The sequence below is a fragment of the Diplotaxodon limnothrissa genome, linkage group LG18 (genome assembly GCF_057381915.1).
Source record: "Diplotaxodon limnothrissa isolate DT_005_m linkage group LG18, D_limnothrissa_male_GT1.1, whole genome shotgun sequence".
NCBI lineage: Eukaryota > Metazoa > Chordata > Actinopteri > Cichliformes > Cichlidae > Diplotaxodon > Diplotaxodon limnothrissa.
In genome coordinates, this window is record NC_140613.1 from 5774986 (window position 1) to 5837978 (window position 62993).

Genomic DNA, 62993 nt, shown 5'->3' on the forward strand with positions numbered 1-62993 from the left:
AACGTAGACCTTTGAAGTGTAATTCAAGTAGAACATCCACATGGATGGAATGACTCAAGGTTTCCCATGAAAACATTGCCTGAAGCATCACACTGTCTCCTCTGGCTTGCATAGTAAATCATAGTCTCAGATGTTCCTCAGTAAAGAACACACACCACCATCCACGTGGTATAAAAAAAAGGTCAAACCAGACCTTCTTCCTTTGCTCCGTGTTCCAGTTCTGATATGCTCACATCATTGTGGCACTTTGGTCTGTGGACGGGGATCAGCATGGGCACCCTGACTGGTCCACGGCTATGCCCCATACACAACAAACTACGATGCATTGTGTATTCTGACACTAGGGGGTATCCCACAAGGATGCCTTCCCCTTACCCAGTATTGACAAGTCCCTTGATGCTTTGTCAGGTGTCATCCTGTTTTCAACTTTGGACCTTGCAGCAGGTTATAGCCAAGTCCCCTTCTGTATTCCATTTAGGTTGTTTGAGTGGAATAGACCCTGTGCACGAGAAAATGCTAACTTCCTGGTTTGAGACCGGATGTAGGGTTGTACATTTCCGGTAGCTTTACCTTGCGGTCAATCGCTACTGCGAAGATATACTCCAAAATCATGTCCAAAACTCGAAAACGGAAAGATCGCGTTAAGTTACAAAGAGGAGAAGGTGGGAACACTCACCACTGTTGTGTCATAAAAAAATCTAATGATCAATTTTGACGTTTAAACAGTTTAGATCGATCAGTTGTTTACATCACTCAACACAAGCAGAACTGCATTACTGCAGCAGAAGACACATCATCCACATTCAGAAGCACATCTCTGTATAGTGACTGGTCTTGTGATTTAAACGGGCAAATGTTCAGCATTCAAACTACAGGTGAACAATAGTCAAACCAGATGTTTCCCCCATAATGTCGAGATCAGCTAGTCAGGTACACACCTACACAGCATGTTAACAAACCGTGAAAAAAGCCACACAAAAAGTTAATGATTGCTGGTAAGGGTTTCTATACATTAGCATTTATGAAGGGTATGTTGTGACTTACCTTCAAAACTACAGTGGTCCCTCGCGGTTCACCTTTCACCTCACTGTTTCGCAGATTTTTTTAGTGCAAGTTTGCATGCCTTTTTTTTTTACATCACATTGTGTCCTGCGTCCTGATCGTTGCTCCTCCTTGATGTCTCTCCTGTACAGTACAGAATCGCTGCATGGCTAGCAGTGTGACTCTGAAGTGCAGTACTGTATGTCCACGATGTCCACTAAACGTTTTGCACAGTCAAAAAATAAAATTGGCTACTTGATTTCACCTATCGCTGGTTATTTTTAGAACATAACACCCGCGATAAACGAGGGGCCGCTGTTTACAGATACTGAGAAATATAAAATTTGAATCCCTTTTCTCTTTTGCTCTGAGGCGCAGGGGAAAAATATCGACAAGTCGATGAAAATCATTTACAGATATATTGGGTAAATGCCCAAGACATCTATAGAAATGTAAATCGCTGCTCGATTCATTCATTTGCTTAACTTGTTTTGGACCGTAAACAAGGCGCGAATAGGACACCGGAAACAAAGCTCCCCACAGGAGTTTCCACACCGGAAGTAGCATATGCTAACGCGCACATAGTCTATAATGCCCTTTTAAGTTGTGTAATGCCCCGAGTACATTTCAGAAATTAAGGGACAGCATATTTGGGGACCAGCAGTCATTACTGCTCTACTTGGAAGATGTCATTGTGTTCTTTCTACAGTGGAGGAGCATGTGAGTTGTTCTGGGCCATCTTCAGTAAGAAGGTCTCAAAGTAAAGTTGGAACAGTGTTCCTTTTTTCAAGCTATTTGTGTGTGCCTACAGACACTAATAAAATAGAAACCGTTTCTAAGTGGATTTGAGTTCCTTCTTTGGCTCTGCAAGCTACTATTGCTGTTTTGTTGAAAGATTTGCCTAGTTGGCTGCTCCTTTGCATTGCTTAATAGCTGAGCTGACTGGTACTAAGTCTAGGAAACTCAAGAAGGGTTTTGTCTGCAGTATGTTGGGGGAGATTAAGCACTTTTGGTGAGGTTTCCTCTTATGCATTTGAGGGTAAACACCGGAATATGAGCATAAAACCCCATTTAAGTTGCAGCGAGAACTGCAGTGCGAATCTCGGGTATCTGGTAGCACCCCTTGGGCACTCCTCCCTGGCCTCTCCGAGTTGCCTGTCTTTAACTGCATTAATCAATTAATTTTGTTGTTTTTAAGCAATATCTGGTGTTTTAATTAAATGTCTTGTAGTCTGCTACTTAATTTTCAGTTATTTTTGTTTAATGAGTGATTGCCGCGCCTCTGTCTTTGTCAATAACAAACCTGTGTGCCTTCGCAAAAACTTTTGCACTAGTTAATATTTCCTGGGGTGAATCCCACCCCCAGGTGGCGTTGTCGGCACCTTTTAGTTGCCTTTTCAGTTTTCTCCTCCTTGCAGCCACGTAACGTTATACCTGATGGTTTAATAGATGAGTTGGACTTAGACCGGGGAGGAAATGCCAAGGAGGGCTTTAAATCTAGATTAGGCATGTGACACTTTAATAGTCACTATTTTATACAATCACTTTTCTCTATATATACAATGATAAACCAGCGTTGAACTGACAAAAAAATCGCATCACTTTATCTGTGAGCACTGTATTTATAAAAATAGAGAAAGTAAAATGAATCAGAATCAGAATCAGAATACTTTATTGATCCCTGGGGGAAATTATTTAATTAAAATGGTCAGTTCAACATGCTAAACTAAATCTGTTTAAATTTTATTTTCTAAACTTGAATCTTATCATTTAAAACTAGTTTTCTTTCGATGTCTGTGGTGGATTTTCCGCCACCGGGTGGCACCCGTGTCTGCTGCTGTGCTGTGCAGTTTGAAGCTCCCTCCCTGAAGGAGGCTGACCTCTTTCCCGCGATGACAGTTTCCTGCAGGCTTGCTGAGGCGGACTGCTCGCCCTCACAGTAGGATGTGCTGACGGGGAGCAGGGTTAGAAAGAGTTGAGCTGCTCGGCATGCAGTGGACGAAGCTGACAAAGTGATTATTAGTTCATTTTTCAAGGAGCAGCGAATGTCGCAGGTGGATACCGGTGAGTGTGACGCTTCCTTGGCGGTAAGGGAAGAAAAAGAAGTTGTTTTTCGTTGGTGTTTGATGCACGTATTACTGGTAGGTGAAGTCCTAGCCCTAATACGTGTCACTCTGGGGCGTCAGACTCCATCTAAGAAATGAGGATTTAAGACTTGCACTTTTTAACAGTCAAGTTATGTGCGTTTTTATGAATCGTGTAACTACACTCTGATTTAATCATTGATGCTCTTTTATTCGGCTCGCATATAGCCACATAAAATAACACATTTAGCAGTAAAGAGTGTACTTTAATGACGCCTTCACACTTGTCGGTGCTAGCCACTGCACTGTGTTTTGGCAGCGCAAGGCTGAAGCGAGGACGGGTGAGGCACTTTTCAAAGTTGAAGTACTCTCGTAGAAATGCGAGGGGATGCAATGAATATATGCCGAATTAAAGAGTGACTCTAATTGTTTTGCCACAGGTAATGAATTCGTTTCTATCTAAAGCGTACTCTCCCCCTGTTCCTCAGAGACAAAAAAATGGCATTTTTGTAAGGGAGTTTTGTGCAAGAGAAAAAGATAAACGACAGCTTAGCCTGTAGTCTGTATTGATTTACACTGCAGGCCAAGAAGAAGATTTTCTTGTCTTGTACAGATTTGTTTAACGGGGATTAGTTTGCAGCTTTAATGTATTTTTCTGTCATTTGCATCCAGGCTACTACAGCCTGCTTGTTGAAGGGGAATTAAGACAACATGGATCCTCTGGAGAAGGCCTATTACTACTAAATTGGGCATTTTTATATATATACCAGCGCTTTACATCAAAATAAATGTTACTCTTTTTATACTTGGTCCGAAAACCTTCTAGTGTTTACTTTTGAACATAGAAATCGTGGTTGTTATTACTGGATTCTTTTCTTTCACCATCATTTCTCATCCAGTTCTAAATACTAAAGTCAATTCTTAATTAAAAGAGATGACTACATAGCAATCTTGGTGTTCATTTGAGGGAATCATTTCTCAGTTTCATGTAACACTGTCAAGCTTAAAGTTGTTTTATTCCTTTGGGCATAACTGTGTCTCCATTCATCTCTTATAATTTGGTTTATGGAGATGGAAATCTTGCAGCCACAAGGCCTTTTCTTTGTAGTATTGTAGTAAAAAAACAGTTGGAGCTTTGTCTGCTTCTGCCTCTGTAGCGTGTGAATAAGCACTAACATTTTCTTGTAATTTACTGTTTTTCCAGAGGGGAAAATGAGTAACAAGATGGACGGTCCAGCGGGAGAGGGTGCCAAAGCCAATGGGCCCATTGCAGCACCTAACACCCCCACAAGTACAATGGGCCCCCCTCTGTCCCCAGAAGAGCTGGCCGAAGAGCAGCAATCATCCCTGACAGATGTCACTCAAATGTGGATTAACTTTGCCAAGACTTTTGCCCTAATATTTCCTATCTACGTCTTGGGATATTTTGAATTCAGCTTTAGCTGGGTTCTGATTGGACTTGCAATGCTTTTCTACTGGAGGAAGAACTATGGCAACGGGGACTACAGGATAAACCGTGCCTTAGCGTTCCTGCAGCAGGAGGAGAAAGCGGTGAAGCAAAGTGTGCCAACCACAGAGCTGCCACCATGGGTATGTACCGCAGTGTTGTTGTAGTCCGTATATTATCACAGTCTTGTTATGGTTTATTTGCTTTCCTATTCTCTCAGGAGTTCTCACAGTCAACATCAAATATAGGATGTCTGCCAAGATGGCTGACATGGATGACTAATTTCCCTGCAGCTCTGCCCACTGATTTTTTTGTTTTGTTTTGTGTTCTTTTTGCTTCTTTACTCAAAATACTTGACAGACATCCCAGCTCACATGCTTGTGTGTCCAGTCAAATTAAAGGATCAGACAAACGCCCTGTAATTTCCATGTTTGGGATATTTTCTGAAGTCTTGCGTGCAAGATGATACAACGGTATTGGCATTTGTTTTTCTCATAGGAAAGACTGCTGCAGTTTATTGCAGATTGGTTGACCAGAAGTTTAAGCCATAAAGTTTAATTTAATTTCCCTTAAATTCCTGAGCATCAATAATAAAATGCATAAAAGTTGCAAATAGCATAGATTTTATTGGCTGAATCTCTGCTAGGTCTTCATGAAGGCATCACTTTTTTGCTGTCTCCTGTGTCCTGCACATCACCTACATATAGGGCAGGTTGTGCACACATTGTCTGTTTTTGCTGTTTGTTGCATCACCTTCCAGGAGGTATTTCTCAGATTGTCCATGGAATGATCAAAATGGCATCCAGACTGCAGCATGTCTGACATTTGAAACCCTGACTGGGCAAAACAAATTTTGTTGCTTGTTAATGTTGGCCTCATAAATAGCCCCTGGAAAGGTCACATTCTGCCCTTTTGTTGACGGTCCACATCATCAGTCCTAGGATTTAGTCAGCATTAGGCTCATTTCAGTGTTTTTAAATGGCCAAAGAAGTTGGAGATGTCAGTCAATTAATCTCCTACGTGTGACTTCACAACCCAGTGTGCCCCTGAAGCTTTTTAGGAGAGTCATCAAACCTGTTCTATTTTTCAATTTCTCTCTTCATTCCTGAGATGTTTGGTGTATTTGTCTGTTACGAAATTAGTGTATAAAAGCAGGAGGCAGACTGACTGCACATCTTTAACACAGCTGTCATTCTCTCCATTTACTTGATCTTTGCTTATAAAATGTGACATTACTATTTCCCATTATACCAGGAATGGAGATTAGTGTTGGGCATGTGCACACAGGTTCCAATGAGAACTGAGAAACGATGTGAACTCTGCAAATTTGTTCGTTTGGCCCGAGGTGGCAGATAATCCTTAAGAGCACAGTGTTCTCCCATGATGCTTTTTCTTTCGTTTCTCATTATCAAGCTTAACGAAATCCATAAAAAAAACGTAATATCACAGTCTGTAATTTCCTTTACTGCAGAAGGTCACATGAAAGCATCGTTTTATGTGGTCATAATGTTGAGAGAATATCATTTTTGTTTTCGTTGATTGTCTAGTTTGTCAATGTTCTTTCTGACGTCTAGTATTCTTTTGGGTTAAAAATGTCATAATGTACTTCAGTTCAATTCTGTTTTTATTATATAGAGCCAGAATAAAATCCTGATAAAACCAAAATATTAGATGGGCAACAATCTGATGAGACCCTGTGAGCAAGAATTTGGCGATGATGGAGAGGAAGAACTTCTCTTTAACAGGAAATACTCTGTGGTAGGACTAGGCTCAAGGAGGAGGAAAGCTTTTTGTAACTACTCGTTGGTGAGATGTTGGGAAAACAATGACAGAAAAGCGACTGATTTTTCTAAGAAAAAAATCAATGGCCTGATTAGCATATTGAGCACCTTGGTGTGTGTCTTTGAATCCTGATGAGGACTTGATAGATCTCTGCACTGCATGCTCATCCTGTAGTGACTAATCAATCCTTCTTTTTGACTTTCCCCCGTTTTGACTGGGGGAGATGATTAAGAAAAAAGTGTCATGCTGACCATTAAATGAAACCATAAACTTATTAGAAATGTGATTACTGAGGTCATCGATCAACTGAGCCAAATTCATGCCTTCCCATAGACCTCTGTACAATTAGACTTGTGCAACCAGAGGAGTCAACGCCTGCTGGCCATGAGAATTCATATTAAGGGACTTTTTACATTAGCTTCATTTTTCAGATACAAAAGCTCTGGACATCTTGTGTCCAAAGTTTATGCTAGCAGACCGTGGCTGACTTACCTAGCATGGGCTCAAGGATCGCTTGTTAGCTCAGAAAGTAGTAGCAGTAGTTACAATATTACGTTCACTATTAATAGTTCTACATGAAGATAAGCTCCACTCTTGTCTGTGTTCAGCCTTCCTTTCTCCTTTAATACAACAAAAAGAAATGAGGCGCATCCTTCTTTGTGTGTTAAAGTACGAAGCAGGTACAAAAATAACACAAAGGAATTGTCCAATAAATACTAAAGCATTTATCCAATTCTTCAACCCTGTTTTGTTTATAATAAGAGATTAACAGATAGCTGTCACTTATTGTTAACAGTAACAAACGGTCACACTGTATACCTGTGTTTTTCCACACTTGCAAACTGCACAATTCATCAGCCATCCTTTCCAAGGCTTCTGTGATTTGAAACCCGCTGACACTGTAGTGAAGAGGCTTCTGTTTTTCTGTCACATTTACTATTATCGATGATGATGCCAGAGTAGGAACTGTAAGAGGCTGAGTCGATGGCAGGATGCCAGGCAGACCCAAACACGGCCCCCCTCCCGTCACAGAGCAATCCATCAACACAGCCATTGTCACACAAAAATGATGCCCGGCAATAACAATAGGTGAAAAATAAAAGCTTACCTGCACGCAGAAAGATCAGTGGATTAGAGCAGCTGTGTGGAAACCGCATGTTTTCTCTGTGTGACACTGTGGAACCTTTAAGTAACTTTGTGTTTAAGAAGAAAATGTGAAACCAGTGAAAGGATGTTAAAGTATTTACACGTCCCAGTGATAATCGGCATCAGTGGGACATAATCAGCTGTGAACTTTGACCTCTGAAACAGACACGGTCTGTCACTGCCTGTCATACAAGACAGTTTATCTACGTCACCTATGTCACATTAACCTCCAAACTAAATGATTAGGAGCTCACTGTGAGTCCTGAGACGACATAGAGGAAAAAAGTGAAACAGTTTTCTTAGGTTGTTCTTTTCTCAAAGGACAACATTAAATCTTCAGGCTGCATTATTTAAGCAGCAGACCAAAATCTGGGCATGTAAGAAACTAGAAACATGGGTTGTTTCTTTTTGAGTTGATCAATTGTTAATTTGTTCAAGTATTTCTGTCAGACAGGAAGAAAGTCCTGCATCAGCCCAAGCTTATCGTAGCATAAATAAGTGATAATTCAGGGTGACTTGGTTCAGCCTCAACTATAAACTTCATCAAAAAGTTTCAAACCTATTCTTAAAAAATCTAAAGGGTGTCTGTCTCTCAAATCCAAACTGGGAGTTGGTTCCAAAGAGGAACTGATAACTGGTAACTGAAGGCTCTGCCTCGCATGCTTTGAAAGCAAAGTGTCAGAAAGGCACACGGGAGCAAAGATAACGTGAACTCTTGGTTATTTAAGTAGGGCTGCAACTAGAGATTATTTAGTTAGTACATCGAATGACCTTCTCAAAGCTGAAGTTGATATATTCACATTGCTTATTTTGTCTAACCAACACAACAAAACATGGATATTGGAAAAATGTATCAAATCTTCACATTTAAGAAGTCTGAGTGTTCTTGGTTAATCGTTGTTTTTATAAAAGCAGCAAACCTGAACCTCAGTAGTGAATTAATTTAATAGTCAGTGAAATAGCTGTGATCATCTGTGAAGTATAGATTTTGTTGGAGCTACTTGTCTACTATTTCTCACCCTCCTAGGAAATATGCCTGGAATGAGGCTTGATAGGCAGTGTGGGCACCAGCTCATAGTTAGCAGGCCAAGAATGCCGGAGGATAATGCTACAGTTTTATCTTTCTGAAGACAAACCAACACCGTTCACCTTGTTCTCTCAGCATTGTTGGACACAAAAAGATGTATCTGTTGTATCAGGGCTTTTGGAGTTTACAGCAGAATTTAACTCAGTCAAGACTCTGAGTGAGACTGGATTTTAAGAAGCAAAAGTTAAGAAGAAAATTCAAGATAAATAAAAATCAGGGTTTATGATTATGTACTTCCAGTACAGTGAACCTACTCTTTCAACTTCCTCTGACAACTGCACTCGACTCCTATGAGGATGTGTACAGTTTACATGTGTTATAAGCATTACCAGCTATTTTAAACAAATACTCACCCTTTTATATTCTGTTGTGCAATATTAAATAACTCCCAGCGCATAGAATAAACTTTGATTCAATGCAAAATACTCTCATAACAAACTAAGTTATTAAACTTACATCAGAGTTTGTAAATTGATCAAATAACAGGATATAAACCTATTTCATTTGAGGCTGTTGTTTTGCGACTGGCTCTGAGTTCTAACTAGTTTTAACTCAGGCCACTTTACCTTTTTTTTTTTAGTTTCTTTAAGATGTCAATGTCCAGCTGGGTGACGTTGATTAAATTGTCTGATTAGATTTTTGGGGATTTTTTTTGTCCTCCTTCCTTATCATCCACTGTGAATGTAAACAATGGCAGAAAGTGATACGACAGTACTAGACTGATGCAACAATACTATCATGTGTGCTTTTGAAAGACACCACATACAGTTTTTTGTGCATTCTTAGTACTCCATTGTCCTGTAATCTCTTCATCCACATAAGCTGGAAAATCAGATGTTTTGTTCTTCTGCTGCTTATCTTTGCTCTGCTTTTCACAGTCTGCAGCCTCTAAAGCTTTGAATGTGATTACTGAATGTTAAAAGGCAAGATAATTTTATTTATTTGTTTTTTCCTGGACAGCATCATTCAGAAATCATTCAGCAAAATTACTTCAACATGATCCTGCCACCAGGCCTAAAATACTGTTTATTATTTAGCAGCCAGTTTATGGTCTTTAATCACATGACAATCAAAAGGGGTTGACCTCAAACACAGACATCAAAAGTTCAGACTACTGCTGGCTGCTTTTAAGATGAGCGCGGTGATCAAAGGAGAAGTTTGAAATGCCTGTCGCTACAGCAAAGAAATTAGGTCAGGGTGGTAAACCGACAGGCTGCAGGTTTAGGACAGGCGAACCAAATTCCTGTGGAGATAAAGACAGAGCTGATCTTTGAGTGTCCGACTCGGACCTTTGCTTACCAAGCTGATAATGTGCATTATGTGTTTTAAATTGAATCATGCTTTCCTCTGATTGGCTGACTGCCATAATTGATTAAGTATTTAAGATAACCAAAAAAACCCTTTTTTTTTCAAGCCAACATGCAAAACAGTTGATGATTCCATAATTTCATGTGTGGCAGTTTTACACTCTTAACTTGATATTTATGACTTAATCCCACTATTTCACCCTGGTATTTGTTTCCTGATATTTTACAGTATAAACCATGAACCAGGAAAATAAGTCTAGAAATAATAGTTGGTGGAGTCACTGTTTATGTGATGGAAAAACAGCAGGGATAATAGCAAGTGACGTTTCTGTGTTTAACCATATTAAAAATATCCCCCTGTGTTTGACAGCACACATAGCAAAGAGTAGGAAAGCCAACTGTGTGTAACTAAGTGTAAAGAGCAGTCTGAGTGTTTGACAGCGAAGAGTTGAGTTTTGCACTCCTGATTTGATTGATTTATTACATTTAAGTTGACCAACGTGAACAGCAGCGGGGCAAAGGTGAAGCCTGTAGGAATCAAAACACACAAATGAAATCCAGCAGGTGGGGTTGTTACTGAGTGCTGAATAAAAGCTCATGTGTCCATTTTCCATGAGAACATCAAGTAGATAATTTGTGTCATCTTCTGGTGTTTCAATCCACATACCAGCAGTAATGTGGAGTCGTGGACGGGGAACAGAGGCTTCAGAAAATGACTGAGCTGAAAAGAGATGTGCACTTAGAGAAAATTATTACTTTTCTTTTTTCAGGCAAAAGTCATAAACTGATGTAGCTGTAGAAGCAAATACATCTGTGCAGCCAGTTTCATGGCAAAAGAGGGTATTTTATGATGCACACCCTAGTGAAGGTAAACCACATGATCAAAGATCATTTAAGTCTTTGTGTGAAGCTGTTAAATTATCAGAGTCATGACCAATTGAAGCCAGAGAAGAGGAGCAAAGAGAGACGGTGAACAACTACAAGAACTGGCGAGAACAGGCACAAGTTATTGATGTGAAATGGTGGCGTGTACATGACTGGGAGTGAAAAAGAGGGGCGTGCAGGACAAATGTTGAGTGTGCCATCCAGCAAACTGAGCCTGCAACTAAAACACGGTTCCACGCTCACCAGTTTTAAGCTTATTCTTAAAAGCAGAGAGAGCGTGTCTGTGTCCTGAATCCAAACTGTGAGCTGGATCCAAGGAAGAGACGTCGGACAGCGGAAAGAAACCACAAGTCAACCTTCACTCTTTGTAAAACACGGTGCTTGGTCTTCAAGAAGCGATGGAACCTGGCAATTCAGGACTTTGTATGTGAAGAGAAAGATTGTAAATGCAGAGCCAGAGACGAGAAGCTGATATGACACGTATATGATCTCTTTTTCGAGTCTATGCTTTTGTTTTGTAAAGCAACCTACGCTACTATCAACTGGAAGCTTGTGAAACAGGTTGTTATGAGATGGCTGTGGAGTTGCTTACATGTCAGACTGTAATGAGAGGGAATTCGTTTGCATGACTAATGGTATGATTTTTATATACTGTGCAGTACTCTGGTTATATTTGGCTTTTTTTATGGAGGTTGGAACCATGCTCATGATTTGTGGTTGGGTTTGAGTCAGACGAATTTGGCTGTGTTGGGTAATTCCTGGGTGGGACCATGAGTATGAACGTTGTGGAAAATTTCAGCCAAACATCTTCTCTTCTTAGTCCAATGTTCCAGTGACCTGGTTTAATGCAGCCCGATTGCATTCTGCCTTTCAAAACACAGACATAGGAAGTTGCTGCATTTGCAGTGTAACTGTTTCCCTCCGTGTCCCAGTGGCTTTCTTCTCCTCCTCCTCCCTCTCTTCATCTGTGTGTGCTCATATGACATGGGATGGGTAGGGATTCCCTGTTCTTTTGAAGTGCCAGAGGGTGGGGCTGTGCTCTGCAGCCCAGAACGAAAACAATGCGAAGGAACAGAAAGGCCTCGGCTGCTCTGCCCCGATTCAGGTGTCTATAAGGTTTTATTTAGTTGTGAAAAGAAACGTGAGGTGTTGTGCAAAAAGTGCGAGCGTTTATCTCAATCTGGGTGCGTTTGAATCTGCATATTTATTGCAGTCGTGAAGGAAATATTTACCCTACCACCCCTAATGATAAAAATGAATGCGTCGGCCTTGTTATTGTTATTCTTTTAAAATATAGTTGGAGTAGAGAGCAGCACTGTCCAGTGGATTGGCTCTCTATTTTTAAGAAATTAGAGAGCAATGTTGACTCGATACAGACACGCAAATGAATTAGACCTGATCAAAGCTGAGTTTCTGAAACCTGCAGTGAACATGGATACTTTTCCTGCTTTTAGATATTTAGACTCTTGTGATTTGCAAAAACACTTCCGCTTGTGTAGAAGTTTATCAGAAAACTGATCTTACTTACATTGACTTTATGGGCTAAATTGCTATATTCAGGTCAGGTACTAGTATCATTTGTAAATTATGGTCACTCTGAGAGTCAAAAAGGCGGATTATCCAGGACTATCCTGGCTAACAGTTAGGTAATCACTTGCTTACAGACAAAATTTAACAGCAACAAAAATTTCTGTGAAGCTGAGTGACATACAGGCAATATCGTGCGTTCGCCGCAACCCAAGTTAGGATATTGTTGATGACTACAGAGGGGCTGTTGCATGCTGTCCTACAGCATTAAAACTGAATGCATATATTCCTCATGATGGCCTGTTCTGCTCTCTCAGCCTAAATATAGCCGTCAGTGGAGCAACTGTCTCGTCACATCCACCTTTCGACATCTTCTGTCGTGTAAAGAGGACATGACTAAGCACATTTTCCTGTTTTGTTGTCACCTTATAGATGTGCAGAGTCACAGTCTTCCCACTTTTTATTCTTTTTTTTTAATTATATCCACTTTTTTTTTTTTAAATTTCAGCCAGATGGACACAGAGCAAACGTTTAGAATTTTCTGCTGTAGAAGGATTTTTTGAAATATATTTTTTGTTTCATTTTTTCTATCATTTTTATTTGAATTTGTTACTCTTTTCCCACACCTCCCCCTGCTCTCTCTCACACAGACATGCTTTGTGTTTGGGGTGTGGCTGGGGAGGAGTGTCAGGATTTCCTAACAGCTGGTGCATAGTTGTGCTGTGAGTCTCTTCGCCCATGTCGCACATTTTGGCATGAACACGCACACACGTGACGGAAGGTGACGCTCCAGTCTTCTGCTAATCCTTTGTTGGTTTTACAGAAGACCTGCTGTACAAGGCGAAAGCCAAAAATGTTGCCCGACATCGGATCCATGTTTTTCTTGAGTATAGAGGGGCAGGGTGACAGGAAGCAGAACTGCAGATCAAGATGCGCAGGTCTGTGCTGGTGTGGGCGTATCGCTGCAGGCGTATGAAGCGCAATCCAGGAAGGCCTGTTTGAGAAATATATCCATAAGATTACAAAAATATTGACAGACACTGCTCAGTATAACCTCTCAGACAGGATTTGACTGGAAGTCTGGAAGGCTTACAGCAGTGCTAATTTTCATCATTGGATTATAAGTAATGATAATGCAACATTTAGACGAAGCGGGATTTGCTTGTTTGCTGAAAGTCTTACTGAAATAAATGAGGACTCGCTTATTTGATTGCTGACATTTAGGGAAACGGTGATCTGTAAGCTGTCAGGAAACATGTTTTATTTACTGTATTTTGTAACTGATTAATTGTTTTAGCCATTTTTTGAGGAAAATGGTTCTGCTTAAACTAGATTTCCTTCCATTTTTAAAAGTGTGCACAAGTTATCCAGTACTTTGAGAACCCGTAGGTGCTTATTTGTAACACCAATGAATTGTGATGAAGTTACGATTAGTGATGGCTCATATTGGTGTGTCTGTAATGTGTTAGTGCGATGAAAAGTTATGAATGCATATTTTCCTCATGATGGTCGGTCCTGCTCTTTCAGCCTAAATATAGCCGTCAGTGGAGCAACCGTCTCATCACATCCACTTTTCAACGTCTTCTGTTGTTTAAATGAATAGACACTGGGAATCGCAGTGGTCCAAACTGTCAATGGAAACTTTATCATTATTGTGATGAGGTTTATGATGGTGTTATCTTCCACATGCTAAAATAACCCCAGAGTTTATATTAGAGCTTGATTATGGTAAAAAAAAAAATTACAATCATTTTCTAATCCCCCATCAACTCACCGTAAATCACTTTGTTAATTATTATTTGATCTTTTTACGGCAGCCTTTCTACTTTAAATATTTTACATGAAAATCTAAAAAGAAAGTAAGTAAGAAGGTGTTCTTGTCCATTAAGCCCATCTCACATTATCACTCCTTGGCAGCTTGCTTCCACTGTGGGACGTCTACAGGTGCTGATGGGGGTCAGAGGAAGCCCCAGGTGGCAGAGGACTTGTGCACCATTGGAGATTTTTGTAGCAAGAAAGTTTTACACCTGTATTCTTGTGGAAATTTGAACAACTGCCAGTAGTAATAAAATAAAGGCCTTTACTTCTCCAAACCTACTTTGAGTACCTGGAGCTGGATGTTTTGGTCAAGGACTTTTTAATTGGCCTGGTCCCAGTTTACTCTATGGAATGTTGCTGACTGTGTTTAACTTTGAGTAGAGGACTGAGCAGATTATCAGCTCCTTCATGCATATTTGAAGTGCATGCTGCTGATTCAGGGGATTTAGAGAGAAATCTGCAGGAAGAGCACGCTGAGGTCAGTCGTTGGGAGTTTCTGGTGACGTTATACTTGAAACATTCAATGAACAATCGTGAAAGATCATTTTCCTTCCGTTACCTGGACCTTGTGCTGCCATTGTTGCTCTAAAAGAGGAAAATGTTCCCAGTTTATTGAGGAAATAAATGTTTCCTTGTTTTGTTACTCTCTAGAGAACTCTGCATTATTGAATACAGAATAAAAAAACATTTACATAAATTAAATGTTTCTTCTTGTTACAAATAAAAGGTTGTATTGCCCTTTAGTTTCAGTCCTCAGACACAGTCTTTCCCACATTCCTTCTCTCGTGATAGTTTTATGCTCAGTTTTTTTAGTACCTAACCTAATTTCCTGTGTAATTCATATAAATGAGGGAAAATTAGTAATTTGCTGTACTTTCCTCACTCTCTTATCAAGATGTCCAAATCTAGATTTTTCTTTCAGTTATTTACCCTAAAAGTAAACTCTGCTTCCTCAGCTGTTGGCTTTTTATTGGCCAGATGAGTCATACTTTCCTTTTTTTGTCTAGTTCCAACTCTGTTGTTTTGGTTTTCTGTCATCTGCCAAGTTGCAGACTGTTTATGTGACAGATGTGGTTAGCGCTGGGACTAAGGAAAGAATGGCGCAATGACATGTCAGGGCCATATTTGGAGCAGCTTTGCCTTAAGTGTAACCTGGAATAACTCGCAGAAAGACACTGTCACCAAAAACAAACAATGATTTGTATTTCACTTACATGTAAAGCTCCACTTTAATCCCTGATGGAGCGCTTTGGCCTAACTAACAATGGGATGCAGTAGCAGTATTTTCTTTCTATCAGCCTTTTGCCTGCTTAGCTCATAATGGCATCTTCAAAGATGCTGATGTTTCGCTATCCATAAACCCCACAGGAGTATTGACTTTTTGTGTTTTAGTAATTTGAGACAGGGGGCCCGGTTCTTAGAAACCATGTGACATTCCAGGGGAAAGTATTCAAACAACACTAATAAAAAAAAACACCAGAGAAACAGTCATTTGCATTAGTCACATGTTGTTGTTGTTGTTGTTGTCTTTCCATTTTCTATACTAGCTGCACGCCTGCGCTGACATAACGAGATTAACGCTGACAGCACTAATTTATCTTTTAAATAGTTTCAGCTTCTTAGTGGTGAAAATCTGCTTCTTATCTTTGTGTTATGTAAAAGAACACTGAACATAGTTGGTAGTTTGCGTTGTTGATTGAAGAAAGAAAGACATTTGAGGACGTCATCAGAGGCTAAACTGAGATGGACTTTTCACTATTTCCTAATCTTTTTATGGCACGTGAAATTAATCAGGGAATTCAGAACCGATTTATCAGTACCAATACTGCTGCACTTCTGTCATGTGTAAATGGGATTCTATACACTTGGCAGTAAATGGTGAGCATGACATCAAGCAGGTTTAGTATAAAAACAGAAGTTTGTTCACGTGGTTCATTAAATGCAAACAGAAAAATGGTGTCGTCATAGGAAATGCAATCCACAGTGGGATGGTGATGCCATCATTAGCTTTTTCAGTTGTAGGATGCATGACTGCATGGTCATGGTGTGCAAAGCATGCATAACTTGGATAGCTTGGGCCACGTTGGGCCACATGTGAGACTCTGTGACTCTGTGATGCTTCTGTATGCGACACATGCAGCATTCGGTCATGTCTCTGTACCCATTTAGATGTTTATAAAGACACTCGGCTGTCCCTTTAAATTTCTGTGAAGGCTTTCATGTATTTAGATGTTCATTTTTAACACAAAGTACGTATGGTTCGCAGGTCATCTATGCTTTAATTTGTACAACTTTACATGTGTGAGAAACAGTTGTGAATACATCTACTTTAAGATCTACTTTAAGTTCAAAGACAGATTTGTCTTTGAACACATAACAATTTCAGTTTTATTAAAAATATCTTAGAAACTTTTGGAGAATCATAAGAACATAAGCAAATATATGTTTTATGTCTTAACTCCTCTCTTAGCTGTGATGTTTGGTCCTTGACTTCCTGAGTAGGATCAGCTTTGGTCAATTTCATTTTTCAGTGAAATGGACTTTGATCTTTGAGCATTCAAATACACTTAAATGCAAAACACTGAATGAGGAAGCACATACAAAGACAAACCTTTTATTTATGCTTGTGCTTTGAGCCTTACCAGCCTGTATTTAAATGGACTTTGTTTGTGGCCCCTGCCATTCGTGTATCTGCCTCGGGCCTGAGTGTTTCTCCCGAATCCTCTCAGCGTGCCCATTACGTAACACGTCTGCCACAGTCTACTCCCTGTCCTCCAGAAGTCCTTTGATGCTGCTGCACTGACATCCTGGTGTTCGGCATGTCGCAGCACTTAGCCTCTGAGTTATATTTTCCTATGAGACATCCATCATTTGTCAGAAAATGATACTACACTTAGTGAAAACATACAGCAGCCACTTTGCCAGGCTGCCAGCATGACTGGCTGGATGGCAGTACAGGTCTGTCAAGTCGGGTCTGTAGCTTGAAGTCGGATCATTTCAAGCCTAAAATGATGAGTGCATGCGTCTAAAATAAGTTGAAGTCTAAGAAAAGAAGTGAAGCTAGCTGGATTTTCCCTTTTTCCCATATCTAATGGCAGCAGCAGTGGTAACTTGAGCTGAGCTCTCACCGTGAGCAGTGAGCCCAAATGGCATCTGCTGAAGACATTTTTGCTTTTCTTTTTGAAGTACAGGGCTCAACAGTTCCCCATCTGCCCAACAGTAGCCACCAACACAGCTACTGAAGAGGCCTGTGAATAGACTATATATGATACATACTAGGGCTGCCACAAACGATTATTTTGATAGTCGATTAGTCACCGATTAATTTTGCGATTAGTCGACTAATCAGATCATCATCCATTGAACGTAAAACGTACAGCTTATTGCACCAGCATGCAGCTGCTCTTATATAACTATCATTAGCTTACAGCTTTAAGTGTTTAAAAGTATGTGCTAACTAAAAATAAAGACAAGATGATAGTTTATTAAATTTTAATGAAATTTGCAGATTGTTTCGGTGAAGTTTAACAAACTCCTTGCTATCTAAAATATAACAGGACACTGGAGTATATTCTCGAGCATCTCACACTTCTGATAATCAGCTGTCTGCTTGACGTTTATTCAGCTGTGTAAAAACTATAACTTTAATCTCAGCCAAACCGATTTACTCAGGAACAAATAAAATGCTAAAGAAAGCCAAACAATAACAACAAGTTATCTAAGTGAGTTATATATGTTTAACCTGAGTAGCCAAAGACGGTGGTGGGTTTGAAAACTATTTGCCGGGAGTCCGGTGTTCTCACGGCTCTAGTGAGCCTTGCCCCCAGCTAGCTATCGAGCTAGTGGGTAACAGACGTCTCCGAAAACGTCGGAGCGCTTTTGAAAATATGTGGCGTCTTGATAAACTGAGCAGATATTTGAGGTTTACACAGCTACATTCTCGCCTGAACATATGTTAAATGTTTATTTTGTGACCCAGAAAGAATAATAAGAGTAATATTAAAACTAACTAGCTGCCGCCATTGTTGGAAACTGAGCTGGGCTGCGCTATGAATTCTGGGACAGGGTTACTTCTTCTTCTTCGGGGTTTAACGGCAGCTGGCATCCTTGTACATGCAGTGCTGCCATCTTCTGTTTCAGTCCGTTATTACACTCTTAAATTCTACTACTTATTCCTGCGTCTTTTGGGATCTTACAAAGCTTCAAACGAGGCGTCGACTATTAAATTAGTCGTCGACGATTTTGATAGTCGACGTAATCGTGACTAGTCGACTAATCGTGGCAGCCCTAATACATACATAGACATAGGCTGGATGTTTGGCATTTAGCGGGGTAATTGCTAATGCTAATCCATTAAGCTTATTATTCATATTGTGTTGATGGGGTGTGTCAGTTCACTATAGTTTTTTGTTTTTTAGATGTTTTGCAGCAACTCGCACAACATCTTTCTGTCTCTGTGAGTATTAGAAGATCTCAAGGCGGCAGCACAGTTCTGCTTCACTTGGATCTGGAAGGTGAACAGTTGTTTGTAGGCTGATTCATATTGTGGAACATGTCACCTCATTCTGCACAGGCATGTAGACGTTTGAAAAGAGGGCTGAAAGTGCTGACACGGTCTGTGTTTTAAAGTGTTTTCTTGCTCTCCATGTAATATTGTATTTACTAGCAAGTTAGTTGTTAGGAAGAATCCCTAGTTATTGTAGCTACTCCAACGTCTCAGCTGTGATGGGATGAATTAGGATGAGATTCAGTGCAGATGTTCATGTTCCCCAGAGGAAGAACTCTAATTACTTTGATGGCTTTTCATCTTGTAAACAATGATGTACACATTGATGGTTTTCAGAGAAATGTCTGTTGTAGCCAATTGGTTTGTTTTCACCTCAGCAACTCAACTGAAGTTCTATCATGAACAGTTCTTTGACATCAACACCGATGAGTGAAAAGTGGAGGTGTGTGTGAGTCTTTACACGCAGCATCAAACACTTCATTACGGTGTTTTCTCTGTGGCTCGCTGCTCTGCCAAGAGAACTGGCATGAATCAGTGGGAAAAGTACAGGAATGTGAGGTAACACGATGCCAAAACAAAGGTACGAGCTGTCACTGATATGCTGCAAGAAGCCTCGTTGTAAACTCAGACCTGCACTTTCCTTTTTCCTTGTTTGTTTTTGCACCTTGGTGTGATGCAGTGCAGCTCAACAGCAACATTAAGCTTTTAAAATTGAACCAGCGCATCGTTTAAGCTTACAATTTTCTGCAAGCGCTTTATGTTTAATTTAAAATGGTTTAATTTGTTTTTGCAAGGTTTACTTCATAATAGAGGTGGGAATCACCATACATCCCACGATACGATATTATTGCAATTTTTAAAAATATTTTGCGATATTCAGATTCTGTACATAAAGGTAAACTTTATCAATATTCATTTTATCTAATATCAAAGTCTCACACTCAGTCTTTCTCTCATTTCACTCAGTTTTATTGTTGACAAACTGAACGGTTTGTATTACAGTCTAGTCCAACTTAACTGAATGCAACCATCTGGTACAATTATAGCTATTCTGAACTATGCAATTTATGAAAACTATGCAGCCCCTTCAGCAACTGAAGAATTTGAAAGTAAATTAAAACAAAATATAATTTTACATTAAATAAAAAAGTTTTAAACTTAATTAAAATAAAACATGTCTTAAATGAAAATAAGTAAACTGTCATGTTTATTGCTGCCATAAAAAAAAGTTAAACACATTTGGACAGTGAAGGAATGTCAGGAAAAAACCTTTTTTGTAACAAAATATCGATTTCTGCTGTCCCTGTATCGATACATTATTAGCAAACAAAATATCACGATACTACACAGTATCGATTTTTCCCCCCACCTCTACTTCATAAGCTGACAAACAGGAGTGCTACAGTATGCTTCATAGTTACTAAACAGACTGAAGCATTTCCTGTAATTTTTTTGTGGCCTGACCTTTGAACTCCTTACTGTTTATCTCCTCGTTGACCTTTGACCAGCAGCATGTAATATGTATTTTTTTACAGGTTATTTTTTACAGTTTCATTGCTTTGTTTTCTACCTTGCAGCCTAATGTAAGAGCCTGTAAATTCATGCCACAGATTACAGTAGTTGTGATGTAGTTTGTGAACCAGAAGTATAGAAACAATGCGTCCTCTATAGTAATGTCAAGAAACGGAGAGGAGACACAAATGAGGGCACGCCTAAAGAAAAGCATGACCTTTCCATTAGAGCTGTTTAAATAAATGTAAATCGTGTTTTTAACTGATACATTTCCATCTTCTATTCCAGGTCCATTATCCAGATGTGGAAAGAGTGGAATGGCTGAATAAGGTATATACACCTCTTTCTTTTTTTCTTTATATTATATTTAAATTAATTTTTGTGCTTAGACACCTACTCGCACACCGCCTTACATCCTCAACAGTAGTCTGCTAGCTAGCAGAGGCAGACAGGCAGGGTTTATAAATAGGATCTGAATCTGGAGCTCTGAGAGACCCTGACCCAGTGCTTCCACCTCCCCAGAGAGAGACACGGAGGTGGGGAGAGCGTGAAGGAGAGAGATGCAAAGTGAACTAGAGAGGGAGAGAGAGTGAGTCTTAACATCAGAAGAGCACCACTTACTGTAAATGTGTACAGGTCCTTCCAGTAAAAAGGTAATGGATGAAGATGAGCAGGAAAATATCTTTTTAACATCTGTTTATGGGAACACAGAAAATCATTTGAAAGGCAAATAAAAAACAGAGGTATTCTCCTCTAAAGCAAAGAAATGGCCATAACTTACCTGTAACATGGCAATCAATAGTTCTGATTATCACCATACAGATGGGCCCTTTCATAGGAGGATGGAGTGAGGGACAGCCAGGGCTTTGGTGGCTTACTCTTTATTGGATTCAAATGTCTTCTAAAGTATTGCTAAATGTTTCAATAAATGTTAAATTAGGATATAAAAAAAATAATTTCTTACAAAGACCTTCATTTATTTAGTAAATGTACTGTAAATGTCACTTCATTTATTAAATGTGATGGTCACCAGTGAATGTATGTGATGGATAATTACTCCCTCATTTCCCTCAGATTAGGATTTTGACATGTAGCTGCGTTGCTCAGCTCAGGCAGATTAGATGATTTTACATTTTTCGCACCCAAACACAGAAGTGAGGAGCGTGCTCCTGTACAGAAGCCTGAAAAGTCATGTCGTCCGCTGCCAACAGATATCGCTCAGTTCATTGCTTCTTCATCTGGATCAAATAGGTCATAATGAGCAGAACTTCACCTGCCATAACATCAGACCTCTGTGAACCTTTAATGCTCCTGGTCACTGTAATCAAAGGACGGTTTATAGCAGTTCATAGTGTTCACCTAAGGGCACAGAGCATTTTTACACTTTTAGAGGATTTTACAGGGAAGTTTGCACTCATAATATGACTCAGTCATTTCTGTGGTAGTGAAATTTCTGAGTGTGGCTTAGTGAATGGATGTTAAAGCAACAATCTGGTAACTTCTTAAGGCATCCGTAACGTTAGTGTGTATGCTTATTAATGCTGACATATTCAGTGTGTTTTGTTATGTGACAGGAGACTCGGTTACACTTGGACTCAAAATGCTCGTAATAATTAGAAGTGTCGTGCAAAGTTTGAGTGCATTATTTCTCTCGCTGTGATTGCACAAGGAATTTTTGCGAGGTGATATTATTTTAATGCGTCAGCAGCAGCAACTGAAGGTCAGGTGAAGGAGCAGCTGAGAGTAATTGCAGGGTGGTTTCTTTTATCCCGTGGACTATAAAAATGACCTTGTTTGGCAAAGGTGTTGGTAACACAACACTGATGATAAGAAATACAGCTGTAAGACATATTTTTGATTGATGTTTACCTGCAATGGCTGTGAGGGTATAATATTATACAGTGTGATGTAATATGATGTAATGTGAAGCAATACGTTTTATTGCCCGTCAGGGGGATTTCAGATTGGGCACAAATGGTGCAAATAGCTGCACATGTAGTTACAGAAACACAGGAGTCTTGGTAACAGCTTCTCAATTGCAGTAGTAAGTATAGACAATCTAAAGTATGACAAACACAGTGACAGTTTAAAGTACACCGATCTATGCATTGTTTGTCATTTGAACTAAATTGGTATAGTGCAACAAACACACAAGCGTTTGCAGAGAGATGCCAGGTAATTGTTTTTCACCAGGTCTGCTGTAAAACATGAGGCTTGTCCAGCAGCTGCATGCATCAGTGCTCAGTGACTGACTTCAGGCTGTGGGCTGAAGGATTTTGGGCTGTGGGATTTGGATGTCTTGTATCTGTCTAATTCTTTCTCCCACATGATTTTTCTCTTTTCCCTTCCTCAGACGGTGAAGCAGATGTGGCCGTTTATCTGCCAGTTTGTGGAGAAGCTGTTCAGAGAGACCATCGAGCCGGCTGTGAAGGGCGCCAACCCTCATCTCAGCACCTTCTGCTTCACCAAGATTGACATGGGCGACAAGGTGACAAGATAAGAACACAGTGTTGTGAATGCACTCCAAAAGGCCATGGCAGGACACTTCTGTAATCTGGGTTATTCGTACTAATACACCAGCTAGCACTTTGTTTTATAGGCTTTTATTGCCTGTAGAATAACACTTTTATTTTTAGATGTTAGCTTTGTGGGAAATCCTGGAGAATTAGTGTCATGGACGTTTTAGGCAGCACCATCTGTCACAGTGTACGTGTTCAGATCTTTTATCGCATGTTTCTATTTGTGACTCCTTCGTTGACTCGCATGAACTGATTTAATCAGAACTGGAAAGTTTCTTCGCCACGCACCCAGATTTACCTCACACGTAGAATTATGCAGAGCTAGTAAACATTAAATAAAGCTTTTACTGCAGGTCTGATTTCCGTTTTGTCATGTCCTCTGTTTTTTTTCTGCAGCCGCTGAGAGTGAATGGAGTGAAAGTTTACACAGAAAATGTGGACAAGAGGCAGGTTATCATGGACCTGCAGATCAGGTAGACCGCTCAGATTCATTCATTGTTGAATTTACTTGACTTTGCCAGTGATGTAATCTTAATTGCACTTGTTTCTTTCAAATTATGACTTCTTATGTACAAATCTTAGCGTCAGGCTGTCGTTTAAAACCTATAGTTTGTTTAATTTGGTCTGAATCAGTTGATGAGTTTTTAAACTCAAGTGGTTTAGTTTGTTGTCACACAGAGAAAACTCGTTACTTCAGTAAATGTTTATTAAAGTGCTCATTTTGTGCGCTTCCTTTTTCTCAGGATCATAATTGGTAATAATTGTCAGTTGTATTACCTGATTGGAACATTTCCACGCACTCGTTTTTTGAGCCCATGCAGAAATGCTCACTGACACATCAAATGTAGATTAAGTCACCGTCAAATTAGTCAAATAGATTTGGATGGTGGAGGTACAGCACTCTCATCGGTTTGTGTGTAAACTTGTCCTTTAAAATCTGAATAAATGCATGATGAGTTTTTTATTTTTATCTTCATATGAATACACACATGAATCCCCTTCTACGTTCTTCTCGCCCTTCCTTTCAGTTTTGTCGGGAATACAGAAATTGACGTGGACATCAAAAAGTACTACTGCAGGGCTGGAATCAAAAGTATACAGGTACGAATCCAAGATAGATGCAACATGTTAAGGTCAGTAGTTGTATGGCTATTTATCCCATATAAAGACATGAAAAATACAAAGTCCGTTGTCACAACACTTTCTGCTACAAATGGTAAATGGCCTGTATTTATATAGCGCTTTACTAGTCCCTAAGGACCCCAAAGCGCTTTACATATCCAGTCATCCACCCATTCACACACACATTCACACACTGGTGATGGCAAGCTACATTGTAGCCACAGCCACCCTGGGGCGCACTGACAGAGGCGAGGCTGCCGGACACTGGCGCCACCGGACCCTCTGACCACCACCAGTAGGCAACGGGTGAAGTGTCTTGCCCAAGGACACAACGGCCAAGACTGTCCAAGCCGGGGCTCGAACCAGCAACCTTCCGATTACAAGGCGAACTCCCAACTCTTGAGCCACGATCACCCCAAACAACGAGTCCCTCCATCTTCTGCTTTTCCAGTTCAGGGCCCAGTAGGAGTATAGATAACCAGTGTAGATGATCAACAAACAGTCACACCTACAGCCTGTTTACTATAACCAGTGACCCTAACATGCGTGTCTTTGGACTGTGAAAAGAATGCCAGAATACCCGGAGCGAACTCATGCGGACACGGGGAGAACGTGCAAATTCCACAAAGAAAGGCTGGTGGATTTAAACTCCGTGGTGTAAGGTGACAGTGCTAACCTCCACACTGCTGTACCCAAAACTACAAGTCCATTAATTCAATAGTCTGAAAACTGAAAGTGCAAAAACTGAGACAGGAAATCAGTGATGTTATTTATTTTATTAAGACCTCCTGCATGAGTCATCACCGTTCCCTTGGAGTCCAATGACGACTCATCCAGTAACTTTGGGCAGATGGCCGTTCCTGGGAAGGTTCACCACTGTTCTGTGTTTTGTCCATTTGTGGTTAATGGTTCTCACTGTGGATTTCTGGAGTCTCAGAGCCTTAGAATTTTTATTTTTTTTTTACATAGTAAATTTTAGGTGCCAGGAACAAATGAATGTCTGGAAATTCTCCCTAATAAATAAAGTGGCTGATTTAATGGACATAAAGTTGTTATTCAAGTTTGATCCTTGAAATAGTCCTAGTGGTAGCAGAAGTAGTAACAGTTTCTAAAAAAAACAAATGAATGAAAAACTTAAAAACACACACTGTACCCCAGCGGTGACTTCTACATTAAGTACTGACCTCTGCGGAGAAAGTTAATTGCATCATGTGTTTACACAGAACTGATAACGAGACGTTATCCACTCAGCTGTTGGCACAGGATCAGACCATATTTGCTGACCAGAGATCAGAGTGGGAGAGAAGACCCAAAGATTTACAGAGAGAAATGGCTACGTGTACGAAGCCCAGTCGATGTTTTCCTTTTGTGTTTGGCTCAGATTGTAGAGCTTCAGTCCCCGACGGTGTGTCAGCGTTTCATAGGCTGCTGAAGATATAAGTAGTTTAAATGGAGAAGATGTGAACTGGGAGCTTATCATGCTTCATGAGTCATTCGGGTTTACTCTCCTCCACTCGCTGGCTGTCGACTTATTTTTTTCTTTTCTTTTTTGCTGTCACATCTTTTATTTAAAAAGGTATCTTCTTCGTCCCAGCGGGCCTCTGATGGAGCATTATCAGCTGCACATGACTTCTAAAGCATCCTCCTTCAGGGAGAAATGAGCTGCAGGACGGAAAGTGGTATAAACAAGAGGCTATCTGCAGTCTTTCCGCTGCACGTCCGTTTCGATGTGTAAAATGCTGGTATTTGATTACTCAGAGCAAGCTACAACCAAATTTGGTGCTACAGACGGCCAGTCTGCATGTCTGAGGTTTGAGTCACTGCAGCCTCTGAGAAACCTGCATCCAAAATAGAGAAACATTCACTTAACTGTGAAGTTTGTGTTGCAGACTTTCTTCATTCTCAGGGCCTCAAAATTAGGATTACAGTAGGCTTAATGATTACAGTATATGTGAGTCTGTTAGTACAGCCGATCTAGTTATATTTTGTGTTCTTGCAGGAAGTGGGAAATAAACTCGCTGGTTCTTTTTCCCTCTTTCACCAACCGTGTATTTTGAGCTGCTGTTCCACTGTTCTGTGTGGATAACATTACATACACCCAACCACCACCCACGCCTCGCGGATGAACACAACAGAAATCTGAATAGACTCTGTATATATGGTAAAAAAAAACTATATAGAGACATTATTCCTCAGTATTTTACAGATTTTTGACTCACAGTCTGAAATAATTGCTGCTCGTTCAACAAGAATTGTCAGAATTTAATCAAATTTGTCTCTTAATGGGTCGTTGCCCAATTTGTGTTCACTGTGCATTTTTACCACAGTATTGATCCGATTCTACTCAAACTAATGGGTCCTCACACAATATTCATTGTTGCTGGTGGATTTTGGTCATTATTTCTCGTAATGCAGCAAAACGGTAACAAGAAAACATCACTTTCTCTCTACTTTAAACATTACAGCAACCTGTGATGGATTGTGGGCTGTGAGTGGGGGAAAAAAAGTCAAATTGAATGCAAAACACAAACAGGAGAAGAAAGACAGTCTCCTGACTGACAATCCTGTGACTTATTATCCCACCCATCCATTCACCTAAGCTGGACTTTGTAGATCAACAGAATCATGTTTTAGGGCTCATCGATGTAACCTAGACCTGGGGGTCATCACAGGCTAAAAAACAAAAGACTCATTTGTGATGTTTCTTTCTTTTTCTCTGTTCAGCTTCATGGAGTGATGAGAGTGGTGATGGAGCCGCTGCTGGGGGACATCCCTCTGATCGGAGCCCTTTCTGTCTTTTTCCTCAAGAAACCTGTGAGTACTTTAACTTTTGGCAGCCTCTAAAATGCTTTCAGGTTTTGTTGTTTCCATTATGTTTCCTGGTCAGATTTTTACATTAACGAGTCCCCAAATGCTTTGTTTTCGTTGCGCCTTGATCTGCATTGCAAAAAAGGGAAATATCAAGCTTTTTACATGAAAGCACACGCAAACTTTGAGCTAATAACTTGCAGAGTTCTAGCATACCAGCACCAGCTGTTATCACTGAGATCTTATTGGTTTTCTTTGCCTGATGGTGGTCCTGCTGGTACTGTGCACTCTGCCACCTACCACAGCGCTTTTCTCTTCAGTCTTCTTGAAGGCAGCCTAACTCAAGCCCTCCTTTATCAGTGCATTCCTTCTCTTTGACTGCTGCCTTCCTTCCTGTGCTTCAACACGGTCCCTCTTCTAGATTCAGTCTTTGATGGTGGCACTCAGAGGAAAAATATTTGCTATCATAATCTTCAAATAGAAATGTGAAATTGCCCCTGTCTCAATAAACATACATCTTCAGTCTGGAATTAGTAGGAGGAGGCTTTTGTGGAGTTTTGAACTAAACGCTGAAGCTTGTGGTTCAGATGTGAACCAGGAAGAAGTCAGGGTGGTTACAAGTGATTTTATCTCTCTCTGCTGTCAAACAAGGTGTGGAGAGCTCAGGCAGATCTTTGCTGACATGGAACATACATCAAACAATAAAGAGTTTCAGATGAGGCCAGAAAATGAAATCAAATTTTTGATTTTCATAGATGTTTTTGTGCAGAATTAGAATAAGACTGTTCAAGTCTGTCAGATCATTTATGTCATCTGCATATGTGTGAAGTGCCCTGACAGGGTCCCTCTTCTAATCTTTTACCACAAAGGATCTAACAAAAAAGGAGCGACTGCTGACACATTTATTATGACATTGTGACATCAGCGTTGTCTCTTGTAAAATGTATTTGTAGGACTTCAACTTAGAAACTGGCTTTTCTAATAATTTACTATAGAGATGTCCTAGGGCAAGGAGCCAAACACTGATACGCAGTGTTCACTTCAAGCATATAAGGTCAGATCCTGTCTGTCAGGAAGCTTTTCACCTCTTAAGGCATTTTAATCATTTTCCTTTTCAGGATGTTTTAAAAATCCTTCCTGATTGAGTTGTATTGTACTTCCGGATGTAATGAGTGTAGTAATGTGTAACGTGTGAATTTACACAGTGCAGTTTTGTAAGTCAAAACAACAGATCACTCGCCAAATTTGTCCTCTGCTCTGTAGTGTCGTTTATCCTCATTGATTATTTTGCTATAAATTGCCCAGTTCCAGAGATGACGCCTGCCCTCTTTTGATGATCATGGAGCTTGATGACATTCACTAATGTGGTGCAACAATTGTATTTAACGAGGAAAAAACAAAAACAAATCCTCAACAGCTGTGTCTCTTTCCAAGAAATAGTGACCTGATTATTCAAATAAGCTGTTCTGTGTAAGAACTATTGTTTTTCTACAAGCTAGCTATATGCATGCTGCTTTGATTAGCAGATGTCGACAGTAGAAAAATGGTTTCCTCCAGCGTGTGGTGGGTTTCAAGTTTCACCAATAGTTAAAATTTAGGAGGAAATATTTCCCACCTGTAATAATCATTAACAATGAAAATATGAAAGAAATAATGAGAGAATCTGAAAATCCCGCCCACTGTGCAGGTTTTCTCTTCTCTCTCTGTCTCAGGCACCGCTCACCTGAAGCACAGGTTTGCATCTGCGCATGTAACGCAATGATTGATTGTTAATTTTGACCCGAACTAAAAGTGAGGCAGCCCGGGAGTTTTTTGTTGTTTTTTTTTCCCATAATCCTGTTTTTTGATATAGCAAAATATTAAGTAAGTTCATATTAATGGCAGATTTTATAAATAAATCTTCACAGATTCTGACAGATTTGTCTACATTTGAAAGACATCTAATAAAGGCCCGTGATTGGCCGGTGCCTCGTGTCATAGGGTAGATTTCTGTTGCTTTGTTGCGAATCAGAAAATTGCAATAAATACCTTTAATTAATATGTATTTCCTGGAATCGTTAGTTAAACCGCTGAGTAGTAGCAGCAAAGAACTTTCTTGGCTTGTTAAAAATGTCTGTCAGTTGTGCTTCCAGACTCAGACTAGCAGCATTGCTTCCACAGCTATAGATGGTATATTGGTGTTATCATTACACCTGGTCGATAACAACCCTCACACTGACGGTTACCTGCTGCTGTACTGCCACAAATAAACCAACTCGTCACACCGAGCGTGACGTTGCTGATATTTCTTCACTGTTGTTGTTTCTCCTTCCCGTTCCTCCCTGTGTGCCACAGTTGCGTTGTGACAGGTTGCTTGGCTCCAGGCGTGACAGCTGTGTTCTGACAATGCGGCTAATCAGGAAACTGAGCATTGGTGTCAGTTAGTATCAACCACCAGCCACCTCTTTGTTTTGGTTTATTCTGGTGTGTCTCGTGCCTTTGATTTCATCAGGGGCAAGTTTGAGGCTTCGTGTCGGTTTAAATGTTTGTATTCATCGCACGACGCTGCACAGGGCAGGGTTTGTGCATTAGTCGGTGCACCACTTTTATCCAGTGTTGTATTATCAGGTCAATATATATGCATAATAGAAACATCCAAAACATCATCAATGTTCAGATAATAAAGCAGACTTTATTAGTATTGTCACAGATTTAGCATCTGACATTGTGAGCAGGTTGACTGCAGTTGTATAAAGTAATTGTTTTATAACAGAAAACATATTTTAATATAACTTGATTGAAACTGGCTTCCAAGGGAAGGTTATTAACAGAATTGATCAGTTTTCTTTGTATAATTTTTTTTTTTCTTTTATTGCAATGAAACATAAATATAAAACTTCCAGGAACTGCTCGCCAGCTTAAAAGTGCAGCAGACATTTCAGTAACTGTAACAACGAATACAGTAACTGTAACATATCATTTAGCATGCACTTCATAGTAGCTACAGCAACATTACTGAATGCCTAAACCCAACCAAACGACAAAGAAAGTGTAGAGAAGTTGTAAACTTTAAAATGTAAAAATGTACTATTGTGGGATATTATATGGACGTCGGTCAGCATCGGTAAATCAAGCCAAAAAAGGTCATCCGTCACATGTGAATATGGTGAGAACAGGAGTGGGAGTGCGTTTGACGGCTACAGTTATATTTAAGTGATGTTTTTGCCTGAGCCACATGCTGTCCAAAGTGACATCAGACCTGTCCAGCGTAACTCTAAGGGCTGGTTTTACATGTTTTACACATGTAGATCGGTCAAACCATCCAAACAGGTCCTCGAGTGACGCAGCGCTTTGACACAGCAGTTTTAAATAGCAGCCACTCTGACTTTGGCTGTCCTGACATAACAGGACAAAAGATTGTGGTGGTTTCGGTGAAGTCATAAATCATGATACCCGGCAGTATTTCTATTTATCTGCTATGAACGGTTTGCTTCTACAGCAGCCAGCAGACGTTTTTACTTTGAATGAATCAGATTTACAGTACTGGGCTCTGTTGAGCACAAGGATAAATCGCTGATTTGTTTCTCTGCTAAGAGAATGTAAATGTGCTATAAAGTGTGGGTAGTGGGCGACGTTTAATAATTCAAAAATGGTCCAATAACCGAGGATGGGCGGTATTTTAGCGCAGGCACAGACTTTTTGATGGGCGGAGCAATGCAATCATGCACGGACGGACTTGCATGTTTAGAATTTAAACGTTTTGTTTGAAGGGAATATTTTACCTTCTTTTTTGTTTGTTTCAGTATTAAAATAGCTACTTTTGGATTCTTTATTTATCTAATTGACATGCGCCAAATTGCAAAAAAGACTCAGCATTACCTCAGAGATTTATCTTTTATGTTCACTGGAAGAGACATTTTGATTTTTAACTTACTTTTTGTTTAATTTTGTATTTGTTGTTTGGTCGAGTGTGTAAGACACAGAAACACTGGAACAGGCTGTAAACACGGTTGTAGTGGAAAAAGGAAACCAGTTTCTCTTTGTTTCCCTCCCCACCATTGTGGTTTTTGTATTTAAATAAAATCTTTTTGTTCTTTTCTGAACTGCCTTTCTTTCTTTCTGTTATGAGTTTGAGTGCATGTATTGCTGCTGCATTTGGGTGCAGTCTGAGGAGGGTGCATTGGTTCGCAGCTGGAAGTGGGTGCCATTAAAACAGCACTATTAATTTTTTCCATTGATTGCCTCTCTTAGCTTCAACCAGCATTATTAGCAAACTTACTCATTGGCAAATAAATAAATAAATCACCCTTTAAAACAATCGTCGAAAGGCTCAGCCTGTCATCAATAGTGGATATATTCGTCCAATCGCCCAACCTTAGTAGTGAGTGATGCCGCCTGAAACTGAGTGACGCTGTATTCTTCATCTTCTTTTTTTTCTATACCCGAAATAACAGCTTAGCAGTGTCCACACAGTAAGTTGTGGTTAGTAAGACACCATCTTACGATCAGATGAAAGTAAGGGCAGCTCTTTCTCACACTTCACACAAACACCTCACTGAAGAAACCTGAAGAAACGTTTACTTTTTCAGTCCGAAGCTGATACCGTGGTTTTGGGTGTTTGTCAACATAAAGTATCTGATCCGAAACCAGTGTGAGAACAATAAGCTGTATTTCTCATTTTAAAGAAGAGGAGGGGAATATTTCCTGTCTCTGTAATGCTGTGTCTGTCTGTAATCATCCATCTATAAATTCGTTCCACCTGCCCAATCTGACCTGTGCAGGGTGTACCCAGAGTGGAGATTAGGTCATCTGTAATCAGATTTAACTTGTTTAAAATGAAAAGTAAACACAGAAATGCTTTCAACAACTATATTTACTGAATAGCAGTGAACAAAAAACAATTAGAACATGATAAATGCAATAAAGAAAACATATAATTTGAATTCACTTGAATTATTTGTGCTAATTTTTTTTTCTCTGTCTGTGGACCTCACATTGGCTTTTGACACTGTTTCCACCACATCCTCCTTGAAAGTCTTAAACATTGGGTTGGTGTATCTGGAACTGCCTTAGAGTGGTTCTCCTCATATCTACATCACCGTTAAATCCTCTATCAGGGATTTAGGTGTCACTTTTGACTCGACTCTTACATTGGACGGGCACGTGAATTCTCTGGTTCGGTCTTGTTTTTATCATTTAAGGAATGTGGCTAAGCTAAGCCCTGTTTTATCTCTGAACTGGAGATTGCTGTACATGCATTTATTTCCTCACGCTTGGACTATTGTAACTCTTTGTTTATGCGTCTAAGCAAAGGTTCTCTGGATCGTCTGCGGGTTGTGCAAAACGCTGCAGCTAGGCTTTTGACAAAATCCTCTAAGTGTTCACATGTGACACCATTGCTATCTCAGCTACACTGGCTTCCTGTTGAATTTGGAGTCCATTTGAAGTTCCTGGTCTTGACTTACAGAGCTGTGCACGGACTGGCACCAGCCTACATCTCTGATCTGATACAGCCCGATGTCCCCAGCAGGTCCCTGAGGTCATCTGATCAGGGCTTACTTGCTATAAAACAGACTAAGATGAGAACTAAGGGTGACAGAGCTTTTGCCACTGTGGCCCCGAGACTGTGGAACCGTAAGAACTGTGGACTCAGTAGTTGTTTTAAAAAAACAACTCAAAACTCACCTTTTTAAAACTGTTTTTCATAAAATTTGTGCCTGTTTTGTATTGTCTGTTTTACCTTTTATTATTTTTTTATCTTATGTTCATCACTTTGTGACTCTGTCTAGAAAGGTGCTATATAAATAAAAACAATTTTTTCAAATTTATTTTATGTTGGTGTGAGTCTCTGCATTGCTGACATTTATGGTAGCACAAGTTTCTTTTTCTCTATTTTCAGTTTCACTCAGAGAAACTGAAAATACTTCCACTGTTCATGTGGAGTGGAGCAGAAAGGAGGCCGATGTAATGAAGATACTTTTTATTGAGTCTATGGCAACTGATGATATTAATGCAAAACAACCTGTTCGATGGGTGTCGAGGCCAAAATAGCAAAGAAAAGAGAGAGAGAGAGAGATGAAGGGAGAAGCCAATGGGAATCGACTGTAGTCAACATAAATTTCTGCAAACACGCTAAACACATGGATAGCACATCAAGCATGAAACACCTTTAAACTGCAGATGCGCAGAAACAAATGAAAGCATTTCAGTATTCAGTCCAGATTTTGTGCATTCATAAAAAAACGATAAACGAGTAACCTTACACCTACACTACGCTGTAGGTTTCACTCAGAGTGAAACCTACAGCCTGATGCCTGCATAGAAACCCACAAATAGCAGTTGGATGACACTCAAATCAGTTGTGGTGTGAAAATGAATTCTAATGAAATAACCTCCTCAGCCAGTGCAGAGAGCAGTTTTGCATGTTTGCAGACTGTGTTTATACTTTGCTTTTCAAAATAAAATAAAAAAACACTTCTGAATCTTTTGCTCTTTTTTTGTGATTTCATTCATTTCTAATGTGTTCTTTGAAATCCCCCAGCTGCTTCGATGCTCTTCCTGTGCCAGCCTGGCAGAGCATTGTTGTGGTCCACCATGTTCTACATAGAGCTAACTAGGCCACAGAAAGACATGCGTTGCTGTTAATCATTTGTCTCTTATGGTAATGACTCTGAAAAGAAGAAAAGACGCACACCTTTGAAGTCTTATTAGGTGTATAATTTGATTTTTATCCATTTATTGTTTAAATCAGTTTTACGTTTGTAAAGCGTAGTTTTGTTGCTTTTATTATGACTCATTTCCTGTTATGTGTACATATATCTTACTCTGTGCTAGAACTTTGCCAGTTTCTCACGTCAGTTTTCCCTCATTGCTACTCAGTCTGCTTCTGATGTAATGATGTTAGCCAACATTTCACATTTGAATCCTCTTTTATAATCGTCTTCACAGTTTCCTTATCTCACAGATACTGACCCACTCCTGCAGACGCACTCTTCTCCCCTGACACTAAAATATTATTGCTTTTGTTAAAAGTAGCATGTAATGATTTCCTAATAAGAGTCTGTGCAATGCAGTGCAGTCGTGTGATAGTGAACACTAACTATCAGTGAGCTGATTGTCGTCCCGAAAAACTGAGGACAGAGACTGGTCCTTGTTACTCTCTGAAAAATCAGGTTTCTAGATCAGTGGTTTCCAAATGATGTGCCTGGATTCAGTTCCACGTGTGCGATGGGATTTTGTAACTGCTAGGTCTCTGAGGTCAGCTGATCAATGTTTGTTTGTGGTACCCAGGTCCAGACTAAGAACTAAAAGAGGCTTGCTTTGGAGGTTGTGGGTCCGAGTTGTTGAACTTGCATCTGTCGGACTTGTTCAGACACTGTTGATACCTTTAAGAAGAAACTCATGATCCACCTGTTCAGGTCTCCTTTATGTCATTTTATCTGTTTATTCCATTTTAATTGAAAGCGTTACACAGATACATTTTAAAGCACAGCAGTTGTAAATTCATGGATTCATTTACTGTTTGTATTTTTTTTCATGATGGTTGGATCAGAGTCCTCCTGGTGGTAGACGGCAAACAATTTTGGCCTTAATGATTCAAAGTGTTGGCATAAATTTTTTTGTAGGGTATCGCATCCAAATCATTATCTGGTATTAAAGAGACCAAAGTGTGTCATCAAGTATTTCCATCACAGCTGCTCCACCTCTACCTGTCGAGTCTTGGGCTGTCCAGTTGTGGTAAGCCTGCGCTCGCTGCAGCCTTAGATGGATTTTCTTGGATGACGGGTTAAACTCTAACGTATCTTCTGCTCTTTTATTCCATCCATCTTGACGTCTGATGTTGCAGTGAGAGGACCTTTTCCTTTTTATCGAGGTTTTCATTAGTAATTATATCTTGACACCCTCAACTCAAACCAACCATCATAGCATAGCAACAGATTTATTTCAATCTTTCTGACTAACGCTGACTTGTATGACCTGCTGCATGATTTGAGGATTAGATCATTACATGAATAAGCAGGCGAGTGAGTGCACACACACAAGTACTACCACTGGCTTCATACTACTTTACTTGGGCGTGTCAGGAATGTGGGGTTAGAATCAAAGTGGTTAATTACTTCTCCTTGTTATCTGGTTATTCAAGAAACCCAGTTAAAGTTCCAGTACAAAAGCCTCATAACTGGGTTAGAAATCCAGGTTGAGCTCTCTTTCTGAATATGAGAGTCCTGGCTAACGCCCTTTGCGACTCTTTTGTGGAATCAGTTGCTGTACGACGGGAACATGTTGCCGCTTGCATCAAGGGAGCATGCTGGCAACCTGCTGTGTCATAAAAACACATTAAATAGCAGTGCCTTCAATAAAGTTTCTGTTTGCATTATTGGCTCTGTTGTTTCTGTGCAGCTGACCGGCTCATACTTACCAGATTATCTTGAGTAAGATAAGAAAGTTTCATAGTGTAAATAATGTGATTACTGTTCTGTACAGTTAGTCTGATTCATCTGAAGCTTTCATACATTTTTATCCCCCATCATAGAAAAACACACACACACATGCTAGCATACACACGCTAGTATACAAACACCATGTTAGGCTAACAGCTGACATATATGATCTTGTCTAAATTTAAACACACTGCTTGAACTTCCTGTTGTCCAGATGCTACCTGTGTTCGTATCATTTTCTAGATAGAAATGACTGGTAACTGTGACATTAGCAGTAATACACATTCAAAAAGTGCAACATGTTCCAAGGACATTTACAGCAAGTGACATTTTACTACACAATTTATTTATTGTTCTTTCCTGACTGTTGGAAAAACTAAAAAGCAGAAACACAGGGAATTAAAACGGCTTGACTGTTTGTTTTGTGGTAATGAGTAAGAGGAAGTTCGCTGTTTGTCAGGAGTTTGTCAAATGTTATGATGACATTGATCTCTTTTATTAGCTCTTATAATGTAGACTTAATGTCTTGCAGCTAATTATTTGTTAGCATAAAGTAATGCCTGCAGTCAGTGCTGTGTGCGTTCACACGGGAAGCATCCGTATCGATTATATCGACTGAATTTAGAGCTCGGCTCCTTGGCCGTTCCCGTCTTTGAGGAGAAGATCTCAGAGAGACTCTTTATTGTTTCAGCATCTACATCGAGCTGCTTTGGGCTGCTCCCTTGTCACACATTTGATTTGGCAGTTTTACACCAGATGCCCGTCCTGATCTGACCCCCCTAAGGGGGATATGTTTCTCCAGCTGCAGTCAAACTAGCAACCTATCAAGAGTTATCTACTGCACTGTGGAAGCACATGATTTCAACATCTGGCTTCAACATCTGTATGAAATGAAAAACAAAAGTATACCGTTAAGAACTGTCATATAGTTGAAAATTGTCTGGTTTATTATTTGGAGAAAAAAGAATAAATCTGTGGTTTTGCTGAGATTATATTTGGGTATTGACTCATTCACATTTTTTAATTTTTATTAAAATGTTCACATTTAGTATGGCACAAAAAGCTTTTTTAAGCACTATAAAGCGTGAGTGCAGAGGGAATTTTTAATCATATTTCCTGAAAATTCTTAGACTTGCCGAACTCTGAAACCTTCAAAAACCCAGTCTAAACATGTTCTATCTTTCTGTGTCGTCACATTTTCATCAGGAAGCATTGAGGTTTTGAAAACACCAAATGGCCTTTTGCTTTGTTTTCTCATCTTCTAATTTTCTTGTTAATAAATCTAAGTCTAAATTGTAGTATTTGTCTGTTTTTCAGTTGCTGGACATCAATTGGACTGGGCTCACAAATATGTTGGACATTCCTGGTGTCAAGTAAGTACCTGCGGATAATTATTTATAAATAAAATCGGTGTGATTTTTGAGGGTGTCATGCAGTGTTACAGGCTGGATTGACAGTTATTTGCATTACGAAAGCAGGAGACATTCTATAAGTTCAGTTCAGTTCCAATAAACTGGAGAGACTGGCATCCCCACACTGCAGGGAAGGGTTTGTTATGGGAGAGCAAGATGGCTAAAGTCATATAGAGAAGTTCGGTCTTCTGATTGAATTTTTTCAAAAGCAATGACTGTCACACGCAGCGATGAATCACAGAGCAATGACTGCTGTCCCACTGAGGCATCGTAATAGTGTCACTGGATGTTTGAGGCTATTTGTTTCACCTAAACTGTGTTATACTGGAACTATTCTGTCTCTCATGCACAAGCACGCAAACACGCACCTACCGTTCTCTTCCTGGTGGGGGCGTTGTCACCCACCATGATTCCAGAGTGTTTTGTGTAGCTCACATGCTGCCGCGGAAGTTGTTGAGCATGATAAATGTTTCATTCCTGTTTTAATGCCGTGTAAACTTTAATTCCTCGTCTAACATAAAAACCAGATGTGCATTATTATGACATATTGTGAGAATTGCTGGGCACGTTATTTGAGATGATTTAAGAGTCTGTGAGTTAAAGTTGGATGCTGTGGGAGCCGAGAGCGTCTAATCTGTAGTGAGAGGCAGAGAGATGGCTTACCCACCTTTAATAAAACCCAGTTGCTTTTCACTGCTGTGTTTTGTGAGAAGACTTGTTTTCCTTTTTGGTTTCCGTTCAAGAATATTTTCCTTATTCTGCTGAGCTCATGGAAATATTAATTGACCTGGACATGACGCAAAGATTTCAGCTTGCTTCCAGCTGCAGCAACTGCAAAATATTAGTGTTTAACACAAAAACAGGAGAAATCAGACCCTGAATCAGCTATTAGTTCCTTTAGAGTTGGATTGTTTATTAAAATAGCTGTGAAAACTCTTATTTTGCAAAACTGTGGGGGGAAAAGGCACAAATTAGAAGTGTAATTTGGGCAATTCAAAGCAAACTGCTTTTTTATGGGAAATGAAAAGTCTTGTAACACATAATCTTTTATTTAGTATTCATTCAAGATTCATGATTTCTCTTTTCCCAGCTGCCTGGAAGTATGAGCTGAAAACAGACACAACATCAAAGTCTGGCTGAACTAGGATCACTTAATTTTAAATCAGAAAATATCTCACTTTCGATGAGTTTCACCACGTTACAGTTTTGGAAGCTCAAACATGCTGATCACTCGGAATCACGTTAAAGAGACACGCAGCCCGAGCAGGCTCTCGGGCTCTGATGCTCAAACTATTACGTTAAAAGCAGGATCGCAGAATGGATTATAACCATTCATTTTCCTCTAAGTGTTGATATTTTTAGCTGTGTTATTATGAAAGGAGACCTGCCACAGACAGAGATGGGATGTTGGTTGGATTTGTGGGAAGATTTTCCAGACAGGAATTCTTTTTTGCATCTTTAGGGACACAGAGAAGTCTTTGGTTTCTAAGCTTTAGGTCTTTTATTCCATTTTAAAGGGAGCAAATGTGTTTGCCAGATCCAGCTGTGTGGTCATTTGTTCCCTTAGTTGAGTGAAATAGATGTTCAGCAGAAAAAGACACTGAAATCTTTATCACTACATGTGCTTCATTTTATGCTTGTCTTTTATGCCTACAATAACTTAACTTCAGAGAAGACCTTCAAGTTGTTGCTTTAACTCGTCTGCCAAAGTCGATGATACGTGATGAAACTTTATGTGAAAAGTGTCTCTGATGCATTAGAGGATTTTTATTTTATTTCCCCCTTAAAGTCAAAATGTAACAACAAACTTTGTCATTATTGACTTTTTCTGGTTTGTTTTGCCTTTAGCTGAAATTGAATTCACAGACGTGTGTAACCTTAGATGAAAGTAATTGTCAAAACTTCTTCTTATTTTAACTACCAATTTGTATTTTTTACAAGAGAATAATCGTCCTAAATGTTAACAAGGTTTATGTTAATGAATTTTACAGCCTGTGAGCTTCCTGCGGTTTGTGCTTTTACCTTTTGCAGCAGTGGAGAGAGCTGAAAGCAAAGGCACATGAACATGCTTCATGTTTGTACAAATGTGAGCTGACAGCTTATTACATTAACCTCAGTCTAACACTAATAACAGTGATCAGTGATGCAGGTTATTAACCACTTCAGGTTAGTATTTAACCAGGCTTACACGAGGCTCTCGTGGCGCTTAAACCACTTTTACGAAAACGGCATGAAGAGTTATTTTGACTTTTTTGACTTGTGAAGGCAACAAATATAAAACCACGTAGTGTTGGCAGAGAAACAGACAGCAAAGTCAAGCCCAGATCCTAAGACCCGAGCTCTAATTGTCTCGCGCTAACATTGTGGTGTGTTTGCTAGATGGCGTTTAAAGCATCTTCTGTTTAGTTCGGCTTCCAGGTTCTTGCTCTTGTCCGATGGTGTTGCCTTTTAACATCACTGTGCTATTAAACATAAGTGTACAGTAAAGTGTATATAAAGGGCTGTTAGGAGCCTTTATGCTCTTGATGATTTGATAGTGGTGCAGCAATTTTTTTGTCACACAGTGTGAGAGTGCATCAAAGTGTGCTTCAGAGAGCCCAGTCTTTATAAAAGTCCATCCAGTTGTTGTTGGGATGTCAGTCTGCACCAGTGTGGGTTTTTTTTTTCCCCACTGACTTTTAAGTTCTTGAAGTTCGCTTCATTTAAAACCCTTTTTAGAGCCACAGCTCCCTGCCCTGCCTGCTGTTAGCACACTGCTAGCTGTGTTGTTACGCCTTCATTGGCATGTTGCTGCTGGCTGGTGGTTTACTATTTGTTGTCAGCAGAGAAACACTGTGGTTTCCAAATAACTCCACCCTGTGAAATGTAACTATCCTTGTTCAGCAAGTTCAAAGAAAGTGTGTGTGTGTTTGTGCACTTTTGTGTGTGCACGTGTGTGTGTGTGTGTGTGTGTGGTGATTGAGCTACAGACCTGCGATAGCCCCACCCACCTCTTCCTGTGCGTGAGGGCGCTCATATTTCCTCACTGAGTATTTGCATTTAGCCCCGAAACAGTAGGAAAACCTGAGGTCACCCCTAGCTGCTTCCTTTTTGAATAGCAGCATTAATGCCACACATACACACACACACACACACACACACACACACACACACACACACACACACACACACACACACACACAACATTCAGTCTATTACCAAACCGAGCTCCTTTTATAGGGTTGATGGGATGTGTTGAAACTTCATTGAGTCTTTAAGCATGGGCCTGGCAGCAGAATTGCACCACTTAATCTCATCTGGAGACAGTTATGTAGTTAAGCAAGCAGCTCAGGAATCAGCGCGTCGACACTAAAATCAAGTTTGCGCTGATGTGAAATCCCAGAGTAAAGCTGACCCAGAATCAGCTGCTCCAGAGGATTAAGTCATCCCTTCTGAAAGCAGCCGATGCTGTTCCTTACACAGGATGCTGCTGCCACCTAGAGGAAAGAGGTCAAATATCAAAGGATGATCCATACACAGTATTTAGTTTGCTGTCAAATAGAGATCATTTTGGCTTAATACAGAGGAGGTGATTGAACTTTTACTATTCAGAAATTCAATAAGAACATGATTCCTCCAGAAACGGTGTCTTGATTACTCCTATCTTAGAACAGTTTTACCTGGAGGTAGTTGCCACCAAACAAATAATTCCTGCCAAGCAGTTGCAGCTCATTCAGAAGGCAGAGCCTTTCTGTCTGCTTGCTTCTGCACAGGAAAGATGGTTGTTTGTCTTCTATTTATTTGTTAGCTTTTTTGTCATCTTTGCATCTGAGGATTACTTCAGAATTTATGTTCTTCATAATCAGTGTGCCGTGTGCTTCTTATGGGTGTGGCTCAGATATGTGACAAACTGTATGGTCACCTGACTCTGTCACATATACTTAGACATACCACAGTACTGAATCTGTACACAAACAACAGCTGGCATTTACTGCTGTCTCAGTATACTTGTTGGCTGTTTCCATTCTGGATGGGTAAAGATCTGTTTTTCAGCCACTAAATGCATTTCTGGAACCAGAGGGAAGCATGCCTGAGCCCAGGGCCTCGCTTTGCACAGCTGGATATTTTAACACAATATAACATCAGTTTTAATGATTTCTTACATTTGTTCGTCATCTTCCCTCTCTCCTTCTCTCCCCGTCCATCACTCTGTCAGTGGGTTATGTGACAATCTACTGCAGGACATCATCTACAGCTACCTGGTGCTGCCAAACCGCATCAACATCCCGCTAGTGTCAGAGGCCCAGATGGCTAGACTGCGCTTTCCCATTCCCAAGGTAACACAATGCAGCCAAGTAAATTATAGCTGCTAAAAAAATATATAAATAAATAAATTAAACGGGTGAATAAATCTGTAATTTAGATGATTTCCTCAATGCCCTCAGAAGCTCTGATAATAATCTTTCTGTGTCCTCAGTGCATCCTGAGAATCCACTTCATCGAGGCTCAGGAACTGCTGCGTAAGGACAAGTTCCTGGGAGGGCTGGTCAAAGGGAAGTCGGATCCGTACGGAGTCATCAAGATTGGGACGGATCTCTATCAGAGCAAAGTCATCCGCGACACCGTAAACCCAAAGTGGAACGAAGTTTATGAGGTAAGCTTCAGAAGACGCTGCACGGAGTCACTGGTGACAAGATTAGAGTGTAATATTGTCCGATATCTTTTTTGTTTTGTAGGGTTGTTGTAACATATAACAGTATTTAATATGGAGGTTTTTTCAATCTCCTGATTCTGTTGAGTTTTTAATTAATAAAGGTAATATAATGGGTGCACATTTTCGGCTAAGAAAGCTGTTTCCGCTGGATTTTACATGTTATGCTGCCCCAACTGCACCATTAAAATACACAAACACATAACATGTAGTGACAAGATTTAATATTTAATTTTTAGATTTTAAAGAAACTAAAAATCAAGACTAAATGATGGGTTGGGTTTTTTTGTTCTGCGCTTTAATATTTTGATCAAAAAAGAGACCAAAGATAAATCTGTCCATGAGTTTGGTTTTTTAGGATGTGATTTAAATATTTATCATGTTCATCTGGTTTGATTTGTGAGCCACCGAAACATATTTTATTTATCTGTTCCCTTCCCTTTGTCTTTGTGGAAGAGGTGAATGAGCAATAATGATGCATAAATGTTTCTCCTGACAGTAAGAAATTAGTAACTTCATCTAATTGGATGTAATCTGTTGTCTTGTTTTGATCTGGCACCAGCAGTGGACCTGCTCAGTACAAAGTCAATGTGTTTCCATGCAGTCTGCAGCCGCGCCTTCTCGTTTGTTTGTGTGTGTACTGTGTGTGCAGTATGTAGTAATGCAGTTTATTTTCAGGCCTTGGTGTATGATCACTCGGGGAGCAGTATGGAGATTGAACTGTTCGATGAAGACCCTGATCAGGACGACTTTCTGGGAAGGTAACGCTGCTTCTTAGGCTGGATTTTAGCTGAGTCACAGAAGACTGTTTTAAAACGACAGCTGTCAATTTAGCGTTTTACTTTTCTAATTATGTGATGGTTAAATAATTATTCATCTATCAAGTCAAATGCAAAAACAAATTCTTCTTTAGTGGCTAAAAATAAATAAATAAAAGTGTGGTGCTTTTTCTGTTTTTCTAACTTCTTTTTTTAAGTATATTTGTTATTTTTGAGGATGCCACCTTGGCTTGGAGAAAGCATAATGTTTAGATATTTTCAGCTTTATTTACTGTAGTATTAAGTTGATGACTGGCGTTCTAAATTGAAACATGCAATTCATATTTAAAGAAAACTTCTTTAAAAAATCTTATCAGTGTTTTTCTCACTAACTTTTACTGTTTGCTGTTTGATGTGATTCGTAACAGGTTTTCATCAAAGGACGAGGCCTCTGAAAGCAATCGCAGCTTTCAAGCCGAATCCTTGGTGGCGTTTAATGAAAGCAGCGCTGCGTGTCTGAATTTCATTTCCCACCAGACTTCATTATTGCGCAGCGTCACGACACAGTGTGTCGTGTGCTGTGATGCGTCAGCTTCATTCTGAAACCCTCTGTGAAAATTTAATCAACAGAAGGCAAAAATAAGGAAATTCCATCAGCAGCTTATATTTATAACTAATTCATTTTTTTCCCTGTAAAAAATGCAAACACCCAGACAGTCTTTGATAAATGTGAATTGCTGATATTATTTAGGACTGGGCGTTTGGCAAAATGAGACATTTGAGGATATTACACTGCGATTTTAAATTTTATTTGTATTTAAATTCTTCATAACTTGTTTTTCCAGTCTTGCAATCAACATGGCCGAGCTCCAGAAGGAACAGAAGGTCGATGAGGTGTGTGCTGCATTCAATGCTTTTGGCACGCTGCTGGTTTAAAGTAACATTTCAGTCGTTTAATTATCCAGTTAGCAATTTTATTCACTTATCACATTAGACTTTAATGCTGTTTTCTTGTTTCTGCACATGCAAGTGGAAACTCTTGGGTTTTTCTTTTGCACTTTGTAATAATGTTATGTTTTTGTAAGTTTCAGTAGGACCCTGATGCACAGGCATATGATGTCATTTGTTGTGTTTTTGTTTGCTTTGCATTATCTGACATCACAATAGCCAATCAAACTTAATGATGTCAAACAAATAGATTGAACTAGTGAATTTAAGTTGCATTTTTTTTAAATTAAGAATTATTTTTATAACTTGCATCATTTTAAGTAATTCAATAAAAAGTAAATGAGTGATGATATTTGCTGTAATTACAATTTTGCTCTTCCTGAAATATAACAACAACTTTTCTTCACTTCAGTGGTTTCCATTGGAAGATGTGGCTACAGGGAAGTTACACCTCAAACTGGAGTGGCTGTCTCTGTTGTCCACCCCTGAAAGGCTGGACCAGGTACAGTCGCCAGAGGGAGCTTAAATCCAGCACTCCATTTACATTTTTAAACTCGCTATGTGAGATGTTGTCTTGCTTGGTTGGAACTTTAACTCTGCTTGAGCCTATCTTTGCGTTTTTCCTCCCAGGTGCTGTCGGGCATCAGAGCAGATCGCAGTCAAGCCAGTGACGGCCTCTCGTCTGCGGTGCTCATTGTCTTCCTGGATTCGGCCAGAAACCTTCCGGTGAGTCGACCCGGCCGAACGTCGCACTCATGAACAGCAGCAGCGTTAATTTACTCAAACAGAAATTAAATCCTAAATGTATGGAGCTGAAAGACGAGGATGATTATGTTGATATAGCTGCTCTGTTCATTGATCTAAGCATGTTAAAGCTCAATGAACCAGTGTTTGCAGTGTTTGCTGAGCTCTTAGTTCTTCACTGGGATTTTGTTTTTTCTGCAGTCTCTGAGATCAGTTTTATGTTTAATTTTTGCCTGTATCACTTCGGCCTCTTGCTTTTCTGCTTTCTGAACTTTTTTCTTGTTCTTCTCTCTGTCGTAATATCTGTTGTAATAACCTTAAGCTTTTCATATTTTTTGCAAGCACACAAGTAAAAATCAAGCTCTGAAAAGTTCATGTAAAAAGCTGAAGATTGAAAATTGCTTTGGAAGAGAAAAATTGTCTTTAAGTCAGAAGAGCAGAAGTGCTGCTCAGTACTGACTTCACCTCCAAAGCTCAGCAAAGAGTTTGAGGTGAATGGTTTATAATATTACTGAAGATCTCCATTAAAAAAATAAATTAAACTACATTTTATATTCTAAACATATTCAGCATATTTCCTTAATGTGGTAGTTTTACAGAGAATACCATTTCAAATTCCCTGTACGGTGGAAACATACATGAACTCACTCGCTGTTTGTGACAGGTGGTAAAAAGCTAACTCTGTTAAGAACTGTTCATTTCTGATTTCTGTAGCACAGACCTGACCTTCCTCTTTTCAGCCTCCTCTTCTCTGCTTTTCCTCTTGCTTCCTCACCTCCTCTTCCCTCTGAAGAGTGTCTTCGAGGGGAACTTGGGCTCTGGCTACTTAAAAGAGAGGCGCGCGTCGGGCCTCGTGTTTTGCGAGAACACGGCTTCTCTCTATCGGAGCTTATTTGTGAGTCCGCTGGCAGTTTTCTGCATCCTGCAGTGTGAGAATGGCATGATTAGAGAGCTTCCTTGTTTGTTTGCCTGATGAGCATGGATCCCTACGTGTGCTTGGGTTAGATTCCCTAATATAATTATTGTTTGTTAAATTGTTGTTGATTGGTTTGACTGATTCCAAAGCTGAGGAACATGAGAAAAGGGTTTGGCTGGAAGATGATCAAAACCACAATGATGGTTTATATTTAAGGCCTGTCAAAAGCATCCTTCCTCCACCATTATTGTGTATTACAAGATATTAGTGGTCTCGCAGAATGAGTAGACTTATGGTACATTGTTTCTACTAATCAGGTTTCATGTTCTCTTCACCGCAGCTAATTCAGTGTCTCAACGGCTCATTTCCCCCTAAGAAGTAAGCCATGCTGATGTTTTTCTGTTTGGCTGCCGACACAGATTCCATTTTATCAGAGCAATTGAGTTTTACTGTAAAAGGGTAAACAAATCAATACTGCTCTGTGGATACTGTTAAAAGCTATTCAGTCTTACTCTGTGTTCTGCAATGAGACAGCATAAAAAACAGAAAATAGTTTGAACCATTTCGATGTAGTCTTCTCGAACACATCAGACATCAAAAGTTTAAATTTAAGTTCATTTCAGTGCTCACAGACTTGATTTAGTCCAAAAACAGGGGCAAAGTTACTGATCTCAGTTGTTTTGAAGTGTGTAAGGAGGAAGGCATGCATTTTGACCACTGTGAGATTTTTAGGTTAGGGAGGCTGAATTCTCTGTGGATTGCTTCCCTCCATCCTTCCTGTTTAAGCCCATTGTGTGTTCAGGTTTTCCCCTTCCCATGTGCCCACTCACTTCAACTCTGACATCACAGGCCAGAGCTCCACAAAAACCTGAAGCCAGTGTGATTATTTTTAAAGTAATGCACAGACTGTGTAATGGTGAATGCTAAGATGGCATTTAATTTATAGTAGACATACGTGTCTCTTTTCAAGGAATGATAATGTGAAATGTGAGAAGCTTCTTTTCATATGTTCCTGCTGAATTCAATCTTTTATCAATACAATGTGTAGGTGTGGCTGTAAACGATTTTTATTTTGGGTCAGTCCGTTCGGTGAGGCCTGAGTGTTTTGGGGAGATCTGAAGATGGCGCACTCAGAGTAGCCTTTAGCTGAATCATCTCATTCATCTAACTATTGACTTGACCTCAAGGGTTTGCCTCAGGGGCCTCCTGTTAGAATTCGTGAGGCGTCTTTTATCGGATTTTTGTAGATAGTAATGGACCTCATTGGAAGAAATGGTTAATTATAGAATGAGGTATAAAAGATCTGAGAGGATAAACTTCAATGATCATAGGTTATCTGTCCTTGATATCAAGTATCTAACTGTTATTGCATACAAACAAAACTCAACAATAACCAGGTTTTATAAGATTGACCAGTAAAGGTATCAGCATGTGTATATCTGTTAGTTTAAATGCCAGATAAGCGCACACCCCTTGAGGGTTAGGGGGTTAGGGTTAGGGGGTAGTTACATCAAAGCCATTTTATTCCTACTGAACCTTCATATTTCTAACCTAAGCTCATCCCAGGGCGTAACATATTTATTCTGTCCATGGTTGGGCTGTTAAAGTCTCTCACTAATTCCCAAAACCTGACGCATGAAGGCCCACCCTGAGCGTAAACAAGCCATCAACATGATGTTCGATGACAGCCTTACAGTAGCATGTACAGCTACCCTTCCTTTTCCCCAACAATGCTTCTTCTGTCTAAATGAATTGGTTTCTGTCTTTGATGTAGTTGAAAGTTGAATAACAAGGATGCTACATTCTGTTTTGTTGCCATTTCACTCCATTCTGTTCTTGCTCAACACTGAAACACTTTTCATTGGGTTTGCTGTCCATGGTCTTAATATCATTGTTTTCATTCCATTTAGAAATCTTTATATTTGTTCCCCAATCATTACTATATCACAAATCATCTGACTTTCATTTTTCTCTGACACCCATGTATTTTCTTGTCCATTGTATCCACTGACTCTTATCTAATGCTGTGGTATCAATGTGTTTTGGCTGATATTTTTGCATAATAAATGAACTGTAGATCTAAACATCTTTTAGAATCCTCAATATTTCATTAAAACAGAAAAAGACATGAGTTTTTAATATCCAAACTATTTAATAGTGTCTAAAAGTAATGTTATATCAACGCGGTTAATAAAAAGTTAAATGTTTTCATTCATCGGTGTATGTCAGCCTGAATTTGCTGTTGGTTGAGCTCTAGTTTTAACTTCATGTCACGGTTTAATTGGGGAATAACACTAACCATGTGATCATTCATGTTGTCTCTCTGTCTTTGTCACTGTGCGGTGCATCCTGATACATCTGGTGATGCCGATGGTGTTGATGTGCTGACACCAATCCTTCCTCCACCTCTTCCCGGCATGCTCCTCTTTTCCCAAATAACCTGGTGGTGTGTGTCTGTGTGTGTCTGTGTGTGCTGTTGTTCGCTCTCTCCTTCCTTGTCCCTGTGGGAAAATCAAAGCGCAATCCGTTAGAGTTCAACCAAGCGGGGCTGAGGAAGGGCTCGGTCAGTAAGGCCATCAAGGTAATGCCACGGCAACCAAGCACACCCATCCCGATCAGACACTGAGGGGAAATAATATAAAGGAAATACAGTAACGTTTATGCACAATGTGACCAAAAGTATGTGGACTCCAATGTTTTGTTTGAGAAAAGTGTCTTAATTGTTGTGAAATAAACAAAAGAGCTCGACAGATTGCCAGTGGATGTTGGAGTGTCTGTTTTGGAAAGTTACAGATATGGTTTCTCCGACTGTAGATGTTGATAAATTCGATGTCAGACATCAATTTGGGGGATTTCTAAACAATTTTTTTTTATGTATGTAGCTTTAAGGTTGAGGGCAATGTTATGCTGAATAAGTGGAAAAAATGAATGCTGCCATTAAGTTAAAGAACGCTCGCATTAGTCAAAATAGCATTGTTATATTACTTACGATCATGTTTATTTGCCGTGTGGCTCTGTTCTGTAACCTCTGGGCATTTCTGCCCCTACATTTGGCAACCATAAAGTCAAGATCCCCTCACCCACAACAGTTTGACATTGAAATGTAAGAAATGGTGAAGCTGGAGATGAGGTGGGTTACAGAGTGGCTTGCAGAAGCAGCATAATGACAATTCACCATGAGAGAATTGCAAACCAGCTGAGCCATAAGCTGATGCAAGCTGGCACGTAGATTTACTTTTATTTAAATCACGCCATATCACAACGTTGCTTCAAGGCACTTTGTATTAGGAGATAAAACCTCAGTAATCCGATGAACAACCACTTGGTGACACTGGGAAGGAAAAACTCCCTTTTAACAAGAAGAGACCTGAGCACAGGGAGATGGGGAAAAGCTGCTCTACTGGGATTTCTGCTGAAACTGAAGATAAAGGGTGTCCACATACTTTTGACCATGTAGTATATGAAGCCGTTAAGCACATTCAGGGAAAAACGTCTAAAACTTAAAATACTGATCTGAGTAGTCTGAATTTGTTTCTCAGTTTCCCGTTGCTACAAGTTTTGCTACTGATAGTTATTTTGTAGTTCTTCTAAAAGTCAGAAGTCACAGCTGATTTGTGGCGATACCCTTTACCAATCCTGTGGATACTGTTACTGATTTAGACACTCAAGACAACCTTTAGGGAAAGTTGTGGCAACCTTAAACAGTCAAGGAGTTTATTTGAAATGGTCAACCAAGCTCCAAGAATTGCATTTAAAATATTTACAGTGAGACTAACATGTCTGTTGTGATGGTTCACAGACCCACTATTAAGAGCTTTCACTGGAACTACTTTCGCCAGAAGAAAATAGTTCCTGTTTGAAGTGATTTGCAAAGAGGTCTGTGGGGATTTTCAGCAAAGACATGCTTCTTTTAAATATTTTAATGTTACTTTTATTGCTGTTCGCAGACTAAATAATCACATCAAACATCTAAAAATCTGGATTGTTGTATTAAAACTCATTAGGTCATGTTCGCATTAGGAAGTGCTGCTGTAGCATCCAGAGCAGCTTCACAACTGATCATGTTTCCTGTTTTTAAAACTCATTAACAAACTCCTCTCATCGTGTTTGTTGACTAAAACCGATTCTAACAGCGTGTGCTGTCAATAACAGCGTTGTTGTCTGAGCTACAGTTGAAATTTTTTTGGTTTCTAATCTTTTCTTTTACAATGATCTGGTGTGGTTTCTACACTAACTGGTTCTGGGCACTTTTACCTGTTGTCCTTTTTTTTTTTTTTTAATTCCTTTCTTGAAAAGTCACAAAATGACACTGTGTGAGATAGAAATTAATTTAATCAGTGGAGTTCAGTGTCACTCCTTTTGTTTCAAACTGAAGTCCAAAGAAACACTCACTCTTGTTATATATAATGCTAGCATACCCAGTCCAATATTATTACTGTTTTTTTGTTTGTCCTGCTGTAGTCTGGTAAGAAGGTGACCAGTGATCCCAGCCCGTTTGTCCAGTTCAGAGTGGGACACAAGTCCTACGAGAGTAAGGTGAGAGCACGTAAAATCCACATTTGGTTGATTTATTAATTTCCCAAGATGCCAATTATGAAAATTGCAGCAATTTTTTGTACATAAAAGACTGATAAATGAATTGAATCAAAGCTTTAATAAATGTAAATAAATGTACGTTCAGGCTGTGATTGGTTCACAGCACGTGAGCCCTGTACCTGTACACTTGCTTCTTGACTTTGAATGTATGATCCATCTTGGCTTGATACTTTCTTCTTCTCTTCCTTTCTGTCTGTTTCCAGACCAAGTATAAGACTCATGAACCGTTGTGGGAGGAAACCTTCACCTTCCTCATCCACAATCCCAAAGTCCAAGAGTTGGAGGTTGAGGTATGATTTTATAAACAGTTAAATGCTTATAAAATGGAATATATGAACTGTAACTTACATTATGCCTTAAAATAAAACTTCATCACACTTAATATTTCAGGTGAAGGATGAGAAGCACGATTGTTCACTGGGGACATTAACACTGCCCCTGACTCGCCTGCTGGAGGCAGAGGAGATGACGTTGAACCAGAGGTTCCCTCTGAGGAACTCTGGACCGAGCTGTACCCTCAAGATCAAAATGGCTCTGCGGGTAAAGGAGCAATGATTTTTTTTCCTTAAGGATGATTTTTTCAGATCTAAAATGATCCAAGCCAATTTCCTTTGAAGCCATAAAGCTCGCCAGAGACGATGCAGGTCCCACTCTGTGACTTGAGAATTTGGGTTTCTAGAGATTCTGATGAAGAAACGCATGTGATGATAGGCTAGGGGAGAGTCTTTGTACATACTGCTCCACTACCATGACGATGCATCGCATTGCTTCTATAAAACATCAAAAATTCAAACTCTTGACCTTATGTACAGTACTTTTTTGCCCCACTGTAATTCAGTGAATCAAATTCAATGAGTATTTTCACATTACATGTCTTGCTTCTGCATCACTTATTTATAAAGTGTTATTGTTAATGACATTTTAACCTTTTCTGAGGAATCATTTCAACTATGTACGAGTAATGATTTGGATTTTGAATTTCAGCACACTTTCTGCAGAACAGAAGGCAGTGCCTGCACAGGCCTCTGTTTACCCTCATAGGAAAGCTTATCAGCAGTTCTCAAGTGAATGCTAACAGTACTGCTTAACTAAACAGAAGATTTGAGACTGTAAGGCAGCAGTAACATTACCCATTTTTACATCATTAATATTAAAACTAGTTAACCACCTGGTGTCTCTCCAGAGTGGAAAACAGTCTATATGATGCTTTTCTTTTGTGATTAAGTTTACAGAAACCAAACATGCCACAGCGCACGTCTGTGTTGAAATCTTATTTGTAGGTAAACTGACATAAAGATCCACTGACTAACTTTTCCCTAGAACTCTTTCTCAAAACAAAAATATAGAAATGCCTTTCCCTAGGTTTGTTTTTTGTTGCTGTTTATGCCATTCAAAACTGTGAAAATAATTATTCTGATAATGATTTCAGGTGTTGAGTCTAGATAAGGGCACTTCAACAACTTCAAACTCCACCCCGTCCTCAGTGCAGGTCCGCAAATCCGAGTCCTCCAACTCGACCCCACGGCCCTCTATCTCCTCAGAATCGCCCAAGCCTCCCGCCTCTACCTCAGACATTCCCAGATCATCCTCCGTGTCAGCCAAGGAGATGCTGAACAGGCAGAAAGAAGCTAAGGAGACTGTGAGGACCCAGCAAAGCATGGACTTTGGGCAGGATGGCAGTGTAGGTGGAGGAGGGAAGAGCTTGGCGGAGACTGGGAGAAGCACCTCAAACCTGGCCATCTCGGGCTCCCAGCAGTACCTGGCCAGTGGCAAGGAGCCAACTCCCAGCATTGCTTCAGACATCTCCAACCCTTACGCTGCTCAGGAGCTGCAGCAAAGACTCGAGCAGTTTCACAAGTATCTATCAGTCTTTATCAATAGTTCCTAATATTTTTACATCTTATATCATGATTTAAGGACATGTTGAACAACAAAGGCAGCTGTTTGGTTGGTGTATAAGTGTGTTTTGATAGTGTGCAACAACAAACCTAAGAGGTCATTACAGCTCGGGTATCGTGAGCATGTTTGATGTATTTTCTGTCTTCATAGTGGTTCAGGCCCCAGTCTTTTCCCCCTGGGGGAGATCCAGCTGACGATCAGACACAGCTCCCAGAGAAACAAGCTCATCGTAGCTGTTCACAGTTGCAGGTAATTAAAAAAATGGGGTGTTTCTTCCTCAGACACATTAGTGTTTTGACTCTTACCCTTTGTTGACTTCCTCAGAAACCTCATAGCTTTCACTGATCATGGCTCGGATCCTTACGTCCGGCTCTACCTGCTTCCCGACAAGCGGAGGTCAGGTCGAAGGAAAACTCCAACAGTCAAGAAAAACCTCAACCCGGTCTACGATGTGACGTGAGTCCACCCCTCTCACTTTTTTTTTTTCAGCCATTTGATAAGCAGAGCAAAGCTCAAAAAAAATTCACTGTGTCATTCTGCCTGTTTAGGTTTGAGTTCAGCGTTTCCCTCGTGGAGCTCCACAGGCGGAATCTAGATGTTGCCGTGAAGAACGGTGGAGGTCTGCTCTCCAAACACAAAGGCCTGCTTGGAAAGGTGCAGACATCTTTAATTTATTGTCTGTATTTATGTGTAACTGAAAAGCATTTCTTTAACAGAATGAAGCCATCAGAGTGGAAATTTCGCTGGTTTTGAGAGAAGCCTCATTTTGTTAGACTTTGTCTAAAAGTTCAAGTATTGCTGTTCTTTCTGCTTCTGGTGTCATATTTCTATGAAGTGCATCATTTTGACTGTATAAGAAAACGTTGTGGGTTTGTTTTTGTTTGTTTTTAATCAGGTTATGGTGGAATTGACTCATGATCAGATCACCAAGGGTTGGACACAATGGTTAGTCGTTCATCTCGCTTCAAATCTATTTAAAACAAATACAGTTTACTTTATTATGTCATATTGAGTTCATAGCATGGCTTGGAGAATAATGAGTTCAAATGTAAGTTTGCTTGTATATTTTTTTTTTTGATTGAGTAGATTATCATGAAGTTATTTTTTACATTATATTTTTTGAAATTAATATTGTGAATGCATCAATAGCTTGGATTAGAGCTAGCCTTACCTAGAAACACATCTCACGTGAATATATAAAAAAGGCCTTTCTGTACTATTTATTTATTTAAGTTGTATTGGCCAGTCATTTTTGTGCAGACTGTTTAGAGGCTATTGGCTTTGCCAGTGGGCTATCGTCTAAAGCACAGGTGTCGAACTCCAGGCCTCGAGGGCCGGTGTCCTACAGGTTTTAGATGTTTCCTTGATCCAACACAGCTGATTTAAATGGATAAATTACCTCCTCAACATGTCTTGAAGTTCTCCAGAAACCTGGTAATGAACTAATCATTTGATTCAGGTGTGTTGACCCAAGGTGATATCTAAAACCTGCAGGACACCGGCCCTCGAGGCCTGGAGTTCGACACCCCTGGTCTAAAGTCTGTGGATTACAAATGCATGTCTCTAGGCTTATTTACTGGATAAAATGGCCACTGTTGCTCATCCATCACTAGTTAGCGAAGACTTAGTTCTCAAGTGAAAGAAGATTAGTCAATTTTCTGCTTAAATATTGTGAGATTGATTTTGTAAAAAAGGCACAGACCTGAGGCCAAACATTCAATAAGCTGTATGACAGTAAACATCCATCAGTAGTTTATAAATCACTGGTATAAGGACAACAGTTGGAGAAAGGGCAAATGTGCCTGTAGTGGAGATAAATGAAAGCGATGTGACGTTAAAGGTTGCAAAAAGCTAGATTTCATGGATTATGAAGCAAACTCTAAACTACTTTTTCCCTCCTGCAGGTATGAGCTGAGCTCAGATGGCCTGGCCAAGTCCAACCAACTTTAAGTCGCCATCATTAGTATCGTCATCATATCACCACACTTCCACTTTATATTCACTTCACTTCCATCTCTACAGTACGATGTGTTTTCTAATAATTTTCATTATTTCTAACTGTAAGAAACAAACTGATTAAGAAAAGCAGCTTTTGACACTCATTTAATCACATCAGTCGCAAGGCAAACCTTCCCTTTAAGAAGTGAGTGATTGGCTAAAGGGAGTATATACATGTAGAGAACTATACTACGTTGTGTAGTGCTATGGAAACCTATATTCTATATTTAGAGAAGTGACTGTTTTTTTGTTGTCTTTCCACAAAGAATGATAGTGTACAAGTGTGTAAATAATGTACAGTGATGCTGGACAAATCAGAGTACAGGGGTGTATTGTAGAAGTGAGAAGGAGTCGTGGTGTCTTACTTGGCCAAATGATTGTTTATAATTTTATTTCATTTGATTTAATTTTTATTTTTTAAATGCAAAAACATTCTGGACAGAGTCGCACCAAAGAGTGGAGTATTTTTATTATTTAGCACAGTTGGGGTTTTGGGTAACACAGCAATACACTGGCTTTATTTCACCGTAATAACGAGTGTGTGTGTGCGTGTGCGTGTGTGTGTGTGTGTGTGTGTGTGCAAAACCCAAGCAAAAATAATGATATGCACACACGTGTGTTGTTTTATTTGGTGGCATGTTTCTGGGTTTACATTGAAATAAGGCCATTATTAAGTGTTACCTGTTTGTTTTGTAAAAACTGAATATGAATATTGCACTTTTTTTTTTCTTTGTTTGTTTGTTTTTTTAAATCTGTTGATTATCATATTTACTCAGTGCAAACATCGCCAAAACTCATCTATAGACAAGTACAATTTTTTTAAACCATAAGAGGTGGTAAAAAAAATAGTGTTGAAAGTTCATGGAATAGTTTAACATTTTGATGAAAATGTTTTACTCACAGGTCTCTGCAAGAAGATGTTTAGCTTAGCTTAGCTTAGCCTAGTTTAGCTTATCGTAGCTTAGCCTAGCTTAGCTTACTTTAACAATAAAGTTTGTGTGTCCTTTTGGGGGGATTTCTTTCCTCACTGTTTGGGTTACGTTTAGTCACCACAACTACAGGTTTGCCCATTAAACCTGGACAAAAAAAATGCTGAACAAAACCAAGTAACTATTTGTAAAAAGTGTAGAGTGAGACCTATTTCACTCTCACTATTGGCCATGGCTGTTGAGTCAGTGCACAGATGCCAAACATCTCAATGCATACCCGAGACATCGGTGGTCTGGCATTATTCGACACTCTGGGAATGGAAATGGTCCAAATGACCTCAAAATGATCTTTTATTGTACCATAAGGTGCTGTGTTATATACGTTATCTTTCCTTACAGATAATTTAGTGTTTTGAAATCAGTAACCTTATTAATAAACTAACAGCTGGCTAAAATAATTATTTACAGCAAAGTTGTGTGATGGGACTAAAGACCACATAGAGGAACCCCCTTTTTTTTTTATTAGTGATAGCTGAACATCGGTAAAACTAATTAACAAGCCGTGTTTTGAAAGTTTAAGATGTTTTGGTTGCAGAGGGAGGCTCATCAGAAGACTAAGCTAAACTAAGCTAACTCATCTCGACAGTTGCTGGTTTTAAGTTTTACAGGGTTTTTTATTTTTCTCAAAATGTGTTACTATTCTATCATAAAACTGTATTTTAACAGAAGTGTTTTAAGGATCACCCACTCATCCTCCATGTACGTAAAGCCACTATGTGTAGAAGTGTAAATTGTCCACGGACAGTCTCCATTGGTCGTATGGAAAAAGACATAATGACAATCAATTTTGGGTTTTTTTGTTTTTAAACTTTTATTTACATTTTATGGTAGAAGCTTAACATTATAGTGAAAAATCCAAAAATTCTTTATGAGGAAACCTTAAATTATATAATTGTCTGGTTTGAGAAGAAGCCAGTGGTAGCCCCAGGATTTTTTTTTTTTTCTTATTAATTTATTATTGTCCCCTGTTGACTTCCTGTTATATGTGTTGATAAAAAGCAGTAAAAGTCTTGTTTTTCCTGCATTGATATAATAAAGTAATTCATCATTCTCACTTCACTGATGCTCTTCTTTAACTGAAATTCTGTTAATGCTAGTTCTTTGCAACAAATGTTTTGGCTAGTGTTCATTTATGTCACCCGATTTCACAGGGATTACATATTGGAAGGCATCTACACATAGTGGCTTTAAAAATATTTGGCAACATGATTTTCTTCAGTGAAACAAATGTTTCTTTTAAAAATTTATTCGTAACACTCAGAGCAGGTTTTGTTGTTGTTGCAGTAGCATTCATATTTCCACTAGCATCAGCTGTTCAGTTTGTTTATGAATCCACTTAAGTCTTAACTCCGAATGCCATCTGAAGGAAGGTGCACAGACACGAGTTGAAAATGATCTTCCGTGGTTTTTTTCTATATCTTTTTAAATACAGTTTTGACTTTACAGCACACAATCCGAAGGGATTTATATCAGAAAGAAATGCAAAACAACCATAGCTTTTGTGTATGTGACCCGACGCAGCCAAAGAACAGCAGATTTTCTGTTGATAAAAGTTGGGGTAGTTTGACCTTGGATTCTCACAATATAACTTCTGGATATTTGCCTTGTGCTCACATCAAGCATTGACAAAGTATTTTACATTTATATATGTTAACTGCATTTTAATGTCTTGATGTTTTTTTTATTTATGTTTCCCGTCTTGTCTGTAAAGCATCAGATTTGAAACCTGTGCCTCTGGGGTCAAGTTTGTCTTCTCCCATATGGAAGTAACATAACATAACTAAATGCTGGTTTTACATGTATTGTGTGTGTCCGGTGAAAATGACCCTTACTTTTTTCTTTTCCTTTTTTTGTGTGTGTCATGCAACATAATTATAAATATTCTGTATGCAAGGGGAAAAATTCACAAGTAAACTATAGTATATGACATGTTAGTATTTTGAGACTTGTGTTACATTTGCTGTTAGAGAGAATGGGAATTTTCTTTTTCTCTTCTATTCCATATGGGCTGAAAAGCGATTTCACTTCTGTGTCTTCTTAATTTATCTCGTGCCTTAAAATGTACATGACCCAGAGATATTTACATGTTTGGAAAGAAGCAACAAATTGCTAAAACAGCTTCCTTGTTCCTGAATGTCTCCTAAATGTCTTTTAAAATTAATAAAGAGCTTTGGCTGGCTTATAGCAGCATGAAGCTGTACAGGACTGTGTTTTTTGTTGTCATTTTTAAGACTATAGATGTGTTTCTCTAGTGGGTGTGCAGCTTTTAAGGAATTTCTGTGTAAACCTTACAATAATTTATTATGAGAAAATAAACAATAGTCATCTTTATATCTAATCTATTGATGGAAATTATTACATATTATATGTATTATAGAATCTGCCTTTAATAAGATATCAAATGGAGTATTCAGGACGTGTTAGCGATTTTAATTTTTATAGGCAAAAATTACCTAAAAATTGCAAGTGCAATGCAATTAACATTAACAGCTAAGGACAATAACAACAGATAACAGACAACAGTTAAAATAATGGTGTATTTAGGAAATATAAAAGAAGGGTTAAAACAAAGGACACTTTTTATCATTATCCAGGGGTGAGGTCATTTGCTTGAATAGAGACCTTTGGCATAACTTAAACTTTCATTACCTGTAGGGATTCAATATGGGTAAAGATGAGGCCTTGTAAATAAACAAAATCTGGCTAGAAGAAATACAACATTAACCAACAGATCTACCTTTTTTAACATGAATAATCTTGAACTCTACATCAGGTACAAATGGTTTATTGCTCACCCATTTCCCTTGTGCTCACAGTACTGATGGGTCCTCTAGGTCAGGGATGTCAAACATGAGGCCCAGGGGCCAGAATTGACCCAGTAAATCTGGTATCAGGTTATTTTTAAAATCACAATTTCACAGCCCACAATTACAGAAGAATCTTCAGTGCCATCTTAAATGTGCCTGTGTAGTATTTGTCGACTTGCCAGTTCTGCACAGACCAATTGTTTGAATGTATAACTGTCTTAATACTGCAGCTCTTCTTGCCGTAGATACTTGTCTAACAGAAGTTAGCGCTGAGGTAAAGGGTTTTGCACTGTTACCTCACAGCAAGAAGGTCCTGAGTTCAATTCCACCATCAGCCCAGGGTCTTTAGTTTGCAAGTTCTTCCTGTGTTTGTGTTGGTTTTCTCCAGGTATTCTGGCTTCCTCCCACAGTCCAAAGACATGCAGTTAGTGAGAGTAGGTTAATTGGAAACACTAAATTGCCCATAGGTATGAATGGGAGAGTGAATTGTTGTCTGTGTCTATGTGTTAGCCTTGTGACCTGTCCAGGGTGTACCCTGCCTCTCACCCAAGACAGCTGGGATAGGCTCCAGCCCCCCATGACCCCAAAGCGGATGGATGGATATGAGGTTTTGAGGTGAAGAGCATAGTTACAGTAGGGAGTAATTTAAAATGCTTTTGACCACAGAAGCCTGCTGTGTGTTTGATAACTGTTGTCATGTAACATTGAACTGTGTCATTACCAAGCTGTTACTGTGACACAAAAATGACAAAAGTTTGGTTCAGGTTTGACGTGTACTGTGGATTTTAGATCAACTGTCACCAATAGAGTAAATTCCTACAGTGTAATACAGGATAGTAAAGCTCACTTAGTAAAGTTTCACACACCCAACATAAAGTGCCAATCTCCTGCACTGCATTGCTCTCAGTAAACACTAGAGAATGCTGTTTTGCTTTATTTGTCTTGTAACTCATTTTACATTTTAAACAGGTTCTTGTGGTTTATTCTTAAATGTTTGTCAGAGGTCAGAAATAGATCTGTAGCCATGTTTTCCTTAAACATGTGCAAGATGTAAATAATAATCCACTACTTCGATATCTGTTCAGTGTAACTCAGAGTGTAAAAAGGCTGCTTTAGCTTACATTTGTTACTCTACATATGGCAGAAAAGAGTGAATTTCACCTTTAAAAAAATCCTTTTAATGGACAGAAAAATGTCATCCTGTTATTTTACAGGGAACAAACAGAAACGATAAAATTTGCTCTGTTTCATCTGTTTATAAAATGAATCATCCAAAGCTCTTAGATTTGCCGTGTAACCCACTGTGAAGTCATGGGGCCTGTGTCATAAAAACACCATACCCATCAGTGCTGCTTACGACATGGCATTTATCAGTGATAGTCTTTGTGTCCCATGAGGCTCTTGCAAGCGCATGGGCTGTGTTATGTTGTTTGTTTTCAGTAGGTCTTAATATGAAAATTACAGTGTGAGAGGAAATTATGTTTTAAGTGAAAGGTGCTCCAATTATCCATGTTAGCAACAAGCTGAAATAGGCGTCTTCTCTGTGGTTTTCAGTTTTATAAGGTTTTCAGGTTCTGCAGAAGATTGTCTGAATTTGTTCTTTATAAGGAGAAAATAAAATTATGCAATATGTGTTCAGACTGTGTGAAAGTTTTTGCTGTCATTAAAATGAAAAATGAAGGGATTGCATGATTTGTTTGTTTAATCATCCAAAAATGGATTTAGGCTGGTAAGATATCACATTATTTACTTTCTGCTCAAAGATGCTGCACTTACAAGTGCTGCATTTTCCAGCCTTTCCAGCACTAACACAGCTATCCTGATTGTATACGTTTCTCTATGTGACCCTGAACACACCACAAAGTAGGAGGTCAAAGAGTTTGACAGAATCAGTCAGTGATTTGTGTGTGCTTGTGTCTCCATTTTGTTCCTGTCCTGAGTGTAAACGTCAGAGATGCTTCAGTATTTACCTACAGACTGATAAGGCCTCTGCAAGCACTGATTTGCTCTTCTAGATGGAAAAACCTGTGTGAATCGCACTCTGACCCACTTTGATTGCTCCTAGATATGCTGACACACACACACACACACACAGTACAATTAATTTCATCAAGTTTGTCATAAATGACCTGAGCAGCAAGGTGGCAAAGGAGAAGCTTTTAATCTCTTCAGATAGTTCTGACTGGTTAAAACCAGTCACTCCAATCTTCCCATGGAGTGACATAAAACAGAAATGGTTGATGAAGATTCAATAGTTCTTTAAAAGAGATCTACCAGGATCATTTCTAGCCCATTTTATTTATTCCTGAGCCCTTGTAGAGTCGCTTTTTTCGCTGCTTAAAGTCCCTCATCCTCTTCATTGTCTGTCTGACGCAAGCTGTTTTAGCTCCTCTGCTTTTATGCCAACTTTCTTCAAACTGGCTGTTCCTGACAAACAGTAGGTTTGAACAATGAGTGATTGCTGGGGTTTTCTCTGTAGTAATGTAAGAGTATTTCCTTTGCAGTATAAAGCATCTTGAGGTGATTATTGTGTGGGTTGGCATTATGTGAATAAACTGCGTTGAACTAAGGTGCACTTCACTTCTCAAAACAATGTAGAAAAGTGTAGTTTAAAAGCAAATTAAACACTTTTGCAGTATTTTAATCATGTTCCCTTCACTTGGCAAATTCCTTTCACATCTGAAATGAAAATTATAGATTGAGATTGACTGAGGCTTGCTAATTCTTTTGGAAATGACTCCATGACCTAAATAGAATGTTAATTTATCAAGAGGAGTCATAGATGCTCATCCAAAATGTTTCTCTTGTGCACCCAACATCACACATTTCAGGTTCTTTGGCTCATTTCCCCCCCATGTCTATCCCCGGTTCTTCAAGTCTGACGTTTCTCGGTAGGTAGATATAAATAACGTCCCCTTTCCCATCTGCCTTCTACTCAAAAACGGGATTATCTCCGACAGCACCTGAAGGCAGCGGTAGTGCTGAATCAGAGTTCCTTGTTAAATCATCAAGTCAGAAAAAAACTGAATCTGGATATAGAGCGATGTAACCTTCAAAATAAAAGCTTTAAAGACGGTTGTGACGTAGAATTTGAACCTTGCAGTGACGGTTAAATACGTCTATGCGTATACATATAAAGCAAAATCATCAAAAATATATATATAAAAAAGTATTTTGATCAATTTGATCAATTTAAATGTTTTTCCTAAATACTCCAGACAGTCTACTATGCCTCCACTAGGGTCGATGTGCATATAGACAGCTGTTAGAGTGTTTATGTTTGCATCTGCATTTGTATATAAGCAAAAGGTGAGATAAATGTGCGCGATGACCATCTATCTATCTCCATGTAGTTTGTGTGTGTGTGTGTGTGTGTGTGTGTGTGTGTGTGTGTGTGTGTGTGGGGCATGTAAATCAGGCGGGGTGGCAAAATAAAAGGCACTTCTTTACACATATGCAGGTGTTACATTCTGTAATATAATCTATATATGGTTAAAATGCATCAAATGCAGTAAGTATACACGTTTCATGAAACATTGTCTGTAATTTTTATTGGCTTAAACCCTAGCATAATTAAACATTTCATTCACAAAAACATATGTGCAGTTTACTGACATTTTGTGTAACTTTAAGTATGTAACAATTTGATTACATACTTAAATTTACACAAAATGTCATTAAACTGCACTGTCGGTTCAGTCTTACTTTTAAAGTATTAATGAAAGCTTATTTTTTAAAAAGAACACTATGCAAATTAAGGTGGCACCCCATGCCACCGCAGTAGATCCGCCCTGTGTGTGTTTCTAAAGTTTTAATAATTATTATTTTAATTTGAGCTTTTATTTTGGAAAATGTCTATCGGAAGTACAGTGTGTGAGTGCTTGTGTTTTGATGCTGCGAGAGCTCGAGCCTCCAGCAGCAGAAACGCCCAGCATCCTCTCTCCTCTCCTCCAACATCCATCCACCGTCTCCTCCGCTCCTCCGGCTGCGAAGGGGCCGCTCTGACTGGGAAAGAAGAAGAACCAAACCAAAAATGTCCTTTTAACACTTGAGAGAATAACCCAGACGAGACATGGATCCTTTGCATTTCTCTTTCCTCCACCATCTCCTCCTCCTCGCCTCCCTGAGCTCCTTCCCCGCTTCTGCTGACAGGCGATTCGGTGAGTAAATTAACGGGTGATTATTTTCTCCGTGATGAACAGAGCGGAGCTCCGTCCGCGCCCTGTGGAGTTATCCTCAGAGCCATTTTGGAGAGAGACCTGGGGGGCAGACTGTTTCTGTTGTGGTCTGTGTAAATATTGTATCAGCGAACTGCCACGAACCGGCAGGCTGATTCACCGCAGCTTCACCTGAGCGCAGGAAAAACAAACACGGCGATCCTGCGATTCATTTCCAGCGCAATAATCCGCTGTCAGTGTGCCAGAGCTCCCAGGAACATCACAGGAAATCTGCTAGAGCAACACACCATGACACAGTGAAGCGTACACAGCTAAATGAGCTTTTTTACACTGTGAAAACAGGCCTAAATCTGCCAGTCCTGAAGTCTTTGTGACAGCAATGGAACTATTGAATAATCTGAAGAATGCACAAACCAGAAACTCCTGCAAAATATGCTAGTTAATCGTGGTTAGCACATATATTTACATTTTTAAAAAGGAAAGAAATGTAAAAAAACCCAAAAAAGAACCTCAAATATTAAAAATTGGTCTCGGGCATCATACATAAAATACCTAAAATAAAAACTATAACAGCCACAAATTAAATATTTAAATTAATGTAGAGAAAATACCAGATCTTATTAAAATATTGTTTTAAGAATATATTTATTTTTAAAAAAGACTGAAGCTAATGATTCAACACTCAAAATGTAGAAATTAGAAAGAGGGATCGTACACACGGCCCTTCTGGGTTGTTTACACCCGCTTGTAAACAAAAGCAGCCATCAGTGATAACATCACTGCAAAGCAATGAAAAATGGGATCGTACATGCACTCTCAAATTTCCAGCTCTGCGCTCCTGACAGAGGCAGCTATTGATCGGAAATTTAAACATGTGCGTGTGTCTGGAGAAGAGTGCACGCACTCGCTTGCACTGTAGAGTCTATAAATAGAGTCAAATAGCTCATATTCCCCCAATGACTTGAGACCTGGAGCCTGCAAGCATGACTGATACAGAGATTTGCTGTATACGATGGTGAGTACGGGACGAACAGCAGGAAGAAGCTGGTGCTGAGAGGGAGGTGTGTGTATCTATGTATCCAAGACCCTCCTCCTCTTCCTCCTTCTCCTCTTTCCCTGTGATTACATAACCAGCATACAGAGAGTATGGCAACCACAGGACACGTGGAGCTGTGGAGACGAGCAGCAGAGACAAAGTCTCCATTTCAGCGTTCATGTTTTTGAAGGAGCAGGAATAAACAAATCTGAAATACATCAGACGAGAGGGTTTTACTCATATTAGCAGCACCTGTTATTACTGCTGTCACGTTTGTAGGGACCTGTGGTGCTGTTTTGACATTTCTTCCTTAAAATGCTGTACTGTACCTTTACATTATTTTGCTACTTGACAGGTCTCCAACTTAAAGGGACCATTTAGAGTCATTGAACACCAGCGGCACTGTGAAGCTGGATGCTGTTTTATTTGCATCACAAGAATGTAGGTGGCGTGATTTATGTCCTGCGTCTGGTTTTGCGCTATTTGACTGATCAGTGAGCAGTCGGTGGCATTAACAAGCCGACAGGTGTAGCAATGTTCCAAATGGGGCAAACAAGAAATAATCATCGCTTTGCGTCATCAGTGTCAGCTGGTGGTTCTTGCTAGTGGTCATAATTATCATCTGTAAATTAAGGTCCATCGCATTGTTAGTAGGAAGTTGGGTGCATGCTATGGGTCTCCCTTTGTTTCAGTCTTTTTCTGTCACTGTCTTGGAGAAATATGATTCCTGGGCTTGTTTGTGTAAAGTTGCAGTTGCCACACAGCGCAGAGCAATTTCCAGGAGCTGGAAGCAAATTAAACATGTAAGATTTCAACTTGCTGTTTGTTTTTTTCACGACTGGTTTTGATATTGGGAATATGCTCATAAACATGTACCTAGTTTGATATCCAGAGTTGTTGAGCTGCAATATTTTTCACTGGAGTTATGTTTTTTGCATCCCTGAGTGCTTTGCTCCCATTGGTCACTGTCTTATAGCTCTGGCTTTGGTCTCCACCATGTCCTCAGAGAA

At 39.5% G+C, this 62993-nt stretch overlaps 1 protein-coding gene across 1 annotated transcript; it reads left to right on the forward strand.

Moving 5' to 3' along the window:
• Nucleotides 1-2978: 2978 nt before the first annotated feature.
• On the forward strand, nucleotides 2979-53693 carry esyt2a (extended synaptotagmin-like protein 2a). Its single transcript, XM_085378028.1, has 24 exons — nucleotides 2979-3105; nucleotides 4330-4715; nucleotides 20432-20473; nucleotides 22497-22631; nucleotides 23059-23135; nucleotides 23691-23763; nucleotides 26509-26598; nucleotides 36330-36385; nucleotides 40620-40740; nucleotides 40881-41057; nucleotides 41793-41875; nucleotides 42718-42766; nucleotides 43233-43322; nucleotides 43451-43546; nucleotides 44358-44459; nucleotides 48942-49016; nucleotides 49280-49366; nucleotides 49467-49616; nucleotides 50506-50933; nucleotides 51126-51224; nucleotides 51300-51431; nucleotides 51524-51629; nucleotides 51871-51920; nucleotides 52880-53693. Exons 1-24 carry the CDS (start codon nucleotides 3087-3089, stop codon nucleotides 52923-52925), a joined length of 2769 nt encoding a protein of 922 aa, XP_085234154.1. The 5' UTR covers nucleotides 2979-3086; the 3' UTR covers nucleotides 52926-53693.
• Nucleotides 53694-62993: the final 9300 nt, after the last annotated feature.

What these genes read in the sequence shown, in the direction of transcription:
- esyt2a (XM_085378028.1), top strand. An exon ending in TGCGCTTTCCCATTCCCAAG is followed by an intron (nt 40,741 to 40,880) that starts GTAACACAATGC and finishes CTGTGTCCTCAG; the next exon opens with TGCATCCTGAGAATCCACTT. An exon ending in AGTGGAACGAAGTTTATGAG is followed by an intron (nt 41,058 to 41,792) that starts GTAAGCTTCAGA and finishes GTTTATTTTCAG; the next exon opens with GCCTTGGTGTATGATCACTC.